The sequence below is a fragment of the Aethalodelphis obliquidens genome, unplaced genomic scaffold, assembly GCF_003676395.1.
Source record: "Aethalodelphis obliquidens isolate GAN/ISIS:26980383/991018 unplaced genomic scaffold, ASM367639v1 scaffold32, whole genome shotgun sequence".
Taxonomy (NCBI): domain Eukaryota; kingdom Metazoa; phylum Chordata; class Mammalia; order Artiodactyla; family Delphinidae; genus Aethalodelphis; species Aethalodelphis obliquidens.
This window is the reverse complement of record NW_020837976.1, coordinates 1,596,739-1,668,827: the sequence shown is the minus strand read 5'-3', so window position 1 is coordinate 1,668,827 and position 72,089 is coordinate 1,596,739. Positions and strand designations below refer to the sequence as shown.

Here is a 72,089-nt window from a genome sequence, read left to right as displayed (position 1 = left end):
ATTACTTGCTTTGAGAGCAATTACTTTGCAAAAACTCTTTCACAGGACTGATATGTTTTCTTAAAGGAGGCTAAAGATAATTACATGTAATAAACTACCTGTCATGTTGGATACACACAGAAAAACCATTAATCTCCAACAATGTTACATTAAGTTAATCAAATAACCATATCACAGACTAGAATAAATTATTTAAATTTCCTAATCAATTTTCCCTCAGGAAAAGTAATACAAATGGTGATCATTTCTGAACTACTATACTATAAATGGAAGAGAGAATGATGAGGAAAAGCAATGAACTGGGTTTTCATCCCTACATCTGCCATTCACCAGCTTTGTGACTGGACAAGTCTCTTCATCTCTCCAAGCCTTCCCTTTTATCTGTGTTAGGCTAATATCTATCTAACCGCAGATCAAATGAGTCCAAAGTTCTTTGAAAAGAGCATTTTATTCAGAAAATATTCATCCAGAGCTATGGCTTTGCTAGAAAACGGAGATACAAGGAACACACACACACTCCTTCCTCTCAAACTAATAAACTCATGCAAAAGACAGTTACAACACAGCATACCTGTGGCAGTAGACAGAAGCACAGAGTGCACTGTGATCACACTGCCTAGCAATTAAGGAAGGTGGAAGAGAGAACCTGGTGGGCAGCTACCGGGAAATACATCCAAAAGCAATACCTAATCCAGAGAGATAAGGCTGTAAAGTTTAGAACGAGAATATATATTAAGACAGCATTATATTTGCAAACAAATACATATATTAGAAAGCTGTTTCGGGACTTCCCTGGTGGCACAGTGGTTAAGAATCCGCCTACCAATGCAGGGGGACTCGGGTTTGAGCCCTGGTCCGGGAAGATCCCACATGCCGCGGAGCAACTAAGCCTGTGCATCCCAACGACTGAGCCTGCGCTCTAGAGCCTGCAAGCCTGGGTGCCACAACTACTGAAGCCCACGCACCTAGAGCCTGTGCTCCGCAACAAGAGAAGCCACCGCAATAAGCCCGTGCACCACAACGAAGAGTAGCCCCCTCTCGCGGAAACTAGAGAAAACCTGCACGCAGCAACTAGGACCCAACACAGCCAAAAATAAATAAAATAAAATAAATAAATTTTTAAAAAAGAGTAGTGTTTTTTGTTTTTTTTTTAAAAAAAGAAAGCTGTTTCATGTTCCTTTATTTCCTCCCCTTCTTCCTGCCCAATAATGTCAGTCTCCAAAACTGAAGACATATATTACTGACAAACAATGAAGGCTTGGAATCAGCTGAAGGGAAAAGGAAACAACAAAGAGCCTGGACATCTCAAAAGACAAGCAGTCACTTAGCATCCTGCTATTCAAAGTGTGTCCATGAGCCAGCATCATCTGCATCACCTGGGCACTTTTAAACTACTCTTGCTGAATCCCTTACCTACTGAATGAGAATGTCCATTTTTAAAGGTTCCCAGTTAATCTGCATGCTTACTGTCCGTTTGAGAAGTACTGACAGAGGGATAACTATTTCTTGAGATCTCCAAGTTGATTTCTTGAGGTCCTCAGTTGCTGCAATTTACAAGGAGTATTAAAACTAGATGGACTTTCATCACTTAAAACATTGTTTTAGCAGATGAAGATAAAAAAGAAGACATTTTACATAGTATTTAAAATACATAGGATCTATAGGAAAATCAAGTTTTCCTTACAGATGCCATTAGTAAAAAACCTCTCACAAAATCTCATCCTTTCCAGGTCTGGCATCCTATTCCCCAAACATTGTTCACACAAGCCCTGTTTTTTCCTAAGACTCTGTCCCCTGATAACACTCTTTTCTCCTGTAGTTCTAGAAACAGATCAGAAGAGAAAGAGGAGGCCTCAGAAAGGCAACGCTGAGGGTTATTAAGCCATTTCACTTTTTATCCAGGGTCAGCACTTCTAGACCTTCAATTGAATAATGACGTCTAAGGAGCTGGTCCACAAATGACCTAAGAAGCACTCTTTGCTAGGGGTGGAAGAAAACTACAAAGAACTGCCCCCCAAACAGCCTGGACCAAAAATACCAGAAACTAGTTTTAAATAAACCTAATCATCTATACTCCTAACTTTCGTTATCCATACCCAGGAGAGTAGAAAGAACTTTAATAGGAAACCCACATTTATTTTCTCCACTCTTTCTCTGGTAACAATATAACACTGTAGTCAAGTGACCAAAAAACAAGCATTAAGTAAAAACACATTTCTCCCCAAATCCTATAAAATCAGTACCTAAATGATAAAAGGTCAACTATACCTACTTGATTACAGACTTCACAAAATTAACTCCAAACTTAATTCACCAATAACATATATATTTTCACGATCTTCTTGCTCACAACAAATTAACCAAATATATCTGGATACAAAATAGAAGTTATATCATTCAAATATATACTAAATGCTCCTCTTCTCAAGGTTTTACTATCTTAGACCATAAATTCAAATTTATCATGTGTCACCTGAAAGAAAAAAAAAACAAAGCTTCTGTGCCAAAATGTTACAGACCCCACATACAACCCTCAGACCAAATCTCCAACACACAGTAAAGAAATATCAGAAAGATTCAAAATGACTCAACCATTCCAGAATCCTTAATTCTCAGGAAAGTTTCACAGAAGTTTATTTTAAAAGCTACCCATTTCTTAATTCCCAAACAGACTGCAATAAATTTTCTGTTCATATAATGTGGGTAACAAGTAAGGAACAAAGAATGAATAAGCAAAGACAATCTCAGTTGTCCTGGTAAATATTACAAGACTTTTAAAAACTAACTATGAAATTTAAGAACACAAAAGGCATAAAAATATAACACACACCTATGTACCGCCACCCAGTTTAAGACATAAAACTTACCCAAAAAATTACTACACTCCACTTCCTTCAGTGTAAAGAGAGCCACTCCCTTGAACTTGGCATTTATTATTATTTTTTGGTACACTTTTACCACATATGTACATATTCCCAAACCAGTGAGTACCAACCCGCAGCAATCATACCTGGCAATGTCTGAAAAATGTTGGGTTATCATAACTGCAACCAGTGGGTAGAGGCCAGGGATGCTGGCCACAGTGCACAGGACAGCCCCCTCCAGCAAAGAATTATCTAATCAGTCCAAAACAGCAATATTACCAAAACTGAGAAACCCTGTCCTAAACAACAAATAGTACTGTTCTACATTTTAACATACCATACATTTTCTTTTTAAAGAAACTTTACTTTCTTGCTTTATTTGCTTAACATTAATTTTCTCCAGAAGTGTTTTTAAAATGTTGGCTAACAGAATCAGAGGAACAAGATGAATTGATACATACCAACAAATTAATGTGTAAAATTATCCTGTAAACTAAGATTTTTAAACCTCTGAAAAATACCTGTTTTTACATAAGATAACGAAACTATTTACACGACAGATATACTCCATACTAGAAAACATACAGACAACATGAATATCCCTTCAGAAATTGCTGTAGTACAGGATTTGTTACACTTTACTTTTACCCTGGAAAGATATTTAAAATTCCCCATAAACCTACAATTACTGATCCCAAGATGCCTCCAAATTATTGAGCTCAAACTTTAGCTTGAGCTAGCAGGATAAAATTTTAAGAGTGTGCAGAAACAGGAATATGCCCCATACAGTGTTGTAGGAGGGTAAATAGGGAAAATGTCTTCCCAAGGCATTTAGTCAACATCTCTCAAAATATTAAATATGTGCACTTTTTGATGCAGCAATTCCACTTCCAAAGTACTCAGTACACATGCACAGGATATATGTACAAAGAGTCATTCAATGCATCACCGTAAATAAGAAAACCTGAAAGAATACAAATGCCCATCAACAAAGCACTGGTTAAATAAATTACTGCATCCAATCACTGTAATATTATGCAGCTATGAAAGAATAAGGCAGACATCTATGTGCTAACATGGAACAATCACTAATAGGTACTATTAAGTTAAGAAGCAAAAGTACAGAAAAGAATATAGTGTATTACCACCGGGCCTTAAAAGGGTTGCAGATTTACAATACATATGCTTGTGTTCTGTAAGAACACACAAGAAACTGGTCCTGCACATAAATCCTCTGCAATGTTTAAAAAGCCAGCAAAGAAACACAATTTTATGAATTATCTATTCAAAACCTGAACTGCCTTGTGTTAATTTCCTTTTTATTGGTGCTAACAGTAACTATGTACCTATTTCAGGATTTGTTAGGTTTTGCCAAACTCAATCATAAAGCTTTAAAAATAGTTTATTTAAGCATTCTGAAAATTATCAAATTTTAAATTTGAAACTATTTCCTACTGAACAGAGTACCAAGGATAAATCTATGTGAAAATGAACTCGATTAAATTATTTTGAGAGCAAGCTTTCAGTTTATCATATTATATAAAAATCCTAGAGTCAATAACAAACAGTGCCCTGAAATTTGGTGAATCAAGAAGGACACTGACTCATTGCTGTGTTAATGGATAAGTCTCTGATATAACCTTACAAATGAACTGAGACGTTAAAAGATATCAGGTGTCCCCTATACCTATCTTCCACTTGAAAAGAGTATTTAACACAAAGAAAGGGTTCAACAGCTTAGGCTGTTTTTCCCTCTATTGGTATAAAGATACACAACGAAACAAAATGAAAAATCATTCCACAGGGTACTAAGTAGCAGCATTCAGCTACTGAACTCCAAGTCTTTCTATGTGTTAGATGAGGAGGAAAAAAGGCTATCGCAACAAATCCGAGGTACCAACGGCCCCTCGGCAATTGTAACCGGTCAACTAAACACCATATGGCAAGGCAAGCCTCCCTTCAGACACTCATCACTCGGTGACTGATTAATTTCAATGCCTTATTAGACAGGCCTCTCTAGACCCCTTCCCTAGAGGAGAAAGAGGAGGGGAAGTGTCTGCGGTCTTCCCGGTGCTTTGTGCCTTCCAGGCTTGAAAGCATCCCCATGATGGTGCAGCCATCATTCCCCTTGGGGATGGGACGGAGGGAAGAGAAGAGGGGTCTTTTTTGTAAGTTTTTGTTTACCAGGTATTGAACCTAAAATTCCCTTTGACTCCTTCCCCGCTCCCTCCAGCCAGGCGCTGCACGGTAGGCGTTCCATCACGGGCTTCTCCCAGGCCTCCCGACGCCCGCGCACCCCGCCTCGCCCCTGCCCCCACGCGCGCAGGCCCCGGGCCAGGTGGCCGCCGCTTACCCGTGGGCGCGCTGTCCAGGATACGCAGGTCGTAGGCCCCGGAGCAGCGGTAGTTGGCGGCGGTGCCGTTGTCCCACACCACCACCACCTCCTCGGGACTTTCGAAGCTCCGGACCGTGCCCACATGGCCCTCGCCACCATCCTGCTTCCCCCACTTCCAGTCCGGGCCGCGCACGACTCGGGCCCCGACCCCTTCCACCATCACCCGGTTATTCCTGGAGTTACTCATCGGGGCCCGAGCGGTGGGCTCCGCCGCCGCCGCCGCCGCCGCCGCCGGGGGACCCGTGAGGGAGTTGGGCCCGGGCCGGACTCTCGGCGCCGGCGGGGGCGGCAGCGAGCCCCGGGGGACGTGAGAATAACTCACGGGGGCGGCGGCGCGGTCCCCTCCGAGCCCAAAGCCGCTCCCCAGCCGTCGCCGCCGCGCCCCCCGCTCGGACTGAAGGCCGGACTGCAGCAGCTCAGAGGCGGCGGCGGCGGCGGCGGCGGCGGGCGGACAGAGAGGATGGGGCCGTGGGCGGGGACTCCCCCGCTTCCTCCGGGCTCCCCGGCCGGGCTACAGCGACGGCCGCCAGGAGACCACGCTCTCCCCCGACCGGGAGCGCGGGGAGCACAGGGGGCCGGGGGAGGTTAACCCCGGGGAGACAGCGCGGGCGGCGGGCAGCAAGCTTAACTGCCGGCCTATTTTCTCCCCTGGGCCCTCGCTCCGGGGTGGACGCCCGAGCGCCGGCGCCGCCTCCTCCCCCGTGGGCAGTGATGGTACCTGCCGGCGCCCGGCGAGCGCCCGGGCCCAGGTGCCCCCTTCTCTCTGCCCCCGCGCACGCCGCCGCGCTCCGCCCAGCAACAGAGTCTCCGCCGGGCGAGAGCGGCGCCACATCCGGGTACTGGCGCACCGAAGGCCGCAGCAGCACGTTGTCTGAGGGATTAGGACAGGGCTCCTCAGTAACAGTACGGTGGAAGGGTTTTGGAGAGTCGCGCGACTGAAGAAAGCAGAGAAAATCGTTCCCTAAGCGCCTTGCCAAGGCCCTGTGAGGGTACGCATGCGCAAGTGTTGGAAAAGCTAAGGGGCAGACGCCCAGCCCCAGTCTGAAACGATGGAGGGGCGGTTCCCTGGAGTTGTTGCAGATCGGTTGTGCCGCGCGTCCCATTGGCTGTGAGGGAAGGGGCGGGGCAAGGAAGTGCGTCTGGCCGATTTTTAGGTGGGACTGGAGGCAGTGAGAATCCGGATGTGGTCTGGGCTGCTGAAAGCGGGTATCTCTGGTGAGGTCAGTCTTTAAACAAGTTGTAGAGTATCTGGAAGTACTAATTGTGAATTTGGGATTACATAACGTTTTAGTCTTTTTGCTTTTAATTTTTATTGGAGTATAGTTGATTTACAATGTTGTGTTAATTTCAGGTGTACAGCAAAGTGAATCTATTATACATATACATATATCTACTCTTATTTAGATTCTTTTCCCATATAGTCCATTACAGAGTATTGAGTAGAGCTTCCTGTACTATAACAGTTGGTCCTTATTAGTTACCTATTTTATATATAGTAGTGTGTTTATGTAGTTTTCTTTTTTAACGGGGTGGGGAACAGGACAGATTATGACACAGATTAAGGGCAACCTGTATTTCTGTATATGTAAATTGAAAGTATTTCAGACCACAGTGGGTAATTAGTGATGTGTTTTTAAACTGAGCAGAATGTTACTGAATGATGTGTGTCTTGCCTTTATGCGGAGTCAGGGTGGTAAGTAGACTCCAAACAGCACAAGCTCCTGGGAGAGATTTTACAAGCATATTGCCCATTTAACAACATCTTGCCCATCCATTACATAATTCGGCCCCCAATCACAGAGTGGTTTCTGGCTGGTATTACTTAAATGACATCATGGTGTGTAGGATTTAAAATCATTTGTTCACCGCCCACACGGATGCATCGTTAGCATACTGTTGCTTTTCCTGAGTCAAGGGAGCAAGGAATACTCCAGCAGTATCGAATAATCAAGTGGAAAGAAAGGGTGTGTTAAAGAGTAACCAATGGAAAAAAAAAAAGAGTAACCAGTGAATGATTATGTAGTGAAATAAATGTTCTTAATTTTTCATGTCAGTGAAACAGGAAAATACCAGTATGGAATCCCAAAGGCCAAACAGAGCTTATTTTAGAAACTAAGCAGTTCAAATATTTGTTCAAAATAAGCAGTCAAATATGTACTCTATTTCAAAGCATTTTCACCCTGGAAGTGTTAAATGTGCTATTGTTTCTCTGCCAACTCTTTCTTTTCTCTCTGGGTTCTTTTCTGGTTTCCTTCTTTTCTTGTTCACCTGTTAAATTGATCACATGCATTAATAACTTGATAAAAGAGTTTTAGAAAAAAATGTAGCCACTGCACAAGTTATACTGTGGTTGACTTTGTAAAGTAAGCTAACTCGAGAAAAGGCCAACTGAGATGATAAGACAATAGTGCAACCTTGCATTTTACCTCAAACCCAGTTTATTGATAATGGCTTTCCATATGTTTGATTGTGTTTATCTCACCCAGGAGTTTTATACTTATGAAGACATCATCTCATATTTAGACAGGCTTTTATTCTCAATACCAGAGATTTGTTATAATAACTTAGAATTTTATTTGTCCTTAAAATGGAAAAGGATCTCAAGAGGTGATCTAGCCCAGTGGTTTTCTTTTCTTTTCTTCCCCCATCCCTTCCCCGCCGCTTGACAAATCCTCTGTTCTTACCCTGACCTGTAACAGGAGCTAGGCGCTCTAGATGAAGCAATTCAGGAATTCCCCGGCCGTCCAGCAATATAGCAAGGCTGGTACCTGCCTGTAGTCTTCCCTTCCTCCTGCCTTTGCAGGGGCTCTGCAGAAACTCATCAAAACCTCTGGAGTACCACTGAGCACAATTAATCAAATTAACCTAATCCACATATTTGATAAGAAGAAAATGAGGCCAGCACTGATTAAGTAACTTGTCCAGGATTTCAGAAGAAGTTAAGAAAAAAGCAAAAACTATAACCCATATAATACTGGATGAATTTATGTATATTAAACAGTCTCTTATCCATCCATCCCCTTATTAAACACATTGTGAATTTATAACACTATCATGTTGCTAAGACTATTTCAAGGCCCTTAAATTAATTCAGTTTGCCAATGGTCTCTAAATATTTTTGATCATACATCCTTTCAGTACAAAATTTTTGAACATGTACTTCCAATATGTGTACTTATTAATGTATAACTTATATATGTATTAGCATGTTACATGTTATATAATATACTCAAAAATAGAAATTACAAGAGGATAAGATACCAAAGAAATAGGAAAGTTTTCATACTTTCTTCCTTCACTCCAATAGATCATCTCCTGCATCCCTGGATGTTTAAATTAGTATTCTCCAAAGTAGACACACCACAACAACAAGCTCATAATTACAGAAAATAGATTGGTGGTTGCCAGAGGCAGTGATTGGAGGGTGGGTGAATAGGGTGAAGGAGGTCAAAGGTACATACTTCCAGTTATAAAAAAGTCATCGGGATGTAATGTACAGCATGACAACTATAGTTAGTAACACCATATTGTATATTTGAAAGTTGCTACAAGAATAGATCTCAAGGGGCTTCCCTGGTGGCGCAGTGGTTGAGAGTCCACCTGCTGATGCAGGGGATACAGGTTCGTGCCCCGGTCCGGGAAGATACCACAGGCCGCGGAGCGGCTGGGCCATGAGCCATGGCCGCTGAGCCTGTGCATCCGGAGCCTGTGCTCTGCAACGGGAGAGACCACAACAGTGAGAGGTCCGTGTACCGAAAAAAAAAAAAAAAGAAGAAGAATAGATCTCAAAAGCGCTCATCACAAGAAAAAAAAATTCTGTAATTATGTGTGGTGACAGATGTTAACTTATTTTGATGATCATTTTGCAATATATACAAATATCAAATCACTAAGTTGTATACCTGAAAGGTTGTATGTCACTTATACCTCAATAAAAAAAGAGTCTGGGAAATGAGAAGGGGGAAAATTGGTCTTATGCATAAAAAGTGTTGCACAGGACTTCCCTGGTAGTGCAGTGGTTAAGAATCCGCCCTCCAATGCAGAGGAGTCGGGTTCGATCCCTGGTCAGGGAACTAGGTCCCACATGCATGCTGCAACTAAGGAGCACACATGCCCCAATTAAGACCTGGTGCAACCAAGATAAGTTAAATAAATAAAAATGAAAAATACATAAGCTTTTTTTAAAAATGTGTTGCACATTGAATTATATCCTCCAAAAAGATAAGCCCTGCTACCTATGAATATGACCTTATTTGAAAAAAGAGTGTTTGTAGATGTAATCAAGTTAAGATAAGGTCATACTGGAATAGAGTGGGCCCTGAATCCAATGACTGGTGTCCTTACAAGGGAAGGGAAAAGGAGATTTGGACGCACAGACATGGGGACGAAGGCCATGTGACAACAGAGGCAGAGATTGAAGTGATGCTCCTGTAAGACAAGAATGCCAAGGATTGCCAGCAGCCAGGAATAAGCAAGGAAAGATTCTTCCCTACTGCCTTCAAAGAGAGGGCACAGTCCTGACAACACCTTGATTTTGGATTTCTAGGCTCCAGAACTGTGAAAAAATAAATTTCTGTTGTTTTAATCCACGGAGTTTGTGATAATTTCTTACAGCAGCACTTGGAAACTAATACAACAAGAAAGGAAGAAAATAAGCATAGCTGTTACTGTCCTCATTGCTGTTACTGCTCACAATACCATAGTTGCTATTTATAACTCCCTCTTTCCATTACAAAGCCCACATTTCCTTTTCCCTCTGCCAACATGTCAACTGACTGTAGTCCCATACCTGGCAGGTGGTCCAAATCTTCATTTTTGAAGGACTTCACTCAGTTCTTAGTGGGTTGTTGTACTGTGATAATTAATTTTATGTGTCAACTAGACTGGGCCACAGGGTACCCAAACATTTGATCAAACATTATTCTGGGTGTATCTGTGAGTGTATGTGTGTCCGGATGAAACTAACATTTGAATCAGCAGACTGAGGAAAGCAGATTTCCCTCCCTAATATGGGTGGGCCTCTTTTAAACAATTGAAGACCTAAATAAAACAAAATGTCTGAATAAGAGGGAACTTCTCCTGCCTTACTACTTGAGCTGGGACATTGGGTTTTTTTCTGGCCCTGGACTCAGCCCAAAACATCAACTCTTCTTGGGTTTGAGTCTGTGGACTTTTCGACTGGACCTTACACCTGTCATCAGCTTTCCTAGTACTCAAGCCTTTGGACTGAGTCTTCACGCGTTAGCTCTCCGGCATCTCCAGCTTACCAACTGAAGATCTTTGGGCTCCCTCAGCCTCCATAATCCATGAGCCAATTCCTTATAGTAAGTCTCGCCATTATATATAAAGATGTGTCCACTTATATATTATCATACATTAATAGTATATTTTATATATTTGTATATATTATATATATGAAGATGTATGTGTATACATGTATACATCCTATTGGTTCTGTTTCTCTGGAGAACCCTAACTAATACATGTAGTCTACTATTAAGTTTTACTAGAACATAAGTGAACTATTCCAAAATGTACCCCCAAAGAATCTCTAGATTCCAAACACAGTCCTTTCTTAACCTTTTCGGTAGCAAGAATCCCATTTCCACTCAATAATTGGGACCCATCCCTCAGTCAGTACAGTAAACTCTCTTCTGTGCTTGTTGGTTTAGTGGTTTGAAAAACCCAAAGTGTTCAAGTGTCAGTCTCAACCTCCAATTCCGTGGAAATATTTTGGTATCCTCTGGTGGAAACACTCCTCACTTGGGAAATAAGTTCTTATAACCAGTAAAACACACAGGTGTAGAAATAGGAATCCAAACATTGTTTCCAGGGTGGTTATCTACTAGTGTAAGAATGAAAAGAGCCATGTCAACCCCTTGATTCCTGAACCTGTTGATTATGACTATGGGTGCACCGTCTATTGGTCACATGTTCAAAGCACATATCTCAGTTGGTGTTCCATGGTCAGGCATTTAGTTTCAACCACAACCTAGAAGAAAGCAGGAGCTATTTCTCAAAGGGAGAATACTTATTGAAAGAAGAGGGCATAATTTTGAACTAAACCCTAGAGTTTTGCACTGGGATTCTACTATCAACATCTGACAGAGGATTCATATTGTATGACAGTCTGTCACAGACATGTAACAATATGGGCCTTGCTGGGTCATGTGGCCCACATGACAGAGAAGCTTGCCCTGCAGTCTGGGCCTGCTTCAGAGTTTTTTCTTATTTTAGGAACTACTCAAAACTGGCTTGTACAAAGCCATATAAATGTGATATATCTTGTCTCTAAAATACAAAAAGGTTCAAGTGTTTTTACCTCTTTCTTAGCAGCTAAAGGTACAATTTGCCTTTTATTTTACAGAGGATATTCTGATATGCCCCAGACCCCTGGACTCCTGGCAACTTTATCAAAGTGACAGGATCTAAATTTTCCTAGATTATCTGCCATGCATTGGTATTCACGTGTCTTACTAAGGCATCTTGACACTTCTGGCCCACCAAGTCAAATCAATATAATGTCATCACTGTAATGGACCAGCATGGTGTTCTGTGGGATGGTAAGGGAATCAAGGTCTCTACAAACTAGATTATGACAGAGAGCAGTAGACTTTACATAGCCCTGAGGAAAGACATTGAAGATGTGCAGCTGCTCCTGCTAGATGAAAGCAGTATGTTTGTGATGATGCCTGTCAAGTTGTACTGAGAACAAAGCACTTTGTAGATCAGCAATAGCTGGAGCTACACATTGATATGCTCCATTAGAGAGACCACATCTAAAAACAGTAGCTACAATTGAGTCACCACCTGATTAAGTTTGTAATAATACACGAGAGCCATCTTCCTTTGCAGGCTAAAGAGCAACTTAAATGGTGGGGGGGGGGGCGGTGATAGGAATTACTCTCCCTGCATTTTTCAAGTCTTCGATGTTGCACTAATCTCTGCAACTCCCCTAGGGGTGTAATTTGCTTTTGGTTTATTGTTTGATAAGGAAGGGCAGTTACAGGACTTCCATTTGGACTTTCTTACTATTATGTTTCCCTCCACAGATGAGGGAGCCAATATGCATATTCTTCCAGTAGCCAAGTATGTCTGTTCCAACTATGCATTCAGGAGCTAGGGAACTAACCATAGTTAGTTTCCTGAAATCATTGTGCAGTGTGCTAGAGCCCAAACTGGATTGACCACGTGACCTCCATAAGCTACCACTCTGACCAATGGATTCCAGTGGCTACTTGGGTGCCCACAAGGATTGGCATACTCGTAGCCAGTATATAGAAATGCCTAAAAGAGAAATTTCCCTTTCCCTAGTGCCCATTCACCCTGGAAAATGGCTGCTGGTTTTGAGGGGGGAGAAAAAAAAGGAAGGAGAGTTATAGGATACATTTTTGGCTGTGTCACAGGGCTTTCTCAAGAAGACCCAACCTCTTCTCTATTCAAGAACCTGTGAAATGGCGTATATCTACACACTGGATGAAAGGCCATGGCTCTTCACTGTGGTGACTCAGGTCTATGCCTACCAGAGCTAGAATCTTTCTGATTGTCTAGATCTAAAAGTATTTAAGTGAGGTGCCCATCTATTTAATTCACTGTGATTAATAGCCACCACCATGGAGCTATGTGAGTTAAAGCATTCTGACTGCCACTCTGGTCCTATTGGCCCATCTTAGTATCTGCGTTCACCTAGTCTCTGGTGGTTAAGCACTGACACCTGGCCTGTTACCGTGGCTTGAAATCAAGGAACCTATTTAAATGGTGAAATCTCCCACCATCAACCCTGACCTATAGATGATAGCCATCAGTGAGCTTTTTAAAGATGCTTTTTGGCCTCTCAACCTACTGAAAATAAGCCACCATTATCAACCAATCTGCTGTTTGAACCACACATTGTATCTGAAAACTCTGGAAAGTGCTCCCTTGTTAAATTCATCCCTGTCCAATGTTAAGTTCTGCTTTTTGTTTTTTGTCAGGCACTTGGAGAATCCATTCCCTATATATTCTCAGGTCTCTGACAATATAAATTTGAAAAATCTTGCAATTTGTGGTGGGGGGGGGGATGGCGCTTATGATCTTTCTTCTCCCAAGTCAGAGGACGAACTACTTCAGATGAATTCACTACAGGGTCTTCAATAAATAGAAAGCTAGTCTCCTGAGACATGGGGAAAAGGAGTATGTTGGTTGACAAAGAAAGCTCAGAGGAATGAAATGCACACAACCTCCTGGATGGATCTCAAGGACATTATCCCAAAGGATTACATACTGCATAATTCCATGTATATAACATTCTTAAAGTGACAAAGTTACAGAGAACAGATCAATAGTTCCCAGGGGTTAGAGCTGAGGGAAGGGTATGACTATTGGGGGCAACACAAGAGTTTCTTTGCGGTGATGGAACAGTTCTGATTCCTGACTGTGGTGATAGTTACTTGAATCCACACATACGATAAAATTTCATAGCACTGTACACTCAAAAAAAAAAAAGGAGGGCATGTAAAAACTGGCAAAATCTGAATAAAGCCTACATCTGAGTTAATAGTACTGTATCAATGTCAGTTTCCTACTTTTTACAAGGTACTATGTTTATGTAAGATATCATTGGAGGAAACTGAGCAAAGGGTACACAGGAATTCTATACTATTTTTGCAACTTATTATGAGTCTTAAACTTTTAAAATAAGAAGTAGAAAGAAAAAGAAAGAAAGAATGAATGAATGAAAGAAAGGAAGGAAGGAAGGAAAGATGGAAGGAAGGAAGGAAGGAAGAATCTAAGGGGGACATGAGGGTTCAAGTTTCTCAGATTTGTCTGAATCCAAATGCCTTCATTCTAAGTCTCAGGGTCCCAATCTATGCCTACAGAAGGGATTCTGGGTCCTCAATGATACTGCACTGATGAGTTAACCAACCCTGGTACTTCCTTGCTTTTTTGCTTCTAGACTTCTTTTATATGAAAACAAAAATGTCCTTCTTGTTTAAGTTGTTTTCAGATCCTTCTTGTTTATTTGTTTTCGTTTTGTTGTTTTTCTGGCCGTACGCGGGCCGCTCACTGTTGTGGCCTCTCCCATTGCGCAGGCTCCGGACGCGCAGGCTCAGCGGCCATGGCTCACGGGCCCAGCCCCTCCGCGGACCGGAGCACGAACCCGTGTCCCCTGCATCGGCAGGCGGACTCTCAACCACTGCGCCACCAGGGAAGCCCGTTTAGTTGTTTTTGTAACTCAAAGCTGAAAGCAGTCCTAACTAATTCAAGTTCTTGACTCATAATTAGATATAATACTTTAAAATTTTACTCTCTAGTGATTTCCATCCTCTTCCTTCCTAAAATTATTTTTTCTGAACAATCAAAAGAATGTTATATTAGTTGGACCTTTTTGTTTCAAAAGACAGAAAATTCAACTCCAATTGGCTTAACCAAAAGGGGAAATCTCTTAGATCATATAACTGAAAGAAAAAAAGAAAAAGAAGTTCTAGTTTAATATGCATGTTTTGGCTTAGGAGCTCAAACGACATCTTTAGGATTCAGGTTTTCTCCATTTCTCATTTCTGCCTTTCCTTTTCTTGGCTTCCTTTATAGTCTAAGTGGCCTCAAGCTTCTGGCTTCATTCATCCTTACTGCTAGAAGTTCTAGCAGAAAAGAGGTTCCCCGCACCCTCCCGACACTCTCAGCAAGTCTCCTTGTGAGACAGTGACTCTGAATGGAAAGTGTACCTATCCTTGAATCAAACTCTGAGGTCACGATAGGCCTGGGTTTCATGTCACTCTTGTTAGATGGGGTGTCAGCTCTACCCAAAGCAGTTGGTCTAGCAGTAGAAGCAAGGATACCAGTGCCAAAGAAAGTGGAATAAGAAAGTGGAATAAATGCTCGAGAAAAAAAATATGTTTTGGAAAATGAATACTAATGACTACATTGGAACATATCATGCAATGCTTAAGCTGAAATTGTTTGAATTCTGAAACAGATTCAGAGGAAATCATCTGACATTTTAGACAGTGTCAACCTTTTGAATAGAAACAATGTGGTAGAATGAAACGAGCACTGAAATGAAGAGACTGGTTCTAGCTAATGCTGAGGCTTGCCAGCTCTGTGAGCCTCAGCAAATCACCTAACTTCTCTGATCCCAGTTACTTCACCTGTAAGATAAAGGCATTAATAATATTTGTACATATAATGGTTCTTGGTTCATATTTTTAACATATCCCAACATGCTTACGTTTGAGAAGCGCCAAAGTTTGGTGTCTAAGGAGTCACTGCAAGCATTTCTGTGGCCAAGCTTGTCAGAAACGCAAGCCTATAGGGGCCATAATCTTTGACATGCGTGCCATGCTGGCTCTTGAAGGCACTCAGAAGTAGGGACAGTATCAGCCCACACACCTGTTGCCTGTCAGAATCTGTCTTTGGGAGCAGAGGCACACTTGCATCATCCCCACATCTCCTCCGATCCCAGCCAACAAACAGCGCTTCTTTTCTTTTGTCCTTCCAAATTAGATTCACCAACCATGAGAACGTGATATGTAATGTAAGAAGACTCTTGTGACATCTTAGATTTTTTAAAAAATTAATTAATTAATTTATTTTTGGCTGCGTTGGGTCTTTGTTGCTGCGCTCGGGCTTTCTCTAGTTGTGGCGAGTGGGGGCTACTCTTCATTGAGGTGCGCAGGCTTCTCATTGCGGTGGCTTCTCTTGTGGCACAGCATGGGCTCTAGGCGTGTGGGCTTCAGTAGTTATGGCACGTGGGCTCGGTAGTTGTGGCTTACGGGCTCTAGAGTGCAGGCTCAGTAGTTGTGGCACACGGGCTTAGTTGCTCTGCGGCATGTGGGATCTTCTCGGACAGGGGCTTGAACCCATGTCCCCTACATCAGCAGGCTGATTCTTAACCGCTGAGCCACCAGGGAAGCCCTGTTTTGTTTTGTTTTGTTCCCAGGAAGATGAGAGAGCGATCCTTCCCTCCCTGTTGGCATGTGTTCAGATGCTCAACATATAAATTCCAGCAGTTCCTCGTGTTACCATGAACCCTTTTGAGTCCTCTCAGGCATTCCATCACAGAAAAAGTTGCCAACTGAGAGTGAGTGCAATTATAATTCCTAGTGCTAAACCATACAAACTTTCCCTTATATATTACTTCTCTACCCCCAAGATCCACCACACTTACAACATTTCACAGGCATATTCTGATGGGAAGATGAGAGATGGGTGATGGTGATGGTTTTATAACAATCCGAACACAGTGAATGCCACTAAAGTGTGCACTTAAAAATTGTTAAAATGATAAATGTTATGCTATGTATGTTTTGACACAAGAAAATGAAACAAGAATTACAATATGATCCAGCAATTCCACTCCTAGGTATATATCCAAAGAAATTGAATGCATTCACTCAAACAAATATTTGTATGACAATGTTCATTGCAGCATTATTCACAACAGCCGAAAGGTGGAAACAACCCAAGTGTTCATCAACAGATGAATGGATAAACAAAATGTGGTATATACATACAATGGAATATTATTTAGCCATAAAAACAAGTGAGGTTCTGATGCTAGAACATGGGTGAACCTTGAAGACATTATAATAAGTGAAATATGCCATACAGAAAAGGATAAATATTGTATGACTCCAGTTATATAAGGTACCTATAATAGTCAAACTCACAGAGATAGCAAGTAGATTAGAAGTTACCAGAGAGGTTGGTGGAAAGGCAATGAAGAGTTATTTCTCAGTGGTTACAGAGTTTCTGCTTGGGGCAATGAAAAAGTTTTGGAAATGGAAGTGGTGATGATTGCGCAACATTGAAAATGTAATTAATGTAACTGAATATGATAAATATAAATAATGTAACTGAATTTTAAATAAATTTAAAAATGATTAGGGACTTCCCTGGTGGTGCAGTGGTTAAGAATTCACCTGCCAATACAGGGGACAGGGGTTCGAGCCCTGGTCTGGGAAGATCCCACATGCCGTGGAGCAACTAAACCTGTGCGCCACAACTACTGAACCTGCGCTCTAGAGCCTGCAAGCCACAACTACTGAGCCCGAGTGACACAACTACTGAAGCCCGTGTGCCTAGAGCCCATGCTCCTCAGCAAGAGAAGCCATGCAATGAGAAGCCCATGCACCGCAATGGAAAGTGGCCCCCCGCTCGCCGCAATTAGAGAAAGCCTGCGTGCAGCAACGAAGACCCAACACAGCCAAAAATAAATTAATTAATTAATTTTTAAAAAATGGTTAAAGTGACAACTTTTGTTATACGTATTTGACCACATATAATACATATAATGACAGCACATGTATTTCTACATAAATATGTATTTATTTATAGTTTTTTAAAATTTATGATGTAGTATACTAAAAACCATTGAATTGTACACTTTAAGCGTTGTAATTGTATGGTATGTGAATTATACCTCAGTAAAGCTGTTTTTAATGCTATTTATTATTTTGTTTTTGTTTGTTTGTTTTTTGGCCATGCCACATGGGTTCTTAGTTCCCTGACCAGGGATTGAATCCGTGCCCCCTGCAGTGGAAGTGCAGAGTCTTAACCACTGGACCACCAGGGAAGTCCCTCAGTAAAGCTGTCTTTAAAAACAAGGCAGAGATTGACTGAATGGATAAAAAATAATTACAAAACATGATCCAACCATACGCTGTCTAAGAGATTCACTTTAGTATCAAAGATACAGGGCTTCCCTGGTGACGCAGTGGTTGAGAGTCCGCCTGCCGATGCAGGGAACGCGGGTTCATGCCCCAGTCCGGGAGGATCCCACATGCCGCGGAGCGGCTGGGCCCGTGAGCCATGGCCGCTAAGCCTGCGCATCCGGAGCCTGTGCTCCGCAACGGGAGAGGCCGTAACAGTGAGAGGCCCGCGTACTGCAAAAAAAAAAAAAAAAAAAAAAAGATACAAATAGATGGAAAATGAAAGGATGGAAAAAATATATTCCATGTGTATTAGTTCTCCATGACAAATTACCACAACCTGGGTGGCTGAAAACAATGGAAATTTATTCTCTTGCAGTTCTGGAGACCAGAAGTCTACAATAAAGGTATCAGCCAGATTAGTTCCTTCCAGTTTCTGAGGGAAAATCCATCCCATGCCTCTCTCCTAGCTGCTGGTGGCTGCTAGTATCCTTGGTACTCCATGGCTGGTAGATGCATCCCTCCAATCTGTGCCTCCATCTTCACATTGCCATCTTTCCTGTGTGTCTCTCAAATATCCCTTTCCTTTCTCTTGTAGGGTCATCTATCATTGGATTTAAGGCCCACCTTAAGACCAAGATGATTTCATCTCAAGACCCTTAACCCAGCTGCAGCAAAGACCTTATTTTCAACTAAGGTTACATTCACAAGTATCAGGACTTAGACATATCTTTTTACAGTCACTATTCAACCGACTGCAACATGCAAATAGTAACCAAAAGAGAGCTGGGTAGCTAGATTAATAGCTTAAAATAAAAACTTTAAGTAAAAAATTGTTACGAAAGACAAAGAAAGACATTATATATTGATAAGAAGGTCAGTCCTTCAAGAAGATATAACAGTTATAAACATATATCCACCTAACAACAGAGCCCTAAAATATATGAAGCAAAAACTGGCAGAATTGAAGGGATAAACAGCTCTACAATAATAGTTGAAGACTCCAATACACTATATCAGTAATGGATGAACAACCTCACAGAAGATCAATAGGAAATAAAGATTCAACACTATAAGCCAATAGACCTAACAGACATCTATAGAACACCCCACCCAACAACAGCAGAATACATATTCTTGTCAACTAAACATGGAAATTTCTCCAGGATGGACCATATGTTAAGCCACAAAACAAATCTCAATAAATTTAAAAGACTGAAATCATACAAAGTATCTTATATGGCCACGATAGAATGAAACTAGAAATTAGTAACAGAAGGGAACTTGGAAATTTGCAAATATGTGGAAATTAAACAACACACTCTTTTTTTTAAAAAACATCTTTGTTGGCGTATAATGGCTTTACAGTATTGTGTTAGTTTCTGCTTTATAACAAAGTGAATCAGCTATATGCATATGTATATCCCCATATCCCCTCCCTCTTGCATCTCCCTCCCACCCTCCGTATCCCACCTCTCTAGGTGGTCGCAAAGCACCGAGCTGATCTCCCTGTGCTATGCGGCTGCTTCCCACTAGCTATCTATTTTACATTTGGTAGTGTATATATGTCCATGCCACTCTCTCACTTCGTCCCAGCTTACCCTTCCCCCTCCCCGTGTCCTCAAGTCCATTCTCTACGTCTAAACAACATACTCTTAAACAATCTGTGGGTCAAAGAAGAAATCAAAAGAAAGATTAGAAAATAATTTAGGATGAATGAAAATGAAAACATATCAAAACTCATGGGAATACAGCAAAAGCAGTGCTCAGAGAGAAATTTATAGCTGAAAATGCTTACATTAAAAAAGAAGAGAGGGGGCTTCCCTGGTGGCGCAGTGATTGAGAGTCCGCCTGCCGATGCAGGGGACACGAGTTCGTGCCCTGGTCTGGGAAGATCCCACATGCCGCGGAGCGGCTGGGCCCGTGGGCCCGTGGGCCATGGCCGCTGGGCCTGCGCGTCTGGAGCCTGTGCTCCGCAACGCGAGAGGCCACAATAGCGGGAGGCCACAACAGGGAGAGGCCCGCGTACCGCAAAAAAAAAAAAAAAAAAGAAGAGAGATCCCAAATCAATAATCTAAAATTATACCCTAAGAAACTAGAAAGAGAAAAGCACGCTATACCCAAAGCTAGAAGAAGGAAGGAAATAATAAAGATTAGACCAGAGATAAATGAAATAAAGAATAGAAAAACAAAACCAGTGAACCAAAAGTTGATTCTTCGAAAACAACAAAAGGGACAAACTTTTACTTAGACTAAGAAAAACAGAGAAGATGTAAATTACTAAAATCAGATTGAAAGTGGAGACCTTACAGAAATAAAAGGGATTATTAAAAAATACCATGAACAACTATATGCTGACAAATTAGATAATCTAAATGAAATGGACAAACTCCTGGAAAAACACATACTACCAAAACTAACTCAAGAGAAAGTAGAAGAATTTGAACAGACTTATAACAAGTAAAAGATTGAATCAGAAATCAAAAACCTTCCCCCCCAAAAAAAGCCTAGGGCCAGAAGGCTCACTGGTGAACTCTACCAAACATTTAAAGAATTAGCACCAACGCTTCTCAAACTCCTCCGAAAAATAAAAAAAGGAAGAAGAATTTCCTAATTCATTCATGACACCAGCATTACCCTGATACCAAAGCCAGACAAAACCAACACAAAAAAGGGAAACTAGAGACCAATATCCCTTATGAATATAGGTGAAAAAAAAAACTTCAACAAAATAGTAGCAAACCTAATCCAGCAGCACAATAAGAGTATACATCATGACCAAGTGGGATTTATCCTAGAACACAAGGAAAAAGCATTTGAAAATATCCAACACCTTTCCATGATGAAAGGGGTAGAAGGGAATTTCCTCACCATGATAAAGAGGATTTATAAAAAACTCACTGCTAACATTCTACACAATGGTCAAGGCTATACTCTTTTTTTTGGTGGGGGGATCCAGGGATTGATTGAACTCTCGCCACGGCAGTGAAAGCACCAAGTCCTAACCACTGGACCACCAGGGAATTCCCAAGGCTGTACTCTTTTTTTTTTTTTTAAGTTTTTTTTTTGATGTGGACCATTTTTAAAGTCTTTATTGAATTTGTTACAATATTGCTTCTGTCTTATGTTTTGGTTTTTTGGCCGCAAGGCATGTGGGATCTTAGCTCCCCAACAAGGGATTGAACCCGCATCCCCAGCATTGGAAGGTGAGTCTTAACTACTGGACCGACTGAGAAGTCTCAAGCCTGTACTCTTATCTAAGGCTCAGGGTCCTCTTGCAAGTTCATGTAGTTATTTGGAGAATTCATTTTCTTGCAGCTTTAGAACTCATGGAGCCTTGCTTCTTAAAGTTCAGCAGAAGAAAGAATCTCTGACTTTTTCCATGTCTGACCCCTGGACCCTCCTTTAAAGGGCTCATCTGATTAGGTCAGTCCAACCAGGATAATCTCCCCTTTGATTACTCAAAGTCAACTGATTACAGACCTTGATTACACGTGTAAAATCGCTTCATCTTTGCCATAAAATGTAACGTAATCACAGAACTAGCCCATCATATTCACACATCCCACCCACACCCAAGGGGAGGGGATTATACAAGGGTGAGTACAGGCATACGTCATTTTATTGTGCTTTGCTTCATTCCACTTGGTAGATTTTGCATTCTTACGCATTGAAGGTTTGTGGCAACCCTGCTTTTTCAGGTGATGTTTAACATTTTTTTAGCAATAAAGTATTTTTCGATTAAGGTATGTACATTTTTTAGACATAATGCTATTATTACATATTTAATAGACTAAAGTATAGTGTAAACATAACTTTTATATGCACTGGGAAACCAAAAAATTTGTGTGACTTGCTCTATTATGATACTTGCTTTATTGCAGTGATCTGGAACCAAACACAATATCTCCGAGGTAAACTTGAACCTCACGGGGAGGAATCTTGAGAGAAGGACATCTTAGAATTCTGCCTACCATAGGTTATGATCTTTGATAAAGTAGGAAAGGACATTGCCTTCACCTGTGTTTGGGTGTCACCCCCCCCCTTTCCTATGTCCCCAAGGACCATATCCCATCAGTCATACGAGTGTGAGTGTGTATACAGGTAAGTTTGGAGGTACTCAACTGAGAACATAAGAACATATTATTCTCTTTTCCTTTTCTTTTCTTTCTTTCTTTCTTTCTTTTCTTTTTTTAACTTAAATGAGTTGCCTTGCTTAAGAACTGATTTTATCACATTCTTGCAGTGTTTCACATTACCACTCTACACTTGCCTACTATGGGTACACTTACTTGTAAACAAGCTATTTGGGAATTAACAGGGCAGAGTGTTTTCACAGATGTCAAGGTGGCCAAAAATCTTTCTCTTTCCAACTACATATGATCAGAAAGCTGCATCTTTGCATGAAGGCTAGTTATTGAAGTTCTATTAAAATAATTTTGATCTCAACCACTTCAATTGAAACCCATATGATAGTTTCTCTTTTTCTGTCTGTCTGTCTGTCATTCTATCTTACACAAAGTATGTCTTTGGCTTTTCCCTGGGGAAGGGGGAAGAAGAAGCATCAACTCTATGTTCCTCCAGTTGGGTTAGAATCTGTAAATTAATCTGCTCCATAGGAAGGTATTCCCAAATGACTCCAGTTACCTTGGAGGAAACAGGCTAATTTATCTCCCTATTATGGATACTACTTGGCTGCCACACTCTGAATCTAATAAACACAAATTAACCTTGAGGGGAGCTTTAGAGATCACAGTGATAAATCTAAACAGTACAGATTGGGCTGTGAACCAGAAACTCATCTGCCTCCTTCACCACTTCTTAAGCTTTCAAAAAGTTCAACTTGTTTCTTGCCTAGGCTTCCACAGGGCGTCTCACATGTACATTCCTTCTTTCCAACATGACTTTTTGCCTGTTAGTTGAGCCTTTCCTTATTTTAACTCCTTTTCTCATCCTGAAGTCTCTTGCTTCAGTTCCCAGGGTATACTGCTCCTCCCAAAGAAATCAATCAACTTGGAAGTCAGATTGTTAGTGCTAAGGTTGGACTTCGCTAGTGTTAGGGATTGTTAAAGTTAGGGCTGCAATTAGTGCAATCAGTATTAAAACTGAGGAATTTAGGGTCATAGTGGTTTATTAATAAATAATTTGGTGACCATCTGCAATTTTTTTATAACAATCCATATAGAGCTACAATATCTTTTTAACTGAATGTAACCTAAAATTTTGTGTTTCATTAAGTGTATGTCTTGTGATTTGCAGTTCTGGCATTCTCTGTCAGTATAAACCATTCTGTCCTCTGATTTCTGTTGCTGATTTGCCATATAACTGAGGAGGTTAAGGATATAGGGTGTTCCCTATTACAGGTGGAATTTTTGCTTTGTCCAAAAGTTAAAGGAAAAAAAACCAGAAACATTGCTAACTACGAGGTTTAATTCCTCCTAAAAACCCTCAGGGAGTCCACATAAAAGAGTTATATTCTGAACCCACCTTTATCTTAATGTAAATACAGAGGGATAGATACAGAAACAACTATATCTATATATAACTATAAACCAAGAACCCAGATCTTTGTTTCTAAATACCATTCCTTAATAAAAGGAACCAGGGCACATTATACAAAATCTGTGAAGATATGTTCCTATTTAAAACTTGTCTTAGAATGTTTTGGCCTTTCTTACTTTTAGCTATATATCTTTTCATGTGATTTACTCCTTTACAATTAGCTTTGTATATGTATATATATATATATATATACATATATATATAACTTTTTTAATGTTTAAAAAGTAAATGTTCATTGTGACCATTTTAAAAAGAGAAGTATATAGAAAAAACGCAAAAGTCTCTCAATGGGTTTCTCAGTTTTGAACATTGATTGAAACAGCTGAAATCTTTAACTTATTTAAAACATTCCTACAATAAATAATGAGCTATTGGGCCTCCCTGGTGGAGCAGTGGTTAAGAATCCGCCTGCCAGTGCAGGGGACATGGGTTCGAGCCCTGGTCCGGGAAGATCCCACATGCCGTGGAGCAACTCAGCACGTGCACCACAACTACAGAGCCCATGCGCTCTGGAGCCCACGCACCACAACTAGAGAAAAGCCTCAAGGAGATCTCGAAACAAAGACCCGACGCAGCCAAAAAAAAAAAAAAAAAGATGTTGGTCAGGCTGTGTTTTCACATGGAGGCTTAACTGGGGAAGAATCTGTTTCCAAGCTCATTCAGGGTATTGGTAGAATTTATTCCTTGCCGTTGTAGGACTGAGGGCCCCATATTTTTGCTGGTTGTCAGCTAGAGACTACCCATAAGTCCTAGAGGCCACCACTAGTTCTCTGCCATGTGGCCCTCTCCATGGGCAGTTCATATGGCTGTTGGCTTCTTCAAGGTGATCAGGAGAGCTTTTAGCTCCAGTCTGCTAAGCTGGGGTCACATAATATAATGTAATCCCAGGAGTGGTGACATCGCATCACTTTTACCATAGTTTATCGGCTAGAAGTCACAGGTTGTACCTGCACTCAAGGAGAAAGGATTATACAAAGGCATGAGCACCAGGAGAAAGAGATCACCGGGGATTGTGTTGGGGTCCGAGCTCTCATTTCCTCATCTAAATTAGAAGTAATCGTTCTTGTCTTAAGGAAGATTGTGAATGATCTTCTTATAGGGAAGAAACTTGGGCCTCTTCCATTTCCACCATCTTATCTTATAGACAAGGAATTGAGGCCCCAAAAGAGTAAACGGTTTGCCTGAGTTTGGTGGCTGAGCTCAGCGTTGTTTATTCCCAGGTCAGCATGCTTGCTACACACTGTGATGCCTATGAAGTATCTTATTTTATTTTATGATATTTTTCACTTCAAACTTAAGCAAAATGAAATATACTTGTATGTATTGGTGGGCAGGGTAGAAGGCGGGTGCAGGTATTGCAAAGAATGCTGCATGTAAATGGTCAAGTATGGCAACTGCCATGTGCATTTGAGTTTCTGGGTGTGCTCAAGTACAAGAGCCAGTGAGTGAAAGAATTACTTATATTCAGGTGGAGGCTAATGCGTACACTACTTCATTTAGTCATCTTAACAACTCTATAGAGCAGAAATTACTGCTCTACAGATTAAAAGATAAAACAGGCTCAGTGAAGATAACAATTATTCTGGGTACTGTCAACCATCAAGTTGCAATGACCAAATCATAGCCAAATAAAATAAATTGCTCACTCTGGCCCATTCCATTTCCCTATCACTAATTTATATCCTGTGAAATTTGTCATAGACTTGCCCTTGCCTTTTTTCCTTTTGCTATCTGAGCCTTGCTACTCCTGGTAACTTTTGGTGGGAGGAGCTCATAATAACGGATTGTTAAATCTTCTAATCCTTTTAGATGTCTGTATCTCCTGGCTTTAGTCATGTTGCCATAAATAAGCCTAGGAGGACCTACTTCATAAATGGTTTCTTGTCTGTATATTAGGTAACTGAATTTCCATATGTCTATAAATTCAGAGCATTAATGAACCACAGATAGGCTTTTAAAAATGTTGAATCCCAGTTCCTATTCTTGATCTCCTCATTTATTTTTGGGAACCACTTCTCATTTAAGGCATACTTAGCTACTTAAAGGATTGAGAGATTTAAAGTCAAGTATGAATGCCTTCACTACTGAATGTTTATAGACTATTTTTTCTCTTTTGATAGTCTTGGGGGCAACACAACTTCCTGGGGGAATGTAGGATTTTTTTTCACTACATAGTGCATCCTCCTAACATATCTTTGACATTAACTCCCCAAATCTTACAACTGCAGCGTACACTTCCTGGGCACCCTAAAGCTGCTAGTTTACCGGAAGGCTTAACCAAGACCCTTGCGGAATCGTTCAAGGTCACTGGGGCAGGTGCCCGCCCCGGGGCCTGAACGCGCGCTGCCAGGCCCATTTCCTTCTCCGAAATGGCACCCGCTCTCTCCCAACTCTGGGGGTTCACTCAGGCTGACTGCGACCCGGCCGAGAGAACACCATCCGCCGTCGCGGGGGTGCAAGCTTGGAAACGCGCCGCAAGAAGGTTCCTGAGTGGCAGGCGGTGGGGGGCGGACCGGGGGAAGCCGGGGCGGAGCCGGCGGAGTACGGCGTGCCGGGCTACGCCTCCCGGGGCCACTGGGCCGCGCCCGTTGGCGGAAGCCCGGCTCAGTCCGGCCGGAGACGCTCTGGTCAAGGGTCCGCGGCGGCGCCGGCGCGCCCGCTTTCGCTCCGTGCCCGCTAGCTGGCCTCCGGCCGCAGCACCCGCGCGCCGCGGTCCCCGGGCCATGCAGCGCTTAGCCATGGACCTGCGGATGCTCTCCCGGGAGCTCTCGCTCTACCTGGAGCATCAAGTCCGGATCGGTTTCTTCGGTTCGGGAGTGGGCTTATCCCTGATCCTGGGCTTCAGCTTCGCTTACGCCTGCTACTACATGAGCAGCATTGCCAAGGTGAGCCGGGGGATGGCGCGGGCGCAGGGCCGCGGGCAGCTCTCTGGGAGTGACAGCAGCAGGCGAAGCCGGAGGTGCCGCTGTCTGGGGCGAGTGTCTGGGGCCGTCCGGGGCGCCCTTTCCCCGGCATCTGATGGACGCCCTCTGAGCGCGCGGGACCCTGCTGACCTCGGCGCGGCGGCACTGCCCTGTCACCATTCGCTAACCTGGTAAAGCAGCTCCGCGATGCTCTAGCACTTCTGAGGATGACTCTCGTGTGTCAACTCTCTCCATTCCCTAGAAGGGTTTAATAAACCACTGTTAAGTTCGTTGTGTTTGAATTATTTGCATCAGGCTTCCAGAAGGATATGTAATAAGATGCATCTCGCGCTAGGGACGAGTTTGCGCTTGTTTCTGGTTTACAGTTGGCAGAAACTTTGTTCTGGACACCTCACTGATACTGGCTTTCCCCACAGAAGCCCCAGTTAGTGACAGGGGGTGAAAGTTTCAGCCGCTTCCTTCAGGACCACTGTCCTGTGGTGACAGAAACGTACTACCCGACGGTCTGGTGCTGGGAGAGTCGAGGACAGACACTGCTGAGACCTTTCATCACTTCCAAGCCTCCGGTGAAGTATAGGAAGTAAGTAAAGTTCCATTTTCAGTCATTTCTTCAAAATCACAATGTTTTGCATACTCCCAGTTTTTGGTTAATACAACCTCCGGTTTAGTTAAGTATATAGAAAAGCAAGGGGGAATGAAGGTGGAAGGCACGTCTGCCACAGACACACGCAGCTGCAGGAAAATATTCAGGTGTTACCTTTCACCACTGTTGGGGGGAGGTGCTCTGATGTAAATGGTTTATTTTCTAAGATGAGAGAAGTGTTTGGGGGTTACTCTTTTTCCAATTTGTCATGCCTCTGTCCCTGAGGACCTAGATCCTTTGATGATATGCATTGAGCTGGCAGTGGGGGTGAGAAGGACGCCAATTAATGTGGATTTTCTGTGATGGACCCCAGTAAAAGGACTTCATATTGATAAGCAAATGGGTTCTTGTGGATAATGTCCTTGAGGTGTTAAAGATATGGTCCAGAATATATCAGTAGCCAGGAGATTTAAATGGTGCTTATTATTAATTTTACTGAGTCATCTAGTCCCTCTAGAGTTTCTTTTGTTGCCTGGAACTTGCACTATTCGTTTGGGAAAACTCTTCAAGTTCGTAGATACTATGAGAGAAGTACTTTGAAGTGTTTAAGAAGCAAATTTTGTAATATGCTCTGTGAGGAGACTGCATTATTGAGTCAAACGGCTAGAGCGGTGATCAGATCAGCAGTTTACTTATTCAAGATTCTCTGTTGAATTATTTGGGTGACCTCAGTCAAATAGGGGTTAAATGCTGGGTATTTCAGAGCAATGAGGAAATGATTAAGATAAATATTTGAAGTAGTTTGAAGCCCATTTTTACGTACTATCTTTTACTGATCTTGCTGGAAATACTTTATTATACTAATTTCATGACATTCATGTGATGAAAGAAAGTGACGTGTGTGTTAGTGGAGGCTGGAAAGAAGTTATTTTGAGAGGACCAAGTAATGGCATATATATATACAGAGAGAGAAAGAGAGAGAGAATTAGGAACTAATATTAAGACATGACTTGAAACACTAAAAGAGTATGTATGTCTTTTGTGTTATTTCTTTCAGTGAACTTATTAAAACTGCAGATGGAGGACAGATTTCACTGGACTGGTTTGATGATGATAACAGTAAGTGTTATATGGATGCCAGCACCAGACCTACTATCTTATTGCTGCCTGGCCTCACTGGAACAAGCAAGGAATCGTATATCCTTCATATGATTCACCTTAGTGAAGAATTGGGATACAGGTACCGGTGAAAGATTTCTTCTGTTTTTCACTTAATTCATTCTAAATGAAGCTTAAATATGTCTGCATGTTTGTTTCCGAAATACTTGTTATTTCTTGCATGGATTATGCAATCCCCTAAATTATTATTTTTCCCTGCTTCCTCCTTCCCCTCTTTTTTCAGGAAAATGCATAACTGAATCATTGCACAGGAAATAGTACTTAGGCACTCAGCAGATTTCGGTTGAATGAATGCATGAAATTAGAATCACTTAGGAATTGACATAGGACCCAGGGCTAAGAAGCAGTAGGCCACAGTGAAGGGATTGCTAGGAGAATAGCAATTACAAACCCCTGAGAGACTGCCCAATGTCCCTCATGTCATACTCCACATTTGGGCTCTGGATGCACTAATCTTGCCTCATCGGCTCAGACCCCAAGTGTAAAAAATATTCAGAATCAGCTTGTAGGTCATCCTTATCTTTCCAAAGGTGATCTGTGCCTTTTCTGTCCACCTGAGTTTGCAGGCACACATGGCTAGGGTCCAGTTAATGATGGCACAGCATTTTTCAGTAATCATTATTCAACTCAGTCACCAGATACTATTTAATTTTTGCAAGCAACTTAGCAACTTTAAATTTCTGGTTCAGTTCTAAAATTTGAAAGCAGATTCATTGTGAAAGGTACTGCTTTTCTGAGCCTCAGTCTTTTTTAGCCAATGGTAATTATTGTAGTGGAACACTCTGAGTTGTGTTTAAAGCCAAGTTGTATCTTTTCTTAAACTCAAAACACTTGTTTTGTGAAAAACTGATGTTGACTTTATATTAATAAAAACATTTTGATATAAAGAAGAAAATGCCATAATAGCTAATTCAATTTTAACAAGTTAACTCTGATCTTTTACAGATAAAGTCTATTTTGTTCATGAGGTGACAGTCTCTTGAAAGCCTTGATATGGTGTTCCAGAATTATGGTTCCTATTAAATTTGCACTATAAGCAATAGCAGGAATTTATCATTGGATATCATTGGATACAATGTTTAAACACCATTCAGTTAGATATGAGGCTTGATTCCAATTTTTTGCTAAAACTTAGTCATGCTCAGAAAATACAGATTATAAAGCCTTTTGTACATATTTAAATTGCTGATTCTATACTTTGCCTGAACTGTCTCCCAAGACTTAGAAAGTGCTTTTAAAAACAATGTAGTTGACGGGGGAGGGGAGGAGGGAGAGGGATGGACTGGGAGTTTGGGGTTAGTAGATGCAAACTATTACATTTAGAATGGATAAACAACAAGGTCCTACTGTAGAGCACAGGGAACTATATCCAATCTCCCGGGATAAACCATAATGGAAAAGAATATTTAAAAAAAAGAATGTATATATGTGTATAACTGAGTCACTTGCCTGTACAGCAGAAATTAGCACAACATTGTAAATCAATTATACTTCAATAAATAACAAAAACAAACAAACAAAACACAATGTAGTTGAAACTCAAGGACTGAATCTCATAAGCTCTAGAGTTACCGGTATGCATGGCTTTTTTCCATTACTTGTAAAAGTTGCCAAATTTTATTACCATGGCTACTGTTACACTGTGCTTCAAAGCTGTAGGAAGGTTCTAGCTTCCCTAAGGGTTAAAATCTCTTCTACTGATTCAGAAATTTTATTGAGAATGTATGATAGAAGGAAGGCTCTACGCTGGGTACTGTGAGGAGATACAAAGAGTTGTGGGAAATTGTCCTTACCATAAGGAGCCTATGAGAGGGTAAGGCTGGACCAGATCACTGTCAGCTGCTTGAAGACCCAGCTTATTTGGGTTTAGGGAACTCTAACGCTGAATCACACTGGGCTTGAAGGTAGCAGAATGCATGAGTAAGCAATGACCGGTAAACTTTTCAGTGGCCTTTGGACCTATCCTCATTTGTTTTTAACTGCAAGGAATCTCTGAATCTAGGTCAGAGAGGGTTAGCTTTTGTTGTATAACAAACTCTCCCCAAACTTAGTGGCTAAAAACATTTCTGCTCACAATCTGTGGGCCAGCAATTTGGGCTGAGCTCAGCCGGGTGGTTCTTCTGGTCTTGGCCGAGATCACTCATGCATTTGTGGTCAGCAGCCTGGACAACTCTGGGTTTGGGAGCCATCATCAGGGATGACTCTTCTCAGCTCCATGTGGTCTCTCATCCACCATCAGGCTCACCCCAAGTTCACTGGGCAGCACAGTGTTCCAAGAGTACAAAAGTGACAGCTGCAAGGCTTCTTCAGGCCCAAGCTGAGAACTCTCACAGTGTTGCTTCTGCCATGTTGTAGTCAGGTCATGTGGGCACCCTTGAGTCAGGTGGTAGGAATTTAGCCTCCACCTCTTGAGAGGAAGGGCTATTAAATGTGTTTACAATCCACCACAGACAGCTAGGTAGTTTCAAAGACCACTGATGAAAAAAATGGATCTGGAACTTTGGCACAAGGCTGTGTGGAGTCCTTGGGTTGCAAAACAGATCTAAGTCACTGATAGCCTTGCATGGGATCCAGTAGGTAACAGAGCTTGGGGAAGGCTGTGTAATATGGGGGAATGTGCCTGGGCTTTAGAGCCAGGTCTGGGTTCAAATGTTGGAACTTCCACTTACTGAGTAACCCTGGGCAACTAATTTTTAACTTCCCCAAATGTAGCTTCTCACTTATTACAGAGTTTAAATGAATTAGAATGTGTAAAGTGTTTGGTTTCATGCCTTGAGCAAAATGGGTCTTTAGAAGTGTTTTGTCTTCCTTCCTAGACCTTCTGTTCCCTGAGCAAAGTAGAACATTTTTTTATAGTTTAAAGAGCAAGTATGAGCAAACCTACCTCTTGGGAAACATCTAGTTTCCTTGCAGGGATGCTTTGGTATTATGTTAATGTCTCTTATACAGTAGAGCTGCAAAGGCAGCACGAGCACCCCAATATCATGAGGGTGCACTTGCCTCAGGCCCCAGTTACTATCTTATGTACAGTTTGAGTATGTAGGGAGGGTCATGGATTCTGTCAGTTCACCAGGGAACCATTGATGCTTTACTTGTGAGATATGATTTAGACTTTAGAGAAAACCTAACTCCTGGCATATGGACAAATGAAACATAAGGGTTTACTGTTGTTACTGTTAAGTAAATTTTTTTCCTGTACCTGAAAACTAACAAAGACACAACACAAAACTTTTCTGTTAAGGTCCACTAATTCAAAATTAATAATGAAAGGAAACTAAGCTAAGGTTTGTTTAAGGTAATTGTGAGTAAAGGTTAAGAAGTCAAAAGTAAATGGAGCTGAGTGGGCAATACTTGGGCTGCCTTCATTGGCAGAGTCCATTATGTACTTCCCTGAATAAACTTGCCCCTGAGAGGAGAAGAGAATTTGCTGAGCCACGCGACCCACTCATTCTTCAAAATTGTATCAGTCAGGTAAGTCCTTCATCTCCTGGAGGACAAGTGAAGTAAGAAAGGCCGGGAGGCCAGGAGTGCATTTAGAGAGAAGCCCTCATAGAAACCAGAGGACTGGACAAAAAGTCATTCTCTCTAATAAGTTACACCCATATGATTGATAAAGTAGTTAGAAATCTCATCCATTTCTTCAAGATTTCTTTTTAAAAAATTCTATTCGGTAATATAGCCGAATAGATATTATTTTGTATACCAGGACAATATCCTATTTTCTTAAATCTTTTACCCATTCTCTGAATTAAGTTACAGCATTTCAACTAAAGTCAGGGAGAAAAACAGTAACTCTGAAAGCATCTTAATCATCTTTTACTCTGACCTCTTTTACTGAGAGCCTTCATCTACTATTTTATTCCACCCCCAGCTAATATTAAAAAAGAGTGACCCATCCAGAATTATGTACTAATAAACTCATTGAAATCTAGGTCAGTCATTAAGTATTTTGGTATAGTAAAGTACAGTATCAGAACCTATATTCCCAAAGAGCATTTGCACAGTCTAGTGGAAGTGACAAAGAGTATTCAGTAGTAGGGAAGAAATGCATTAGAGAGGACCAGGATTGGCAACAAGTGACAGAAAACTCAAAATAACAGTGACTTAAACAAAATACAAGTTTATTTCTCTCTCACGTGAAAATCCAAGAAGGTAGATCAGGACTCTATAGTGTCAGAAAACTAAGTTTCTTTTATCATGTTGCTTCATAACCTATGGCTGCTTCAGCTCCAGCTATCACATCTGCCTTCCAACACCCAAGAAAGAGAAAAAAGGGAGACTAGAGAATGCAGCATCTCCCTTTAAGGATGCTTTCCAGCAAGTATGCGTACCAGTTTTGCTTTTGTCACCTGGGCCTGCTCTTCCTTAGCTGGAAGGGAGGTTTGGAAGTAAATCTTTATTTTGGGCAGCCATGTATCCAATTGAAATTGGGGGATTCTGTTACTGAGGAAAAAAGGGGAGGGTGGATATTGGGAGATAACTGAAAGTCTCTAGCGCTGACTGGTCAGAGTGTTGCAAGTGCCAGGATTCTGGACTATCAGAAGCAAGCGAGACATTTTACAGAGAGAAGAAATAGGTCAGCAGGGTCAGATGCAACCGAAAGGGCAAGGAGAATGAGGGTGGATAAAGCACAATTTGAGAAGATTCATTAGAGCAGGAGGAAGGAAGCCCAACTGCTGCGGCAAAGATGACCTCAGGAGACCACAGGAGACAAGAGCAGGAGTGGGTCACACATTTTTTGTTTGTTTGTTTGTTTGGGGTTTTTTTTTTTTTTTGGCTGCATGGCTTGCGGGATCTTAGTTCCCTGACCAGGGTTGGAACCCGGACCTCCTAAAGTGGAAACGCAGAGAGAGTCCTTACCACTGGACCTCCAGGGAATTCCTAGGTCACACATTTGTTAAGTTTTGACAGAGAAAGGAGAGAAACAGCAGAAGAGGGCAAAGGGATCAACTGAGGAATTTGTCAAGATTGTAGGCTTATGTTTCAAGAAATTTCCTTCTTGCCACATTTACAAAAAATACTTAGAAAGCACTGATTTTCTTCTGTGGTTTGATAGGATCAAGATCTCCTGTCCTTCACTGCAGAGCCCACTATTGGTAGCAAGGATACCATTGTCCATAATTTATCTTTCTGAGAGATTTGAAGTGGGAGATGATTTTAAAGAGGTTAAAATTTGACTACTTTTAAATATTCCATCCCTTTCCAGTTTGGAATTTGGGCCTACACATTTTTTATTTAGAGGAAGTAGCACCAGTGGAGACTAAGCTTTAGGTGACGTTTAGCATTTCCTGAAGCATTAGGAGTACATTGGAGGGTCATCCAAAGACTCTTCCTGAGGGAGGAAGGAAGGGGAGATTGAACTAAGGAAAATCAGGCAGTGAAACAAAAAAGACAAGTTTTGACTACTCTCCAATCTAAAAGCAGTGTCTTAGATAAGATGTCATTTTAAATTAACACCAGAATGTTTTTATCTCAAAGTATTTTTATCATTTGTTGTTAAAATAATTTGATTTTTAAAGTTTTGAGAATGAGTCAGTTAACTGATTATTCATGAGACTGGGTAGATGAAGTAATGCTAAATGTTAGAAAGCACTGAATGAAGAACTTAGCTTATTTCATGGCATTTCTGGAAAAAGTTATGGTGGATACCGACAAGTGATCCTATTCTCTAGGGAATAGAGCTGCTGGATGTTCCGCTATAAAATGATACCTTAATTAACAAACTTTCAGGGACAAAGCTCTTTTTATCAGAGCTGGCATGCACTCAAAGGGCACCCTATGTTCAGAGCACCCATTCTCTTTGGAAAAAGAGACTTTAATGTCACTAGTTTAGACAGCACAGGGCAGCGTAGTGAGCTAGTTAAGTGGATCACTGAGTCAGATCTGCCTGATTCAGATCCCAACTCTGTTACATACTACCTGTGTATCCAGGGATGAATTATTTAGTCACTCTGTGCCTCAATTTTCTCATCTGTACAGATAACTATACTTCATAGGGTTATAAGGATTGCATGTAATGTATATGAAGAACCTTAGCCCATGATGAACATTTTTTAAGGTATTAAGCTATGAAAGTTAAAGGAGTGAGTCAGGCCATTGTCTGGCTTAGAAAAGAGCCTTGCTCTTTTAGTCTGGTCAGATGGAAGTGAGGTACTTACTGTCTCAGCCCTACTACCAGGTGAGAAACCATCCCAGGAGGGCCCAGAGATAGCAGGGTGCTTGGCCAGGCAGCGGGTGGAACAGGGAGAAGGAGGGCAATGCCTTGCTAATTTGGAGCGGCCGCTGGAATCTGCATCCTGGAACACATACATGTCTCTGACTCGGTTTTGGGAAATAAAGTTGCCAGCAGTGATCTGTGACACTGGAATAATTCCTATTAGTTCATATAATTAGTGTAGAACACTTTTGTTCTTAAATAGGGTTTTCTGTAGGTTACTTCAGCTGGGTCTTAAGTTAACAGAAGGTACAGAAATACCAAAGAGACCTAGCTAGAATTCAAATAAGTAAGATAAAATGTGAGAACGTCAGAAAGCAACTGAGTAAATGTTAGGGAAAATGAGAGAGCTAATGGGAAAGAAAAAATTCCAGTAAAATGTTTTAAGAGATTGCTGAAAGAGAACTCTTGATGTTAATTGTCTAATAAGGTTTTTAGCTTCCTCACATCAAAGATAACTGACTCTTTTTCCCCTTGTGGCCACTAGTTTTGAAATATTATGCCTAATAAATTGCATTTAATTAAATATTAACTTGTTGGTCTTTTTTTGTTTTAAATTCATAGGGCCACTTAGAGCTTATGATCAGCAAAAAATAATTAGAATTGCCATTTTTGTTTACTATAATTAAATTTAGCTTAGTTGAGTGCCTGCTGCATGATAGGCCCCATGCTAGGTGCTATACATAGGCTATCTTATTTAATATGTACTCAATTCCAAGATATGTATTATTATCCCCATTTTACCAACCAAAAACAGAGCTACAGTGTTAGTAATTTCACCAAAATTAGACAGTGTGTGACAGGGTTAAGGTTCACCTGTACAGCCTTGCTGCAGAAAAATGTATGATTTCTGTTAAGCTATTTGAAAACTTGGTCATTTTTGAAAACTCTCCTTTACTACTTTTTTACACCCTTAGTTGTCTCAGGCTCCTAACTTGGGAACAACTAGCTCCTCAAATCCCATGATTGTTGCCTATCAGGATAATGTAGACCTGTAATATCATAGGACTCAGTTTTATGAGGAAAATTCAAGACAGGACAGGCAAATAAGGCATGTTTCCTACACAGGGAATAGATTTTATAGGGAAAGAGTTGAAACAAGAGAATGAGAGAATGAGGTTCTTGAATTATGAATGTAACTTTCAGTGTTCTCCATTACCGTGTGATAATCAGGAGTTGGGTATTAATACAGTCAGTAATATATTCTTGTTAACTATGTGTTTGATTTCTGATGCTTCATATTCTAGAAGGTACATGAATTATGTTTATCTGTCATAATGCCTTTATGACCTTAGTGAGGTTGGAAATGTTCAGGTATTATCATTTTTTAAAAAGAATGTGTATTATGCTGTTGGATGTAGTATTATATAAATGTAAATTAGGTTAAGACAGTTGATAGTGTTATTGATACACTTTATACCTTTATTAATTTTTTTGTCTCATTGATGGAAAGTTGTTAAAATCAACTATGATTGTGGATTTTCTATGATTCCATTTAATTCTGTCCATTTTTGCTTCGTGTATTTGGAAACTCTGTTATTACTCACATATACATTGATGATTGTTAATCTTCCTATGAATGAACTCTTATGTCATTATGAAATGTCCTTCTTTATCTCTGGTTGTGATCTCAATCTGATGTTACTGTAGCCACTCCAGCCTTCTTATGCTTACCGTTTATGTGATAAATCTTTTTTTATATGTTATCTTTCAAAATATCTGTATTTATATTTAAAATGTATTGCTTGTAGACAGCATATAGTTGGGTCCTGAAGGTTTTATCCAGTCTGACACTTTCTGCCTTTTAATTAGAGTTTTTAGTTCAATCACATTTAATGTCATTATTGATACGGTAGATATAAAGTTTATCATTTTAGTATTTGTTTTCTGATTTTTGATTCCCTCATTCCCCTTTCACTTTGCTCTCTCTTTTTGAGTCGATGAGTTGTGTCTTTTTATCAAATTTGCAAAAATTTTGGCCGTTATTTCTTCACATATTTTTTCTGCCCTATTCTCTCCTCTCTTTCTGGGACCAAAATTACATGTATGTTAGATTGATAATATACCCAAAATCAATGAAGTTCTACTCATTTTTTTCAATCTTTTTTTCTCTCTCATCTTGAGATTGGAACGGCAATTTGCAAATCCAGTGAACTTTTTATTTTAGATATTGTATTTTTTTAATCTAGATTTTCCATTTTTGATAGGTTTTATTCCTCTGCTATTTCCTTTTTTTAAAAAAAATCATTACAAGCTTATTTTCTTCTGTGTCCTTGAGTATAGTTATAATAGCTGCTTTAAATCCTCACCTATTAATTCTAACACCTGGACTGTCTCAGGATCAGTTACATTGATTATCTTATCTCTTGAGTATGGGTCATGTTTTTTCTGTTTCTTCATGGTCTAGTAATTTTAGATTTTGTTCTGGACAGTTTGAATGATCCATTGTAGAGACTCTGAATTCTGTTATATATTTTTAAAAGAGTTTCTATATATTTTCTAATGACTGGTTTTTGTTTATCAGGCAGACAATTTGGGTAAACTCAAATTCAAACTCTGTCCCCTCTGTAGTAGACAGCAGCTGAAATCTCTGTTCAGTTTTTCATCCTTAATTGGACTGCTTAGAGGCTGCATCACAGAAGGCTCGGCCAGACTTTGTGCCCATTTTTTAAATCCAGAATTTAGGACTCTGCCTCTATATCTCTCTCTTTTCTGAGATTTCCCCCTTTCTCTAACTTTTATAGTTGCATCAAACTCTGTTTTCTGGTTTTCAAGCCCATGAGATTGAACATTTCTACTTGACCTTTATCCATTACTCAGTAATACCAGCTGATGCCTCCCCTCAGACAAAAAGCTGTGAAAAGAAACTCACCCAATGCCATTTTTTTCTTCCAAGTGTCAACTCCCATTTAGTTTCTGCCTGCTTTGGTTGTTCTCCATTGCCTTTATAATTTAGCAAGCACTTCTTTTTTATTCTATAGAAGGGTTGGCCCAGTAGGAGCTACCATGACATTTCTGGAAGCAGAACTTCCTTGTCATCTTTTCTTAACCTGTCATTCTGAACCCTATGCCTATTTTGATGCTAACCTATTTTTCCATCTTTATTTTCTATCGTTATCCTACTATGTAGTCATGTTTCAGCTAAAGTGATGTATTTTCTCATCCCTCAGAAACTTTTATACATTCCTACCTTATATCTTTGCTCACATTGGTCCCTTCAGCCCATATCATATCTCACATTTTCCTTCTGCTGAAATCTTTACCATTTTCTGAGTCTCAGCATAAGATCTATTTGCCTTTTTCATGAATCCTTTCCTAATGAATTTTGCCAATCCTAACCTCATAAGGCTTTATTATCTATACCACTCGTTGGACATTGAATCACATACTGCCTTGTGATATCACTTTTGTTGTGGTCACTCATCTGAAAGTATAATGCATTTATTTTCAACCTAATTAGATTATACTCTTCTTGAGGCCAGGAACCTTATATTTTTATTTTCTTTTTCTCCTACAAGCACTAACTCAATCTTTAATTCAGTAACTAATCTGTTTAATAAATTTTTGAATGAATGAGTCATTCCAATATTAATATTCATGTAAAAGGCCTAGAAGACAATCTGGCACGTAGTAAACACTAATAAGTATTATCTGTTGTTATTATCTAAAACCAGCATAGTGATCTCTGAATATTCATCTCACTCCATCCTTTGCTGATTATTATTTCTATTCATAGACTCAAAGACTTGTGGAATCTTAGAACTGGAAAATTTTTAAAGTTGTATGATAAAATCCCTTTATTCTGGTAGATCACTGGGCTTGAGCAGACTCAAGGTTATCTGTCCCATTTCACTGTAACAGTGGTTCTCAACCAAGTGGTTCTCAGCAGCCCTACTACAAAGAAGTATTTGATCCAAAATGTCCGTAGTGCCCAAGGTTGAGAAATCCTGTGCTGTGGGTAGCTCTCTGCCTCTTATTTAACCTTCATTAAGTGAAAATCATCTGCTTTCCTAATTAACGTGTTCTGTTGTCATAAAAATTTCTCAATATCAGATTTTTATTTAGTATTTCTTCTCTTTATTTATATTTTCCCTGTTTTGAGAGGAAAATTTAAATAGTTAAAATATGTAGGAAAAATAAATTTTGCAGAACAATTTCCCTCTTAGACATACCCTTTAAAATTGTTCGGGAGAAACTGTAAAACTTATTTGGAGAGAGCTGTTATAAAGTTAAGAGGGGCTCATCAAATGTCTTAGGAATAGTAGGTGTTTCACAGCCTGCTCTTTTCGTTTTACTGAAGTATCAAGTGTCCCCTGATGACGGTCAGGGCAGAAAAGGGGTTAAACGAAAGCAGCTAATTGCTTATCGCCAACTGGAGTGGGAGAAAGGGACCAAAGGGCAGCCGTCATTCTGCCTCCCTCCATAGCTGCTCTCTGCTTCATCCTCCCTTATTTCTCTGCCTCATTCCCAAGGCTAGAGGTATATACAGTGATGACAGTTACTGATTGAACATTGTCAGAAACAAAGACCTATGGAGACTTCAGTACAGTTTCTCCTCTAGCAAGAGATAGCAGAGCTGTGATCCACTTTTGCCTAAAGGAAAGTTACAAACATCCCAGTCTGTAATTTGGAAGAAAATCCCAGATGTATAGGCTGCTTTTTCCTGAGTTTGCAGATCATCGTCTTCTTTCCCCTCACTAATTCTGCTTCCTTCTCTCAGGGGCAGTCACATGATGGTATCTTGCTCCAGAAGCCATTTTTATCCTTATGTAGTGTTTGCACTTTGAAAGTGGTTCTTTTCTGAATGACGGGAAGCTTCGAGGTTCAAGGTCACAACTAACTTTAGCCCTGATTCCTGTTACTTAGGAGCTTATGCAAGTAAATACAAGTGGCTGTGTCTTGCCATTCTTTTTAGCAAGAAAAGATTAAAGACTAACTGACCCTACCTAACTTTTCTGCATGTTTTTATAGTATATTTAAAATCTTTCTCTGACTAGTTAATAAAATGTAATATTTCTAGCCTTTTCTCAAATCAGATTTCTGAGATATTAGAACATTTTTCTTCTTTTTTTAGTAGATTTAATTAATTAATTAATTTTGTTTTTTTGGCTGCGTTGGGTCTTTGTTGCTGTGCGCGGGCTTTCTCTAGTTGCGGCGAGCGGGGGCTACTCTTCGTTGTGGTGCGAGGGCTTTTCATTGCGGTGGCTTCTCTTGTTGTGGAGCACGGGCTCTAGGTGCACGGGGTTCAGTAGTTGTGGCATGTGGGCTTCAGTAGTTGTGGCTTGCGGGCTTAGTTGCTCCCGGACCAGGGCTCGAACCTGTGTCCTCTACATTGGCAGGTGGATTCTTAACCACTGCGCCACCGTGGAAGCCCTGTCACATATATTCTTAATTACAGGCTTTTTGTATTTATTTCTTCTGTGTTAAATACATCATGAAAATAAGGATAATAAATGCTTTAAATACAAAAAGGGGAGGGGTTAAATTAGAACCTTAAATGATCTTGATTGATTAGCTAAGCAGATAGACAAAACAAAATGAATTTTAATTGACATGAATATAGATTCACTAAATCAAAGAGAACCCATGCAGACACAAGTCAGGATTTTGTTTGAGGATGGCAAAAATACATATCTGGGATTATGGTTGATGGAAAGTTTTGTCAGTGCAGAATGACTGTGTAAAGGTTAGCATTGTGCTGCAACTACCATTGCTACTAATTAGTTAACTGTCGTTGTGTACTTACTGTGAGCCAGCACTGCTCTAAAGCCCTTTACGTATGACCATTGACCTAGGAGAGGCAAACAGCATTATAGGACACACAGCTAGTCTTTCCTCCCCTAGGTCAGCTGAACACCAAGCAGTAGCATAGTGGGGGCCCAACCTTCCAACCCAGATGCCATGCTCCTTGCAGCTCTACCTGTAGTGATGTTCTCACCGCAGGTAAAATTCCAGTGTCTGTGTTTGCCGAGCCTTGAGGGAACAAGAGCTGTTTCTCAGGATAGGAATAGATGCTTATTAATGTTGCAAATAGAATAGGTAGAGGACATATTTTTTTTAATTTGAGGCAAAAACATTTAAGTTTGACTTGTATTCAGAATTGTTTTAATAATACTTATTGGAGGCCTACACATATACATAGGAAGTAGTTGTAAAAATTCTGCTTTTGGTAGGAAAATTTAACATCACTTTGATACACAGTTTTCTGGTTTGAACCTACATGCTGAATTTAGAGAACTAGAAATGTATTTTAGTGCATTTAATGAAATTATCAAGCATCCTCATTTCTTTGGAACAGATTTTTAAGAACCTTTCATGCTCTAAAACAGTGCCAATAAGATGATTTTTATATTATATTGTAAGAATCATGTGTAAAAATAACAAAAATTACTTTCCTGGTTTTTAGATGTGTGGTTTTTAACAACAGAGGAGTGGCAGGGGAGAATCTCTTGGTAAGTAAATCTAAATTAATCACAACAGCTTAATTTTTAAAAGAATCATTTCCAGTTTTATAACAAAAACATATTCCTTTTATTTAAGATAGCTTATTATGTAAATAATACAAGTTCATTGTGGAAATATAGGGATAAGAAAAAAAGGAAACCCATAATTATATGACCAGGGGAATCCCCTTAGTCTATGTTCATCCAGATCTTATATTTAAATTTTAAAATGTAATATATTTCTATTTTTTAAATTAAGGCTTTATTTTATAACTTAACTTTTATACTTACCATATTTTAGCATCAATAAATATTTATCTACATCATTTTTAATGCAAAACATATTTTCTTTAAAAATTAACTGGTACAAAAAAATTAACCACTACAGTAATACATTTTTAACTAAGAAATTTACTGTCATCATGAAATGGACTGACTGCATGTTATATGCCTATTTGCCTGCCACAGTTTACATGGAGGAAATATTATTTTAAATCAGCTTTTTTCCCCTCTAACCCCTAAAGTTTTTGCTAGGATAGAAGTCCTTCCATCTCTTGGAAAATCATCACTCTATCTGATGTTAACCTGTGAGTTGGAATGAGAAATATTACACCCATTGAAATTTTCTTGAAGCTTTTCAACTGTTAGTCCCTCACCACTTTCACAGGTCAAAGGCAATTCTATCAGAATAGAAAGAAACTTTTTTTCTGGGTCATTGATAGTGAATGATACTAAGACTATAAATAATTAAGTCATAATGGAAATAAAAATTTACAATCATGTCACTGTGTCAGTACATTATGAGAATTTGGGGAAAAAAAAGAAAAGAGCTCTTGCACTTTCCTTTATAGTAAGTTAAGTCCTGGAGAGGATCAAGAGCAACATGATTTCAAAAGCTAAAGTTATAAAGTGTTTACGGTCTCACTCAAGCGCCTTGTGAAGGTGAAGGTTCACATTTCCTTACTTAGTGCGGCCCTTTAGGAATCTTGTAGACAGGTGGTAGGTATTCTAAAGGGAAAGATTTGAACTTGTCACTCCGGCTCTGGACTAAGCAAATTGTTTTTGTGCAGCTCTTGTCTGCTGTGTGTCCTTCTAGGTGCTTCCAGGACACAAAGATGGGGACGACATGATCTGAGGCTCTCAAGAAAATAACATGCTGCAAAGTAAAATCCATTCGGTTCCATAAAGTGAGAGATAAGGATCTGTTCATTTAGCAAAGCTGTGTTGTATGCCTAAATCAGGCACTGTACAAGGCAATAGAGTGAGGAGTGCACACATTATTACACACAACCTGAACCCTTACTTAGGAGCTTTAACTTAAGTTTCAGGAGATGGTCAGATACATAAAAATATACACAATACAGTGTGACCACAGGAAGGTTTATTAAGGCTACAGAGCATAGAGGGAAGGAGTAACTAACTGCCCCAGGGGAGGCGGCAGAATATCGCAGCGGAGGTGAATTTGAGTTGGATCTTGAAGGCTATGGTATTGAACCAGCAGAGGGGATAGAGGAGCTTTCTCAGCATGAAAAGCAAGGTATTAAAGAGCGTAGTAGCAAGTACTTATTTGTGGAGGGATAAAAATGATGATCATTTTATCTAATGTTTGTTGAGTCCGTAGAATATATCATTATGTCTTTTTTTTTCATTATGTCTTTTTGTACTCGATGTTCAGCAATAGAAACAACCCCGTGATTTAGGTAAGTGTAGCCACCATCATCCCCATTTTCCAGATGAAGAAAATGAGGGACAAATAGGTTAAGAACTTGCTCTCACTGAGAAATTCAGAGCCAGGATTCAGACCCAGGTAGGCTGACTATGTGCTTATGTTCTTGACCGTTATACTGTGCTCCCTCTCATTACTCAGGAAGTGATAGGAATTCTCCCAGAAGGGTAGGGCCAGATTTTGAAGAGTCATGTGTAGAATTCCAAGGAACCTAGTATTGAACCATTGACATTTTTTTTTTAAGTTTGGTTTTATTGAGGTATAATTGACATATAAAATACCTTGGTCATGGTCATGTTTTAGAAGGAGAACCATGGCAGAAAAGTGATGGAGGGGAAGGAGGCTGGAGGCTGGGAAATCTGTTAGAAGGCAGTTATTAAAGACCTATCCAGAGTGTGAACGCAGAGGTGGGGGGGAGGAAGGGGAGAGAACAAAAATGAGGGGTATTCATGGGGCAGAAAGAATAGTATGGTGGGAAGTGAAGAGACGGGAGTCAAGGTTGGCATGTCTAGTTTTGCTGACTTGTAAAAGGCTAATACGGTGAAAGGTAATATTTGCTGAAATAGGAAATTTAGGAGAATTTGCAAGCTTTTGGTGTCATCAAAATAACAAATTCAGTTTTAGATATTGAGGGTGCTTTTAGGTCATCCAGGTGGAAATTTTTCATAAACAGTTGGATGTACTAGACTGGACCTCAGAAGAGACATACAGGCTGGAGAAAGGAATGGATTATTGGTACGCAGTGGAACCAGGAGGTCAGGAGTGGGTGAGATCGCTTAGGAGCCATTGGTAGAGCAAAGGATAGACTCTTAGAACACAACAAATAGGAAGGAGGAGAGAAAAAGAGGAGGAGGAAGCTTGAAAAACTTTCTGCCCTGAGCATTTAAAGTTAATTGGAAATTTACTTTGAAAGAATGCAGCAACCCAGTAACTTTCACCCATAAACTTGCATAGATTTTTTAAATATCTCCAAGAACAGTTTTGGGAGATTTTACAAAGGGATGGTAATTAGATTAAAAAAATTTTTTTAACTTTTAAAGAATTCACTGAGTTCTAAGTGAGAGGATAAGAGTAGCTTGATCTCTGGCGTCTTATACAGTGCATCGGGTTGAATTCTGATGAACTGGTACCTCCAGCAAATATCTGTATCATAAAGGCTAATGCCATCTAACTTAAGAAAAAATAAGGATAGCAAATGACTAAAACATAATTATATCCTTTTAGAATAACTGTTTTTGAAAAGAAATTAAAGGGAGTAAATGAATTATAATTTACTATATACTTCTTGTAACCTAATGGATCACAAAAATGAGATGCCAATATTGATTATTAGAGCTAGGTTTGATATTTAGATCCCTTGATAGTCCTTCTTCTTTCTGCCTTAGAGCTATAAACAGTTCCTGTTTCAGACTAGAGTAACTCTATGAGTATTTATACCTTACCTTGTTCCAGAAAGGATTTAATGTAGCTCAGACCCAGAGTAAGTAAGACCTTAGGGTAGGCATAAAAAAGGACAAAAGATGAATCAGCAAAGATCAAACAGGAAGGAACCGATTCTAACTGAAATTAACCCAAAAGAGCTAGTAAAGGTTAAATGGAATTTAGGGTAAGCAGCTCTCCTAGGAGTGGAAGAAATGCAAAAGTAAAAGATTTGCTGAAATATGTTGGTGATATACTTAGAATTTATAGGGATTACTATGGCTCCTGCAGAGCAGAATAAGAAAGTAGAAAATTTCCACCACCACATTGTCCTCATTTCCAATTAGTCATTGCAGGATTGAGAGAAAGCCAGAAGCCTTGCTCACTAGTAAATGAGAAGCCTGCATGTTGCCCTTTCTGGGGCTCTGAGCTGTAGAGGACAGAGAGTCCTAGTCTCAGTAGACTGATCCTCAGATACTCCTGCAGGGTTCTTGGAGCCCTCAAAGTAGACGGTGCTTTTATTTTTTTTAATATTAATTTATTTGGTAGCACTGGGTCTTAGTTGCGGCAGGTGGGCTCCTTAGTTGTGGCACATGGGCTCCCTAGTTGTGGCTCACCGTCTCCTTAGTTGCGGCATGCGAACTCTTAGTTGCAGCATGCATGTGGGGTCTAGTTTCCTGACCAGGGATCAAACCCAGTCCCCCTGCATTGGGTGTGTGGAGTCTTAACCACTGAGCCACCAGGGAAGTCCCAATGGTTCCTTTTCTTGCTCTCTGCAGATTGGTTTTCAAGACCAGGAATCCAGGAATCCAAGTTATCCACAAACTCCCTAATATTAATGATTACTTTGTGAACTGTCATGTTTCCAGCTTAGTTTAGGAATGATAATCTACAAAGAACTCAGCCAAACCTGAGTTTGTTGAATGCTACACAAGGGTCCCTCTCCTTTTGTTTATAGGATCATGCAGACTTCTGTGTCCCTAAACCCAACCAGAAAACTCTCCTAGCCACTTTGGAAAATACTCTGGCAGTTTCTCAAAAACTTAAAATTGAGTTGCCGTATGATGCAGCAATTCCACTCCTAGGTATATACCCAGCAAATGAAAATATATGTTCATACAATAACTTGTACACACTTACTTGTAGCATCATTATTCATAATAACCAAAAGATGGAAGGAATCAGGATGTCCATTAATGGACAAATGGATAAATAAAATGTAGTACAGCCATGCCATGGAATGTTTTTCAGCATTTTAAGTGGAATAAAGTACTGACACATGCTACAATATGGATGAACCTTGAGAACATTATGCTAAGTGAAAGAGACCAGACAAAAGCTCACATATTGTGTAATTTCATTTGTACGAAATATTCTGAATAGGCAAATCTGTAGAGATGGGAAGAAAGATTAGTGGTTGCCTCGGGCGGAGGGAGGTGGGGTGACTGACTGCTAATGGTGGAAGGTTTCTTTTGGGGGTGATGAAAATGTTCTAAAATTGTGATAGTTGTACAACTCTGAATATACTAAAACACACACACACACACACACACACACACACACACACACACACACATACTGAATTGTATATCTTAAATGGGTGAATTGTATGCTATGTGAATCATGTCTCATAAAGCTGTTAAAAAGAAAAGCCTCCATCAGGTTCTTTCCCGTTCAAGGTAGAGCTGGTGAGGGGTCGGGGTGGGGGGGCAACAGTGGAGCAGAAGCCAGAAAATACTTTAAAGCGGTGCAGCTCCAAATGCAGTTTGTCAGCCAACTTTCACTTCTCGAACTATCTGACACAATCCCTGACAGTATGAGGGGCTGCGAGAGAACGTAAGCCAACTGCGGCTCTGAGCATGCTGCTGAGGTGAGCTGATTATTTTTTTTCTCACAGAAATACTCTCTCGGTGAGAGAAGCAGCGTGCTGATTTATATTCTGATGCCAGCCCCTTATCTCACCCTGGACTGGCACTTTAAGTAGCTCTGCTTCAGGGATCCTCTAATCCTAAAAACCTCATTTAGTAGATGAGGACACCGCTGGAGAAGTGGGGTGACAGGCTTGACGTCATAAAGCTGATTAGTGGTCTTAGGGCATGAACTTAGACTGTCCAATGTCTTTACGTTGCAGCTCTGGCTTTAAGTCAAGTCAGGCGGAAAAGAGGGTAGAGATAAAGAGGGTTTTCAAAGAGAGGGATCTTGCCTCAATCTCCAATGCCTCCGGTGGTTATTTAAGGACTCAGATCTTGAGAAACCTGCTCTTGTTTCCTACTGAGCTTTTCCACCTCGGAAGCTAATGGGGTAGGAGGGATGTAGGGCTCTTTCCCCTCCTGGGCCCTGTTTTCTGAAGGGGGCATTCACAAGGGATTAAGGACTGTAATGGTCTGAGGGAGGAGGGGCATATAGCGCATGGCCAGCCAAAGCACAGTTCAGTTGTCAGACTTTCACCTTCAGGCACTGCCTTTCCCACACTCAGTATCTTCTTACTGAACACCACTGTGTCCCACCCAAGTCTGCCCTTTCCTGAATGCTCCCCCAGATAACCTCTCCCTCCTCCCTCTACCCATCGGAACAACCCAGGAAGGTTGTAAGCCAGATGTGGATATGAATTCATTGAATCGTATAGAATTTTCTTCTAACACTGATAAGTCCAGTTCAGTAATATCAACTGCTGTAAGTGGTGGGTATGCAAAAGATTGTGCAATTCTCTATATTTAAACAATTTTTAAATAAAAAGAATGTTTAAGTAAATAAAGAATTTTAGGAATAGTATATTTTTTAGGAATAACAATGATAATTTTAGGAATAGCAACAGTGTAATAGCTAGCTACCATTCATCGAAGGCTTCAGCTGTGCCAGGTGTTCCTCTATGCCATGAGATGTTTAGCAATACTTCTCTGTGCACTGCAGGGAATCCCCATAGAACTAGACTTCCCTCTTCCCAAGTGACTCTAGGTAGGTTTTGTCATTCTTGTCAGTGCAGCCTCCTCCTCTCTTGGCTCAGGTCTCACCCTGTTTCTTTATTCTCTTCGAGCAGTTGGTTCTCAGCCCTGACTGCACAGTAAAAGCCTCTGGGAAGCTTTGAAAAAGTACTGATCCCTGGATGCCATCCCCCAAAGATTCTGATTCATTTGGCCTGGGCTGGAGTCCAGGTGCCTGTGTTTGTCCTAAAACTCCCCGGTGAGTCTAGTCTGCAGGCAGGGCTGAGGTGGTGGGTAGTCCCAGGCTTCCTAGGACCCTGGCCTGAGAACTCCTGCCTGCCTGGCTGACAGGCTCTAAGCCACTAACAGACTGTGCTCATTTATCAGTGTCGCTTTGTAGCATGACTGCATAAGCATGTGCCATGGCTATCCAGAACGTTAGCAGGAACACGGCATATAGGCTATCTTGGCCCCAGCATTGGCCAGGATATTTCTTGGGGCCCTTTGTTTTGTGGTTGGTTACTTTAAATAATTAACAAATTCTCAGGCAGATTTGGATACCTGGTCATTTTATATGCCTATCAATGTAGGCGAAATGATTATTCATTAAAGTGCTGGTTTTATTTACATATGCACATACATTTGTTTTCTCTGACTCTTTGTTTAACAAACTCAGTTTCCAAAAATAAGATCAATTTTTCTAAGAATGATTTGGGTAGCTCATTAGGTACTGGACTGGGAGTGGGTGGAATGAAAGCAAAACAACACAACAACAAAAACACTGTAGAGAGCGGTTAAAAAGCATAATTCGTCCTATTATAAAAGTATTATTCCTTTTGGGGTAGCCTACGTTCACACAAGAATCACAGAGTTCACGTAAACAGCATCTTATCAAATATTTGAGTACAGATCGTTAAATACTAGAGAGAAGACTGTAAAATGAAATATTGTAAGCTCTTGATGTTCATCAAGACATTACAATAAAGTAAATGTGAAATTTAAGTGATTTTTAAAAAGACATTTTTGTGCCTTTTCCAGTTTTATTTTTTTCTGGACAGAAAACTGAAATCTTTTTACGAGCTGGCCTTCTTCAGTATTGGATGTGTGGCAGGTATTGAGAGAAGGGTCCTGGGTTATGGCTTTTTCTGCAGATTAGCAAATTAATCTGCTCCCAGAATAGCTAGGGAAAGTCAGGCTACCTGATTAACAGGGTGAATTTTAATTTGTTTCTATACCCTCCCAAAAAAATTTTTAACGAAATTTGCATTTTAAAACAAAAGACTTCTAAATCAGGACAAGAAAATTCTCTTTCAGAATAAGGAGAAACCGGTTTGTCTACGTTTTGGAAGTTGATTAAGGATAAATTAGATGTAGTTCATAGATAAATATAAAATATATGCTTTATTCTTTTCTCACCTATTATGTATAATTAGAATTAATTTTACTTCATCATTCTCTTCTATGCTTTTTAAAAAGTAACCTCTAAAAAGCCATTTAACAAATTACTATTGTTTCTCTCTGATTGCAGTTGCAGTTGAACAATTTGAACAATCTTGGTTTGTAATTATTGTCAAATTATTCTAACATAAAATATTGGGTTGGTCAAAAAGTTCGTTCGGGTTTGTCTGTTACATCTTATGGAAAAACAAGAATGAACTTTTTGGCCAACCCATTATTTATGCCCAAACGTCTGCTGAAGGTTACCTATCCTTTAGATTTTCTGCATTTTTCAAGAGTACCTTTCCCATCCTCTTCTCACTCTAAAAGGAGCTTTCATCACCCAGCTGAATCCTGCCAGGTCTTCCTTCCTCCCTTTAGGGATTAGATGCGGCTTACTTTACCTCTGTTCTGGAAGTATGAAATAAGAGGATAGTTGCTGGTGGTATTAGCAGCCCTAGCAACTGAGAATTAACTAACATTATTTTTAATCTAAAAAGATGCTATAGGGGCTTCCCTGGTGGCGCAGTGGTTAAGAATCCGCCTGCCAATGCAGGGGACATGGGTTCAATCCCTGGTCCAGGAAGATCCCACATGCCACAGAGCAACTAAGCCCGTGCACCACAACTACTGAGCCCGAGCGCCACAACTACTGAACCCCACGCGCCTAGAGCCCGTGCTCCGCAACGAGAGGAGCCACTGCAACGAGAAGCCCGCGCACCACAATGAAGAGTAGCCCCCATTCACCGCAACTAGAGAAATCCCGTGCGCAGCTACGAAGACCCCAATGCAGCCAATAAAATAAAATGAAATAAAATAAAAAGATGCTATAAAGTTATGTCTTCAAACCTGAGGAAAATTTCTGCCAGGCCTACCAATTCAATGTATTACCCCCATAAGTGTCTTTGCTGTGTATCCTAGGTGAATTCTTTCTTTAATGGGACTCAAGTCCTATGAAGAAAGAAGGCATATGATGTTCCCTGTTGGAGCCCATCAAGTAGCAAGAGGTTGTGTGGTATAACCACGTAGGTTTGCATATCAGAAGTTACTAATCAGGTCATCTCACTTTCAATCCTGTGTGTTTCCATTCAATTCAACAAGTATTTATTGACTGTACAGAGGTGAGCAAGATAGTAATAGAGAGAGCCTCACATATAGATAGTAAGGGCAGGGAGCAGGCTGGCCGGGACAAGTAGGGGTAGAATTGGGAAAGGCTGTGAGTTCCTGGAGAACAGGGGCCAAGTCTGACCTTTTGTCTGACATTTATTCAATTTTTTCAAGGCATGATTTCAGCAGGCAGAGTTGACGGTGAAGGCCACTTGGCAGATGAAGTTTACACAGGTGGCAAGGATATTAAGAGACTTAGCAGGCAAGAGAACAGCAGTGTCCCATGGACCAGAATCCATACATATGGAGGACTAGTAAAACGCAGAGCTGGAAAGGTTACTCGGCATATTGTGAAGGGCCTTAGCAGAGGACTTTGGATTTAATTCAGTCAACAATGGAAAGCTAATGAAGAATTTTAATCAGAAACACTGTCATGATTAGAGCTGGAAGTGTTCTTCAGGAAGATTAATCTCACATTGAATGGGATGTATGATTATGGATGGTGATTAGGAAAGGCTGGCAGTTAACTAGTTCAGAGGTTATCACCTGGTAGTCCAGGTGAGAGGTACAAAGGCCTGGGAGCAAAGACAGCTGGCGCCACACCCTTTCCACACCTTTTTCCCTTTGGTGCTTACCATTCCCATCTTGCCTACCTGATGGCTTCCCACTGCAAGCACCCTCATCTCTTTGACTGGGGGCCTTCTCTAGCCATGGAAGCCTGCTGAGCCTCTGCTCAGGGCCGACCAGAGTGCCAGGGAGTTAACATCCTCCAGGAGCTGCCTTCAACCAGTGGCTGAAGCGAACTGGTGGGCAAATAACCCAGCTCCCTTGCCACTTGGTTGGGATAATTTTGAGCCTTGTTCTATAGTCTCCCAAAATGCCCCAAGGGGATTGAGTCCCAGTTGTCCACAGCCACAAACAGCTGGGTAACATTCTTTACTGGTTTCCTACTCTTTCTGACTCACACTCACTCACCACTCCCCTACTCCCCATTCCCCCTATCACCTTCTAAATGAACCACTTGCACTCACATCCTTGTCCCTGGGGCCTTCTGAGAGAATCTAACGAACCAGGGCCTTTACTAGAGTGGAAAGAAGGGCTCGCCTGTGTTTCCTGAAAAGATTCTGGGGAGGAAGAAGCTACAAGACTTGGAAGTTTATTGGCTGTGGGTTAAGGGAGAGGAAGAAGGCAGTGTCACCTACAGTTTTAACTAAGAAAATGTAGATGTCATTTATAGAAAAATGGGAAGTTAGGAGAAGCATTAGGAGTTTCCATGAAGAGGTAAAAGAGTTTACTTTGGGACATTGTGAGTTTGAAGTACTGACAGAACATTACTTATAGAACTTGGGAATTTGCATCTGGAGCCCAGGAAGAAGGAAGAGACTGGAGACTCAGGTTTAGTCGCTGCTTAGAGGTGGTTGATGAAGCTGTGAAGGTAGACCAGACCTCCAGGAATTGGGTATTGACCAGAGAATGAGCAGGTGCAGGCCTACAACAAAACTTATGGAAATGAATTCTCATATTTGGGGTTGTGGGGAGAATGACAGGAAATGGAAAGCCAGCAGCAGGATGAGAACAGGACGAAGCCATCACGGAAGCTAAGGGAGCGGCCAGCAGGCGGCAGATCGTGCCGGAGAGGCTCTAGATGCGCTGAGTTTCAGAGTTCTGGCAGCTTTGATCCACACCAGCATTATCAGTTCCCAACTTAATGTAATCCACTGGGAGAAAAACATTTAGGGAAAAATAAGCTCCTATGTCTGAGCGTACCAGATATTGATTTGCTTACTAAATACCTCATGGAACCCTAGTGCTTTACAAGAAGTAGTTTACTTATTACAAACATAAACTCCAAGCTCTGCTACTCTGTGACCTTTGGCAAATTACTCAACCTTGCCGAGCCTCAGTTTCCCCACTTGTAAATAAGGAACGAGGTGCTATTTCTGGTCCTTCCTGGAACTAAAATTCTCTGATCCTAATAATTTTCCATAGGCCATTTTTCTCATACCCTAACTCTGTGTGTATGTACATACATGTACACACATACTTCACTTGAAGCCTGCATAACAAGCGTATGTGTTGGTGATTGTTTATAAATAATACAGAAATTTAAAAACTATGCAGCGTGAATAAACTCACGTGTAGTAAAAATGCCAAGTAGGGATGATCTTTTTCACCGGAATTCTTGTGACAAATTCTGCAGTCACTATGAATGAGACTGGTAGTAGATATTATTCTGTTTAGATTTTACATTGAATTTGTGCCCCTCAAATGCATTTAATCACAAAGTATTTTTGGAAGTATCTCAGCTTCGTCACTTACTAGCTGTTCAGGAGTTTACAGGAGTTGCTTAACCTCTCTAAACTCAGTTTTCTATTAAAAACTCAGTTTCCTAAGTATAATAATAGGATCTTCCTCAGGGTTTTGTGGACACAAATTTAATCATTCAGTAAATGTTAGCCATTGTGAGTACCGTCAGGTTAACATTTGTCTTTTGGTGAGCTTTATATTTGCAGATCTCAGAAAGATGGTAGTAGGCAATAGGAGTGTTTTAGCCTTGAGTTTAGGTGGAGGCATCAGTGAAAATTGTAATTTCCTCAGACTACTCATTAGTAATTGAACGGTGGGTGGCACATAAACTTCCAATCATAGTTTACTGGAATATTACAATCAGGGTGGTACACATAACTTGTTTTGGTATTTTTACTAGAGTAATAAAAGGGTTATCAGATTTCTCTCTTTGTTATTAAATTGCTGGTTATTTTATCTCACATATACTTTATTCATATATACACTCTCACATACATTGTACAGACAGGATTGCCCTCTGCTCCCAGATCTCAAATAAAGCATCTGTGAAGCTTTTCTGCTGGAAACAGAGCCCTTATTAATGAAATTCACATGAAAACCATTTGTTTTAATGCATTATGTATTAAGACATAATCAGCTTTACATATTTTAACATTTTAAGTGTCTGTTTTCAGTGTAGCACAGCTGGGGTTATATGGAAATATTATTGAAAAAGAAAATATTTAATTAATAAAGCACACTGGATGTTGCTTTATCTAGAGTGAAGGCAGTGCCAGAAAATCACACTCCTTCATTGGTAGACAGCACTCAAGATAGAGAAAACAGCTCCCCAGTAAGAAAGGAGTCACAATTTAAATTTTTTGTGGTATTGTTGGAAAGCCTTTTTTGGTTGCTTGATTGTGTTTTTTAATAAGAATTACTTTGGCTTTGGCTTTGTCAGGCATAAGTTGTTGTTTTTTTCCTACAAAAAGGTGTGATTCTCCACTTTTTCTGCCTAAATTGACTCTGTTCTTGTTTAGTTAGAGACACATTTGAGTAGAGTACTGCATATCTGTTTAATTTGAGGTATTTGTATTGGTCTTGCCCCATTTTCGTCCAGGCTTTCTTGCATGATCAGAGTCTTTTGTTAGTGCCATCTCAAATAACACTGACCCTAAATGGCATATATGTGTACTGCAAGACAGGAAAATGATAAATTATCATGACTCATAGTATGTGCAAACAAAGGTCATTTTCTCGTATTTATGACTTCTTGCTCTTTTTTACAATTCTGCATTATACAAATGATGAACCTCCTGATTATAATTTTTGTGCTTTACCTGTCATTGCTTGCAGACGCCAAGGACTTACTGTTGTGCGAACACTGAAGACTTGGAGACGGTCATTCAGCATGTTCACAGTCTGTACCCTTCTGCTCCATTCCTGGCAGCAGGAGTTTCAATGGGAGGGTAAGGTTTTTCCTTTCTAAAATGTCCAAAAGGGAAGTGGTGCTAGCGAGTGCCTCTTTCAGACGACTGTAAGCTGCATGGGCATTTAAATGTTTGATTATTTTTATCATATTTCTCCACATGTGGCTGAATGGATGAAGGAATTAATTCAGGTAAATTTTAATATTTTCCTTGACTACTGGTCTCTGTGGTGAGAAGTATACAAGTACCTCCTCGAGGTGCTTGGGGTTTTGTGAGCCCGAAGGCTTGTCCGAACCCCATGGAGTTGATTTCTATCACTGGGTGGCAGCCACGTTGACCTTCAGATTCCCTGATGTATTCCCAGCCATCACTGCCACCGTGTTCTCCAGGACCATTCAGGAAGCTGAACTTGTACCATGACTTTCATCACTCCAGTTGTAGAAATAATTATTATTGCTCTCTCCAACTGAAGGGGCCTTCAAAACAGTTTTTCCCCAGGTGGTGTTTTTCTTGTTTGTTTTGTCTTGTTTAGTTTTGTTGCTGGGCAAATGGACCTTCCCTAGAATGCTCTCCTAGAAACTGTGAAATGCTGTTTGTAACCCCCTACTCCAGCTGCTTTTTTAAGCAAATGAATATTTTAATTGGTGCTGCTTGCATAGGGGCTTTTTTGGACCTTCTATGCCATGTATATATTTATATTTTATATTTATATACTTAGGCTAATTGTTTAATCTTTTTGTTGTAGTAACAGTGAGCTTAATACAATCCAAAATTTTTATTATATGGCATTTTGCTATGCTTAGATTACCTAAAGCATTGTCCAAAATCAACAAACACATGAGATAGAAAATGCTATATTTTTCTTAATTTTGTAATTGATTTATCTGTCATTTCAGTTTTTAGAACATTTTAGGAGCATGTTTACTTGAAAATGAACAGCTTTACAAATGATAGGCTCTAAAAAATCGGCTCTAACAACAGCTTTTTAGATTCTGATAAACATAAAACTAAGAAGAAAAGAATACGTTTCTTACATTAGCATGGAAGGTCTGACTTGACCTACTAAAGGAAGAAATCTGAATCACCGCAGAAAACCCAGGCAGAATCTGTGAATTGTGCTTAAAGGAAAGGATTTCACTTCTCTTTCCTTTGCCCCATAATGAGAACCTTAAAGGACAAGGTGCCCAGGTGAACTTTCTTCCTTTAATCATATAAATTCTTTACTTTTTAAAAAGCCAGACCTTACATAAACAGGCCCAGATTCTCTGTTCAGAGGTTCCTGGGAAATGCCTATTCTTGTCGAACTGAAGCCTCAGTGCGAACTTGACCGTTAGCCTCTGCAGCTTGTTGAATATTAATGTCTTGTAAATTGTTCAAAGGAAGTACCCCTTCTAGTTGCCTAGCACTGTGACATGTTCCCAAGTGGGTTTACCACTCGGGGATGTGTTTTACAGCTTGACACATTTTTCTTTTTGGAGATGTAGCAGACAGAAGCATCTGTCAAAGATCCTTATGCCCAGGTTGGGTAATCTCCAAGCCTGTGATGCCTGGGGCCAAGTAAGGGTTTTGAGACAGAACTAAGTCTAGCCAAGGAATCCACGCTGCTCTAGACTCAGTCGGATTCCAATCTCCCAATGAGTTGGTAAACTAGCTTCAAAAATGTATAGAAATTCCCAAATATATATAAAAGTAAGAAGAGTATAATGACGCCTCATATATACTCATCACCCAGCTTCAATGACTATCAACTCAAGGATAATCTTGTCAGTAGTACCACCCCCCCATTCCCTCTCAACTCTGATTATTTTAAAATAAATTTTAGACATCATTTATAAAGATTTCTGTAGGTATCTCTAACAGGTAGAGTCTCTTAAACAACAACAACAACCCATCACAATACTTGATTACATTTGAACAAAACTAACAATAAGGGGCTTCCCTGGTGGTGGTAGTGGTTGAGAGTCCGCCTGCCGATGCAGGGGACTCGGGTTCGTGCCCCGGTCCGGGAAGATCCCACATGCCGCGGAGCGGCTGGGCCCGTGAGCCATGGCCGCTGAGCCTGCGCGTCCGGAGCCTGTGCTCTGCAGCGTGAGAGGCCAAAACAGTGAGAGGCCCGTGTACCGCAAGAAAACAAGCAAACAAACAAAAAAACTAACAATAATTCCTAAATATCATCAAATATTCAGTCAGTATTTCATTTCCCCATCAGTCTGTTGGCTGGTTTTTACAGTTTGTTTGAGGCAGCAGACAGCTAAAGTCCACATACTGAGATTGATATGTCTCTTAAATCTCTTAATCCATGGGTTATCTTTTCTCTCTCTCTCGCTCTCTCTCTTTTTTTTTTTTTTTTTTTTTTTTGTGAAAATGGAGTCTTTTTCTTGCCAAAGTAAGACAGCTTTTTGGGGGGTAATGTCTTGACATTATTTTGCTCCTGAGTAATAACTAAGAAGCATCCCCACCTACTCGGTCATAGCTATTCCTGGTCCTTCCTACTCCTGAGGTTCACTTCCAACCCTTTCAATTTGCCTATTACATCAGACTCAAAAATCTCTGACCTCCAGCCAAAGAATAGGGCCACCAAAACTAGGACCCTAGAATGACCCTTTTGCAGGAGAGTAAGCATTATCTTCTAAATAGCTTAGTGAACCACAGTACTATAAACCAGGAATACAGTCATTAATGAAGAGTTGTTTTCAAGAACGAAATCTCCAGCCTGAGCTCTCAGCCCTGGATCAGGAAATCACTGAAGTAGTTTCTGACACTACGGAAATGCTGAAGCTGTTGGCCTTTGGCAGTCTGTCTAACCTACAGTCACTCAGCCTACAGTTGGGATGAATTTTAAAACACCACATGGAGCCATGTGAATCTTTCTGCTGTGCTGTCATATTTTCAGTAAACCTTGGACAACAGCAACAAAAACAACAACAACAAAAACCATGAAATCTCCATTTTTAATCTAAAATCTCATCACATTCACTCTGTAAATGGATTTTTTTCCATGTGGGTTGTATAAAAAGAATTAGAGAATTTTTACTCATTTGTCCTATTTCAGAACCTGGGCAATTGGAGAAATAAAGAATGGAAAATATGAGAAACAGAATTTAGGCTATCATCCTTTCTCTTAGTTGGCAATGTCAAACTTAGATTTCTGACATTACTGCAGGTTAAACTCCATTCTTGTCCCTCTTACCAAAATAGAACTAGAGTAGAATCAGGAAAATTGATAAAATGAAAGGAAAATATGTGATAGGAGATAAGGACAAATAGCAAGAGGGAGTAGGGAGAGAAAACAAGTGACTTTAGGGGCCAACTGCTCTGCCACAATTCAGAAAGTCTAACTCTAGACGAGGGAGCCCTTACAAACTTGCTGTAGGGTACAAGGATGCAAAGGCAACCGGAATGGCCACCCAGACCAATTACTCAGAATCTCTGAAGGTGAGACCCAGACGTCGATAATAGTTTTAAAAACTCCACAGGTGATTCCAACATGCAGCCACATTTGAAAACCACTCCTTCTGTGATCTTTCATCTATGCCAAGCCTTGGCAAACCACAGCCTGGAGGCCAAATCTGGCCAGCTGTCTGTTTTTGTACAGTGCAAGAGCTAAGAGTGGTTATTATATTTTTTTAATGGTTGGAAAAATCAAAACTATTTCATGACATGTGAAAAGTATATGAAATTTCAATATCCACATCTAATGTTTTATTGAAACATGGCCATATCCATTTATTCACGTATTGTCTATGGTTGCTTTCAAATTATAATCACAAGGTAGTTGCAACTGAGATTGTAGGGCCACCAAAGCCCAAAACATTTACTTTGTGATCCTCTATAGAAAAAGTTTGCCTGAAACACCCCCACGTATTAAATTAAACACTCAACTGGAGGCTGGGGCCCAGGGAATTGCAAATTTTTAATAAATCCCCAATATCATTTTGAAAACAACAAAAAGAAAAACCACTCTTACGGTGGCTTTTTCTTATGTTTTACTTCATAGAAAGGTACACATGTAAGTAATAACTGTATGCTTTGTCCCATTCTGAATATAGCTGACTGCAAGATAAATAAATAGGTGAATGTAAGGAAAGAATAGAGATACTTGCATGGTTTTCCAAGATAAAGGACTTGGACACTGGTTTATATTTTTCTTCTCCATAGTTAAAGTCCACAATTAGAAATGGGATGTCTTGAGAGAGACAACAAATTCATCACTTGAGTTTTCTGTCTTTTCTCATTTTAGAATGCTGCTTTTAAATTACCTTGGCAAAATGGGGCCAAAAACTCCTTTGAAGGCAGCTGCAACTTTTTCAGTTGGTTGGAATACTTTTGCTTGCTCGGAGTCATTGGAGAAACCACTGAACTGGCTGCTTTTTAATTACTACTTGACAACGTGCCTCCAGTCTTCCATTAATAAGTGAGTCATCTTTAACACCTGATGTCTGCAAACTCTTTGGATTACGTGCCACAGTAAAATGTTTTCAAGCATAACACTGCTAATATATGTATATTTATGTTTACATTATATGCATTTACTACTGCACCAAAATATTCTATTGTCAATATATACAAAAATAAAAAGATTTTAAGTATAAGCTAAAAATACAGATAAAAGCTCTGTTTTCTTTCTGTACCCCAGTGGATTACCTTGTACAACCTCTAGGCTCTGTGCCCCACTTGGAAGATCACCATTTCATCACTGTTCTAAATTATTCTAAAAGAATAAAAACATTAGTCTCAAATGTGTTGAATAACATTATGGGCTATTTCCCTGGATTTTCTACTTGTTGCTAATCTTATTAGTACCTAATTCTCCCCTAGGTAGTAAGTAATGTATTAAGTGTTTTTAGAGACGAATAATATGATTTCTAAGCATGTGTTATGAACATAGTATGTTTTAGTGGCTTAGGAGAATGCTTCTAAAACATGGATATTCTCAGCCCCTACAGTTCTTAACATTACCAAAATATTATCTTTGCATTAGTTTTTCTGAAATTGTTTAGGTATCTTCTAACAGTTAAACAGTGTGGCAACAAAGAACATGGGATGTTTCTGTTTATTTTTTGATAACTGTTACCATGCATTTTTAAGTGAATTGACAAATTTAAATATAAACTCTAACTAAAAAGTACAGTTAATTGCGCATAACTTAACTGAAAACCATAGTTACCCCGAAAGTTGACATTAGACACTGCATTAAACTTAACCTATTTTGGGGAGTTCTCTGGTGGCCTAGTGGTTAGGATTCTAGGCTTTCACTGCCATGGCCCAGGTTCAATCCCTGGTCGGGGAACTGAGATCCCGCAAGCCATGTGGCATGGCCAAAAATTAAAAAAAAAAAAAAAAGAAAGAACAATATACATTCCTTAATTAAAAAGTACTTTATTAAAAAAAAACTTAACCTATTTGTTACATTACAGATGTTGACTATAAAATACTGCTAAAAATACTACAGAATCGTATTTTTATTCATGGTCACTGAAATGGGGGACAGTAGCAAGAAAAAGGAAGAGAATGATTTGAATTAAAATATAGGTTATACAAGAAGAATAACCAACATTCAAAAATAAGTATACAACCTAGATGGGTGGGATGGGGGGCCGTGGGAGGGAGGTCCAAGAGGGAGAGGATATATGTATACATATAGCTGATTCACCTCGGTGTACAGCAGAAACTAACATTGTAAAGCAATTATACTCCAATAAAAAAAATTTTTTTTAAGTATACAAAAATATAAATTCTAATTTTCAATATAGCAATTTAAAAAATAAGATAAATCTTCAGTTGATTTACCCAGTTGAAAGCTTCTGGCTTAAGTGAGGCCTTTTTGGCCAAATTGGCTTAATAGCATTGGTGTGTAGGTGCAATTTGTTATGAAACAACACTTTCATTTATTATTGTTATTTTGTTTATTATTACTGGTTCCTTCTTCCTCAATTAAGAAAAAGTACTTTTAGAAAATGTCTTCATGTACTTCAAATACTGTATGATATCACTTATGTGTAGAATCTAAAAATTACAACAAACTAGTGAATAGAACAAAAAAGAAGCAGACTCACAGAGAACAAACTAGTGGTTACCAGCGGGGAGAAGGAAGTGGGGGAGGGGCAATATAGAGGTAGGGGATTTTTAAAAAGGGGATATAATATAATAAAATCATGTATGTGAAACTTTTGAAAATTGTAAAGCACTATAGAATTTAAAGAATCATTCAATAAAAAAAATAAACTTTACAAAAAGTCTTCAGGACAAATATCAATGTATTCCTGCCATGTCTAATTAAGTAAATATTTATTGAGTAACAACTTTATTCCCTGTTCTAAGTTACTTATAATTATGTATTTTAGGTATGTTTGAGATGGGAATGACCTTAATTTTTTACTTTTGAAATTCTTTTTTTCCAGGCACCGGCATATGTTTGTAAAACAAATTGACATGGATCATGTCATGAAGGTAGGAAGGAAACTTTACATAATACATTTATTTCCTTTTTTGATTCCAAGAATAAATATAATAGGTTTTTGTTTTTCAGGCTAAATCCATAAGAGAATTTGATAAGCGATTCACTTCAGTCATGTTTGGCTACCGAACAATTGACGATTATTATACTGATGCCAGTCCAAATCGTAGACTGAAATCAGTAGGGATTCCAGTGTTGTGTCTGAATTCTGTGGATGATGTTTTTTCACCCAGTCATGGTAAACTTAACATCTTTGTATACATTTTGACATGAATTAACTGTTTTAAAATATTTTAGGAAGGGCTTCCCTGGTGGCGCAGTGGTTGAGAGTCCGCCTGCCGATGCAGGGGACACGGGTTTGTGCCCCGGTCCGGGAAGATCCCACATGCCGCGGAGCGGCTGGGCCCGTGAGCCATGGCCGCTGAGCCTGCGCGTCCGGAGCCTGTGCCCCGCGACGGGAGAGGCCACAGCAGTGAGAGGCCCGCGTACCGCAAACAAAAACCAAAAACCAAAAAAAAAAATATATATATATATATATATATTTTTTTTTTTTAGGAAAATACAGTAATAAGAAACGTCAGTCATATAATGTTTTCTACTGTGATAAACAGAAAAAAACCCCTTGATACTCATAATTTAGTATCTAAATGTCTCAGATCACTTTAAACGTCTTCATAGACCCTTATCTAGTCTACTGTGAGAGCCTCAGAACAAATTATGACTCAATATTTTGTTTGTTCTCATTTTTACAACTTTTCCTTCTTATAAAATAACTGTTCTTTGGACAGACTATGTTTACAGTATCTTTGCCTCAAGAGTACATTGTCGGGCTTCCCTGGTGGCGCAGTGGTTGAGAGTCTGCCTGCCAATGCAGGGGACACGGGTTCGTGCCCCGGTCCGGGAAGATCCCACATGCTGCGGAGCGGCTGGGCCCGTGAGCCATGGCCGCTAGGCCTGCGCATCCGGAGCCTGTGCTCCACAATGGGAGAGGCCAAAAAAGTGAGAGGCCCCCGTACCAAAAAAAAAAAAAAAAAAAAAAGAGTACATTGTCATCACTTGCCTTTTCTTCCTGAGGGTTTTTTTTTTTTAAGAGTAACTTCTACTGTTTTTATTTTTATTTATTTATTTTTGGCCATGCAGCTTGCGGGATCTTAGTTCCCTGACCAGGGATTGAACCCATGTCCCTTAGGAGGGGGGAAGCACGGAGTCTTAACCACTGGACTGCCAGGGAAGTCCCTTATTCCTGAGGTTCTTATACAGAAGGCTTTGGAGTTTTTTCCCCCTTTTAACCTAGAAGAGAGCTTGAGACTTTATTAATATGATGTCCTTGGATAACTCAATGAATGTAGCACATTCGGACTATAAGGTCATATTTGAAGGGAAAGTGTCTGTTTTCCCCCGGATACTATATAAAAGAAAATTATGCCCAAATTAACTTCCTTGTTCTCCTAATTCAAGAAATACGGAATTTTGTAACAAAGATCTATGTGGATGTGTTCATACATTAAAGCAATATAAGACGCCTAGAAGTGATCATACTGTCTTAAGGATAAGTAGACTTGACCTCTAATTTTTTTCTAATGAAATTTCATAAAGCTTTTTATAAAACTTTTTTCCTTATTTCTCCCTTAAATACTTTTAAAACATTTTCCCCAAGTACTTCATTTTAAAAAATTATTTTGAGTACAAACACAGCACGTACGTATTGCCAAAATTTCAGAAAATCCCCAAAGTATGTTTTAAAAAAGTCACTTACCGTCTCTTTAGGGGATATCATTTTAATGTGTGATTTATGATTAAATCACAGGTAATTTTAGATGACTGGAACTTTTGGTCTTTGACCACAAATCAAAAAATTAAACTGTGAACTTTTTTTTTTTTTTTTTGGCCTCTGCGTGCAGCCTTGTGGGATTTTAGTTCCCCCACCAGGGATTGAACCCGGGCCCTCAGCAGTGAGAGCACGGAGTCCTAACCACTGGACAGCCAGGGAATTCCCTTAACTGTGAACTTTAATAATCAGTCGAATTACATGGAGATTGTTTAGCCTATTTTCATTGGATTAAGGAAGTTCAGTATTTCTCTATTTTTATATTTCATGGACCCTTCTTCCACCAACAAAAATTTCCCAGCATTTAACTTGTCTTGACCCACTTGGTTGAAGTTTAAGCTCACTATTTCTTATTCTTTCCCAGCCCTTAAAATCATCTTGCCACATTAAAGTAGTAGACAGTTGTCTGCATTCTGAGAGCACAGGCAGCCAGCATCTTTCACATGACTCGAATGGCCCAGCCTTTCGTTCTTCTGATATGACTGTAAACTATCAGTGTGTTAGAAATTCCTGACTGTATCCAGAGTGTGAAATTGGGGCTCTTAATAATTCCATTAGAGACAAATGAAGCACTCATAATCTAAGCCCTTAGTGTAAGGTGAAAAAGGAAAAACATAAATAGTATCAGTCATTTCACCTGCCCCTTAAGTTCTAACACCTGATCCCAAGATAGATGTTCTGTTTTAGGTGTAGCTAGATAAGGATGTGAGTTCAGGACCCATTTAGGACAAGGACTTGACTTCCTAGGCCTTGATTTAGGTTCTCTAGGTTTATTCTTCAAGGAATGGAGTGAGAGGTCCAATTTATTTTTCTTTTTGCTGTGCCCTGCAGCTTGTGGGATCTTAGTTTCCCAGCCCTCGGCAGTGAAAGCACGGAGTCCTAACCACTGGATGGCCAGGGAATTCCCTGAGAGGTCCAATTTAGATCATCTAAACATGCAGTTTGGGGCCCTCAGCAGCTCTATCTTCAAAGGGTCTCAGTTGTCCTATAGTGTGTCAGCTTCCTTTCCTTCATTGGAAGGGTAGGGAGATCTTACCTTTAATGAACTCATTTACCCCTAAGACTCTACCCAAGATACGAAGGTCTAATTACTGGATCAACCATGTTATCTTAATTAGGGATTAGGGATGTAAGATTTAGCAGTATCTGAAATCAAAACACTTCTCATGCCAGGTCGTGATCCATTATAGATCTTAAATCAAAAGGTTTCACTGTTTGAACTCTAAGCCTGAGGGGAAAATAAAAATAAAACAACTTTAACTCATGTCCTTTAAAGTTTTTACTCAGCATAATTTTGTAGAGCATTTGAAGAGACTGTCCTTATTGGAGGATTATTTAAATACAGCAATTATATTTTCAAAATAAAGTTTTTTTCTCCTGCCTATAAACAGAAATTCAGAGAAGGAAAAAAATAAATAAAATAAAATAATCACCAGTGTTTTACCACCCAAAGATAAACACTGTTACCACTTGAGAGTATTATATGCCATTCTTTTTTGCTATCTATATGTTTTTAAAAATCATATGTATAATTTTGTATCCTTAACAGCCACCAATTGGCCTCAGGAATCTAACTTCATGTAAAGTTAACCAAAGTCATACATAATGAATGTATAACTCTCACAAAGGTGATAAGATTAGTTTGGGTTTTTTTCTTGGTGTAGCACCTAAGTGGAAATCTTATAACATAATGTAAGTATTCACCATTTCTTGAATTATTTAATTTCTCAAAACAAGACTGGGCCTATACTTTTGTGTTGTGATTGATTACTCGATTGATTCTTCCAAAATTGCTGGTCCAGTATATAACTGTGAACATGAACTGTTATAAGAATATAGGTGGTTGATACAAATTAGTCAGACTTATTCCATTAGCCATACTCATTATGAATATTTATTTGTTTAATGATGTTTTGATTTATAATGATTGGAAATGATAAAGGCACATACTTTTCCTAACAAAAACTGTTAATAATTATATATTTTTCTCTCTCCTTCCCTTCTCTTATCCTCCCCCCGCCTATTTTTTGTCAAGCTATTCCAATAGAAACTGCTAAGCAAAACCCTAATGTTGCTTTGGTCCTTACTTCTTATGGAGGCCATATTGGTTTTCTGGAGGGAATCTGGCCAAGACAGTCCACTTACATGGATCGAGTCTTCAAGCAGTTTGTGCAGGCCATGGTTGAACACGGACATGAACTCTCTGGCATGTAGTTCTTCAGGTGCATTTTGTCTAAACCACCGTATAAAGGCAGCTCAGCTTACTGCACAAATCTTAATTACTGTATATAAAGCAAATTAGCCAGCAGGTGGTGAAGAGGTCCAGAATGACATGCAAAAACTACTTTTTGGAGTAACAAAACAACTTTGTAGCAAGAAATAAAATATAGATTTAGACTGTAACTTATGTAGATTTTATTTTTACTATGCCTTACCAAGTATGACCTTAAATAAAGTAGTACAAACATGGAATTGCACTTAACCAAAACTATTGTGTAAAAAGATTTTAATTCCTCAGGGTTTTAATTTGGGCTAGTATTATTTTAGATAATTTATTTTAGGTGATTTATGGTACTTTAATAATTGTAATAGGACTTGACTTTATTTATTTGAATGTAAGTTATAAGTTGGCACATTCATAAGGGTATTTATACCTAATGATGGTAACATGAAAACTGAAATAAGATAAAATACAATGTGCTAAATCTTTTACGTATTTTAACTTTAAAAGGCAAATGCAACAAATGTTAGACTTCTATACATGTTCTTTTACTCTAATAATATTAAATTAAGGCTGACTTATGTTTTATAATGATTATAGTTCACATGCTTATTTTTTAAATAGTGTATGTGCATACTTATATATCATTATATTAAATTCTACCATTTTAAATTGTTTCTTTGTGAGATTTTATCCACAAAAAAGTAATCCCTAGAGTAATTTGTGATTTCATAAATGCATTAGTAAGAAATATTACAACTGTATTGTTTCAGTTTCCAGAATATTGGGCTCCCACCGTTCGTACCAATTAAAAATACTTTCAGCTACAGGAAACCCATCTAACAGTGATTTAGGAATAACAATATTTAATTATCTTGCATCACAAGAAGTCTCCATGTAAGCAGTCTCCAGATGTAGGTGTTTGTCATTTATCAGTGTCATCAAAGATGCAGGCTCTTTCTGTTGCCACATCCCTAGCAGGCAGGGTAGCCAGTTATCTCCTAGACACAGGATGGCTGCTGCAGCTCAGACATCACATTTGTATTCAGAGAAGAAAAAGGCAGAAGGAGTGGGGCCAGACACATCTGCCCTTTTGGGAAAGTGAAAGCTTTCTCAGAAGACTTGCACTTATATCTATTGGCCAGACCTGTGTCACATTGTCACCCTGGTTGACTGGGAGGCTGGCAAATCAAGTGTGTAGACTTTTCCAATTGTAGTGGAGGCAAGCAAGGGGGAGGGGATTGGTAGTGGTTGATGGGCTATCCAGGCAATAGTGTTATCTTCTATACCATTCAACATCTTTTTTTTTTAAATTTTTATTATTTATTTATTTACTTTTTTATTTATGGCTGTGTTGGGTCTTCATTGCTGTGCGGGCTTTCTCTAGTTACAGTGAGCGGGGGCTACTCTTCATTGCGGTGCACGGGCTTCTCATTGCGGTGGCTTCTCTTGTTGCAGAGCATGGGCTATAGGCGCCAGGGCTTCAGTAGTTGTGCCTCGCGGGCTCTAGAGAGCAGGCTCAGTAGTTGTAGCGCACGGGCTTAGCTGCTCCGCGGCATGTGGGATCTTCCCAGACCGGGGCTCAAACCCATGTCCCCTAAATTGGCAGGCAGATTCTTAACCCCTGCACCACCAGGGAAGTCCCTCGCCATCTTTTCCCTCCTTTTTTTTTTTTACTACTTCCACGACTTATAAAATATGTATATTTTTGCCCAGGTATCACATTAAGAGAACCATGTAATAAAAGCATATTAACACAAAATTGTTTACTAAAAATGCCATCTTTTGGAGAGTTCCTGATTGTGTACTTGTAGACTCCCACGTAACTGTGTCTAGAACAATAGCACTGATAATGCCAGTGATTTTTTGCCCGTTCAGCATATATTCTGATTCAATAGTGATAATAACTTTCAGTTGGCATGGTTTGGGTGGGGCTGATCCTGCCTTTCAGAGTTATCGTGAAGATTTTAAACAAATTATGTCAGGAAGTCTGTCTACCCATTGGCCATTGTCAGATTTGGGTAGGTAGCCCCTGACCTCCCTCTACACACAAAAATTATTTCCAGCTAGATTAATCAGATAAGCACTTTTTAAATTCATAAAAGTACTAATGAAAATATGGGAAGTTATTTTCATAATTTTAGAATGGAGAAGTCCTTCTTAAGCAAAATATAAAAATGAGAAGCCGTAAAGAACAAAAGTGACAGATATATTCATGTAAAGATTAAAAAAGAACTTCAGTTCTACAAAATTACCATAACCAACATTAAAATACAAATGACAGAAAAAATATTGATATTTGCAATATACAAAAGGCTAATATATCAAATAGCTAAAGAACCCCTAAAAATTGGTAATGAAATATCTGATAAAAAAATGGTCAAAGGATATACAAGAGACTCATAGAATAATAGCAAGTTTATAAAAAGGTGAACAATTTCACTAGTAATTTAGGAAATGCAAAATTTGAAAACAAAGATATTTGTGACCATCAAATTGTGAGTTTAATAACATACAGGATTAGTAATATACAATGTTGGTGATACTATGGGGAAATAGTTACTCAAATTGTTGGTGAGTATGTAAACTAGCAATTATTTTTTGGAAGGCAAAAAATTTTGACAGTTAAAATACAAGAGCAACCATATTTAGCAATTCCATTTTGAAGAATCTATCCTATAGAAAATCTAGCAAGGGTGTGTAAAGATATAGGTTTGTTGCAGCTTTGGACATTCAGGATGACAACTTATTTAGTAGGGGAATGGATAAATTATGACACATTCACATGATAGAGCCACCAAAAATAATGATGTAGCTCTTTATGTACTGATTTATAAAGATATTTCTGATAGGTAATTTAATGAAAAACAATTTATTCATATATATAGGATCTCATTAGTATAAACAAAAATAAAATATAGCTCTACATGCATGCGATAGTGTGTGTGTTAGTTACAATGAAATGAGCATTTTCATGTGTTGATGTGGAGGGTAAACTATTCTTCCCAGCAGTTCCTCCACACACTAATAAGCTCTGAGAAAGAAGGGCTGTGTTTTAATTATTTCTACATCCCAAGCACTTAGCATATTGTCCGGAACAAAGCAGGTCCTTAGTCAAGATTAGCTGAATAATAGTGGTTTGTATAAGAATGAAAATACTACCTTGCAAGCCGGTTCCCTGATTTGAAAAGTTAATTTTAAGTATATCCTGGAATTTTTTCTAAAACTGTCTCCTCAGTTTCTCTAGGTTATTATCATTAAACATTTATTCAAAGCCTCACAGAGCATTGTTTTCGAAATAGGGATACAAATGGATACAACAGCTTTCTTTTCCTTCTTTCCTTTTTGACAATGCCCTATACATTTTTTTATATCTTGAACCTAGTGCAAACACATACGTTTTGTTACAGACCCTACCCAGTCGGTCCCTTTTGAGCCAACAGCAGAAATAGGGACACAAATGGAGAGAACAAACATATGGCCACCAAGGGGGGAAAGCGGCGGGGGAGGGGGGGTGAATTGGGAGATTGGGATTGATATGTATACACTAATATGTATAAAACAGACAACTAATAAGAACCTGCTGTATAAAAAATAAAATAAAATTCAAAAATTAAAAAAACAAAGACCGAGTTTGGTTCAGTTGGCTTCAGGAGCAAAGAAAAGTTTTAGTCTTTGATCAAAGAACCGAGAGACACAGGCTACCACCCTAGAGCACCCACTCTCCCCCATACCCGTCGGCCGGGCTGCTTTGTAGGTATCTGGTCAGCGGGGAGGGGGTGGAGTTCTCCTGGGGCCAGCGCAGCTGTGCTGCTCACGCTCCAGATTGCAGTGCCGGGCGCAGCACCCCTGCACACGGCCGGCCACCGCCGTCTTGGATTGCGGTGCGCACGCAGCACCTCTGCACGTAGCCTGCTGAGGTGAGGAATCGGCACAACCACTTCGCAGGAGGAACCCTGTTCTGAAGGGCTGGGTGCAGAGGCCTCTAGAGGCGAGGCCTCTGCACCCAGCAAGTGAAACTAAGTGCAAAGGAAAAGAAACAAAAAAAGGTTAGACTTTATTACCCAGCTTCTACTTTTATTTCCAGGGCATTGTTAATGGACTCTGCTGCTGAGTTTTATAGAACCGTCTTTACTCTTAACTCTGCGCAGTATTCGTAGTGCAATATACTCTCATATTTTGTAGCCCATCCTGTTCTAGTCTGGTCTAGTTTAATTTTCAACTATCCCATTTTCCTTTTTTATATTTATTTATTTATTTTAAAATAAATTTATTTATTTATTTTTGGCTGCGTTGGGTTGCTGCATGTGGGCTTTCTCTAGTGGCTGTGAGCAAGGGCTACTCTTCAGTGGTGGCTTCCCTTGGTGCCGAGCACGGGCTCTAGGCGCACGGGCTTCAGTAGTTGCCTCACGCGGGCTTAGTTGCTCCGCAGCATGTGGGATCTTCCCGGACCAGGGCTCGAACTCGTGTTCCCTGAACTGGCAGGCGGATTCTTAACCACTGTGCCACCAGGGAAGCCCCCCATTTTTCTTTTTTAAATGAAAGTGGGAAAATGAAAAATTCTCGTTAATTCTTAAATCTGGGCCATGGGTATATGAGACTCATTGCATTATTCTACTTTTGTGCATCAAATTTTCTTACTACTTTTTAAAAATTAAATGCGCACCTTTGAGACCCACTAATGGGTTGCAACGTAGTTCGAAAAACACTTGAATTCTAGAAGTTATTAGAAGTTAAAAGAAAGAAGTCACTATTGTCTGTGGCAGTTGTCACACTTAGTTGTAATAGCTTCTTTACTTACCCGCTTTCCCCCAGCAGACTGTGAGCACAGTGAGGACAGGAAACATATTTTCTTTGCTCTTCATCTTATCCCCTGGGGCCAGCATGGTGTCTGCCTCGTATTAGGTTTATTATTCATTAATGATACCAAATACTTAATAATACTTGAACCTTAGGCCCTGATGGAAGGGTACATCTTACATACAAATCAGAAGTGGGGAGAGGAAGGGTTTTTGCAGTCTCACTCCAAATCAGAACATCCGTTAAAGCAGCATCTGTTTCCCCTGCAGACTTCAGTGTCAAATGAAGTAATGGTAATTAAAAAAAAAAATCTCACTGTTGCTCTGAACCTAACAAAATGCTGGACACAAGGTAAACACTCAGCTTCTTAGAACTTAATTTGGAGTCAATGAGGACAATATGCAAGGTCAGGTAATAAAGAACACTTAGGAAATACGCCATTTTAACTCTAGTTCTCACTTAAAAGACAGTCTTTTTGTCCTAACCTTTTCTACAAACAGGCCAACATGTAGAAGCTGGTATTTCTTGTCCTATGATATAATGTTGCTGTCAGTATTGATACCTAATGCAATAAAAATTGCAGTATATAATTGATTTTGTTTTTCTTTTAAAATTTATTTCTAAGCAAAGAGATATTTATATATTCAAGGCCTTGTGATGATAAAAAATGATGTCTTTGCTTTTGTCATATGCACTTTCAAGCTGTGAATTATTCACCTGTGCTATTTATCCCTATTCTGAAACTAAGAGATACTTTTTCTGGCTCTAGCCTTCAACCACCTAAATGTGGGAATTACTTTGAAAAAAGTAAATGGCAAGAATCTGACAAGATTAATTTACCTCACTGAATATCTCTTTTAAATAAAGATAATAACCTGGATCAAATCATAAAGACTTCACGTCATTTAACACCATGACTCAGTATTAACTTATTACAGGACAACTGTATGTTTGTGCCTTCTATAAAGGGTTGTCTTCCCCCGGAGTTAGATACTGGTACCCAAATTTTGCAAGCAGTACAATAATCATATCTACTCCATCTGTATTTCCAGTTTGCTGTTAATTATATTACCAAGGACTCAGTACCAGCTGGATATGAATAGACAGGCTGTCAGCATATTAACAGATCTGAATAACCCCAAAAGAGCATTATTCTCTTTTAAACTGTCAACTTACTAATTGGTTTCTGCAAATTTTAAATATCCGATTTATCTGCTTTACTCTACTTATGGGCAGACAGTTTCAGATTTTTTTCTCTATTTTTCCAGGCTCAAAATGGAGCATGCATAGTGCTTAATTCCTGGACTGATTATGTTTTTTTTCTTCTAATGCCATACGGAAGTGTTCCAGTATGGCCTTTGAAACCTCTAGGTTTTCTTACCAGAGTTAAAGGGACCCTTTGAAAAATATGATGTAGAATAAACTAGTATCTGTTTTCATAATATATATTCTAGAATGTATGAATAGATATTATAGATGATATATAGGTATCAATATATAAAGTAAAAATGCCTAATATTCTCCATATTTACCTAGAGCTCTTTATAGTCATTAATCATAGTTCCTAGTATTTTTAAGATCATTTCTTGGTCCCACATGCTGCAGAGCAGCTGGGCCTGTGCCCCACAACTACTGAGCCTGCGCTCTAGAGCCCACAAGCCACAGCGAAGCCTGTGCGCCTAGAGCCCGTGCTCTGCAATGAGAAGTCCCCGGAATGAGAAGCCCATGCACCGCAATGAAGAGTAGTCCCTGCTCGCCACTAGAGAAAGCCCACGCGCAGCAACGAAGACCCAGTGCAGCCAAAAATAAATAAATAAAATAAATTTATTTTAAAAAAAAGATCATTTCTTGGCAAAGAAATTTGGACTTGAATTCAGAGCATCTGAGATTGATTCTTGGCTCTGCTACTAATTCACCATGTGACCTGAAGGAAATCATTTATCCTGTCCAGGGTTTGGTTTCTTCATCTATAAAATGCAGATGGTTAAAAAAAATGCAGATGGTAATATCAATGTTACAGAGGTATTATGAGGATTATAAAGAGATAACATGTAGGTGAAAATGCTTTGTGAACTATTAAATAAAGTGCTATGGAAATGTAATACCTGGCTATGAAAACCAAATTGACAGTGCCCTATACACTGGCTATTATAAACCAAATCAAAATCAAATGACATTTTATTACTAATGTAGGTTTCTCTATCAAAAACACATTGGGTTTAGGGTAGGGGAAAAAATTACCTGTTGATCTGTGTGGTGATGTTAACCTTGATCCCCTGGCTGACGTGATGCCAGCCAGGATTCACCCAGTAAAGTTACTAATTTTCCCTTTGTAATTATGTAATATTCTGGGGTGGGGCACAGGGGGGCTACTTTGAGACAATGCAAATATCCTGTTTCTGTTTAAACTTCTTCTCACTCATTGGTGGATCTTATTTTGCCTGTAGCAAGATACTACTGCGTTCTGATAGTTTTTTTCTATTTCTTACAATCCTTCTGTGTTTATAACTGCAATTCTGAAAGACAGTGCTGTCACTTCTCTCCCCGACCCATCCCATTTCTTTGTTTGGTTATTGACATCAGTATGGACTCATGAATATTTGTTTTTTCTTTGGGTTATAATTAAATATCAATACTATCCTTATTTTATTGTTCAAGTTGTTTCAGTTTGGGAGTTCTGGATGGTTTCTATGTCCCTTTGATATGCCTTTTTTTTTAAAGTGTGCTGGCACCACCAGACGCACTAGTCTCATCTTTTATTTTCCCTACTTCAGCCCTGGAATGAGTTAGTTCTCCAAGGAGTCCTGATTCCTTTTATTAAAGAATGGCATTTAAAAACCAAGATCTGGATGATACATATGCTCATTGTTACTGGGGTCCCACTGCTTGCAGCCCTTTTCAATAGAGGTAGGAAAAAATTATATGTAAGTATAATGCATGCACATATGTCTATACTTATCTATATTTATAAATAAACGAGTCCATACTGACACCTCTGACTCCAATTTAGCAACAATGAATTCCCTTTCCTTATTTGTAATTTCTTTTCTCCAAGTGAGAAACCTGGCTGATTGTCTACAATATATTTACTTATTTATTGTACAAATAAAAGTAAAGTCATTTCAGAATTTCTAACCTACACCCCTGTGAGAAACAAATTTACTAACTTGAGTACTTAACTCCTTTCAGTGTAGTTATGTGACTCATTTGTAATACACTTAGACTATTCATTTGTCAGTATCTGTATTCCACCCTTCTTGCCACATCCTGGTGGGTTTTTAAAACTTACATAAAGTGTATTCTTTGTGGTGAACAGGTTTATGGGTTTTAACAAATGCATAAATTGTGCATCCACTAAGCACAGTTCCCTATACAAACTTTCTATCACCCGCCTAAATCCCCTATGATACGCATTAATAGAAACCAATTCTCTCCACCCCCACAGACACTGGCAACCACCGACCTCCTTTCCTCCCTATAGTTTTTTGCCTTTTCCAGAGTGTTATGTAAGTGAAATCATGCAGTATATAAGTCTTATAGGTCTGGCTTCTTTCTCTTAGCAAAATGCATTTAAAATTCATCTAGGGATTTCCCTGGTGGTGCAGTGGTTAAGAATCCACCTGCCAATGCAGGCGACACGGGTTCGAGCCCTGGTCTGGGAAGA

At 39.7% G+C, this 72,089-nt stretch overlaps 2 protein-coding genes across 4 annotated transcripts in view; one reads left to right on the top strand and one right to left on the bottom strand.

The window, feature by feature from the left end:
* Nucleotides 1–5,472, bottom strand: part of MIB1 (MIB E3 ubiquitin protein ligase 1) — a 119,028-nt gene extending 113,556 nt beyond the window's left edge. For both annotated transcript variants that reach the window (XM_027127585.1, XM_027127586.1), the window contains exon 1: nucleotides 5,218–5,472. In XM_027127585.1, the coding sequence (XP_026983386.1) occupies nucleotides 5,218–5,446 (229 nt within the window). In that variant the 5' untranslated portion in view covers nucleotides 5,447–5,472. The remainder of the gene's footprint in view (nucleotides 1–5,217) is intronic.
* A 20,470-nt stretch (nucleotides 5,473–25,942) lies between these two features.
* Nucleotides 25,943–64,548, top strand: ABHD3 (abhydrolase domain containing 3, phospholipase). 2 transcript variants are annotated; one of them, XM_027127583.1, is made up of 9 exons: nucleotides 25,943–26,335; nucleotides 26,791–26,954; nucleotides 28,015–28,197; nucleotides 40,757–40,802; nucleotides 53,046–53,158; nucleotides 57,360–57,533; nucleotides 59,521–59,569; nucleotides 59,649–59,814; nucleotides 63,440–64,300. In XM_027127583.1, the coding sequence occupies exons 1-9, from the start codon at nucleotides 26,174–26,176 to the stop codon at nucleotides 63,616–63,618; spliced, it is 1,236 nt and encodes a 411-aa protein (XP_026983384.1). In that variant the 5' UTR covers nucleotides 25,943–26,173; the 3' UTR covers nucleotides 63,619–64,300. The 2 variants fall into 2 exon arrangements, with proteins under 2 accessions (XP_026983384.1, XP_026983385.1); XM_027127584.1 differs by lacking the exon at nucleotides 57,360–57,533 and having other exon boundaries at nucleotides 63,440–64,548.
* The last annotated feature ends 7,541 nt before the right edge of the window (nucleotides 64,549–72,089 follow it).

Bases quoted from the DNA above. Each gene is read 5' to 3' on its own strand.
- ABHD3 (XM_027127583.1), top strand. From the start codon at position 26,174: ATGCAGCGCTTAGCCATGGACCTGCGGATGCTCTCCCGGGAGCTCTCG. The intron at 53,159-57,359 runs GTAAGGTTTTTC...TTCTCATTTTAG, and splicing joins GCAGGAGTTTCAATGGGAGG to AATGCTGCTTTTAAATTACC. The intron at 59,570-59,648 runs GTAGGAAGGAAA...TTTGTTTTTCAG, and splicing joins ACATGGATCATGTCATGAAG to GCTAAATCCATAAGAGAATT.